Genomic DNA, 72,089 nt, shown 5'->3' on the forward strand with positions numbered 1-72,089 from the left:
GCAAGCCATGCTGTGGTAGGCGTCCCACATATAAAGCAAAGGAAGATGGGCACGTATGTTAGCTCAGGGCCAGTCTTCCTCAGCAAAAAGAGGAGTATTGGCAGTAGTTAGCTCAGGGCTAATCTTCCTCAAAAAGCAAAAACAAAAACAAAAAACACAATAAAATTATGGATTAGAGTTATTAAATACATGGTTGATTATCAATAACATCAATTAATTGATGTTATTAACTAGTTGAGTATTAAAACAATAATCAAAAACCATACAGGGGCCAGCCTGGTGGTGCAGCAGTTAAGTTCGCACATTCTGCTTCAGCGGCCTGGGGTTTGCTGGTTCGGATCCCGGATGTGGACATGGCACCGCTTGGCAAGCCAGGCTGTGGTCGCCGTCCCACATATAAAATAGAGGAAGATGGGCACGGATGTTAGTTTAGGGCCAGTCTTCCTCAATAAAAACCAAAACAAAACAACAAAACAATACAGAGAAGTCACCAAAAGAGACACATTTGTACATATAACAAAGAATTTAAATATTTTGATATTGAAGATATTAATTAATGCGCAATAGCTGTCACACTTTATTTTATTTATTTATTTTTTTTGGCGGAAGATTAGCCCTGAGCTAACACTTTTAATGTAATTTAAACTGAGTCATTTGAATCAAGGATTTATCAACAAGACCTGTTCCTAATTCTGAGCCTGGTTACATCTTTATCCTCCTGAAATCAGGGTAATACTTAGGGGACCTTATTAAAGAGAATAAAATTGCAGAAATAATTATCATTCCTGTGTGCACTTTATAAACCCGAATGCAAGGAAGTGGCCTTTAGCTAGAGGCTCCAAAACTTTACTTGGAAAGTAGAGTATTTCTAAGTGGAGAGGACAGACTGTATCATGTGTGTACTGAAGAAACAACAAAACTGATAGCTGTTGAAAAGGAACAGGAGGAACTCAGTGAAACATTCCATGCAGAAATGAGATGAGCTGTTCATGAGTTGTGATTACTCTTGACATTCATATCCTTCTCATCCAGGCTTAGCACAATTGAAAATATATAGTAACTTAAATACATGTCAAAGCTTTCCTGGACTATTCTACAGCATGCTCCTAAGCCTTGTTTCTCCTGCAGTGCCCCAAACATACTCCTGCCTCAGTGACCACTGCCAACATGGACCACGACAATTAGCAGCTGAGAGGATGAGATGCGCCATTACCATTGTTGTTGGCTAGGAATTGGTACCATTTGTACCACTGAAAAGGGTTGAGGAGTTAGTTCTTATACCCAACCAATGCCAAGGGGTAGCCCAGGATAACAAAAATGATCTCATTTTAAAATGGGAAGTACTCACAAATGCTACTTAAACTTTCTGTGTCATTCATGTTGCATGTACTGTGACATCTGCTCATTTTCTCTCACTCCTTTCCCTCTCTCCAAAAGGACTTGTTTTGTTTTTATTGTTAGTGGAAAATCCTTCTTTGTTATCTTTCCTCTAAGATCACCTCTGTTCGCAATGAGGAAGTTACAGAATTCCCCCTACACACCTTCAATTTGTGATATTTTCTTCTTCAAAAAAGAAATTTCATATCAAACATGATCTATTGAACATCAACTTAAATTTCAGGCTTTACTGAGCAGTTTATTTTGGGAAGTTCATCAGCTATAGTTTCCAGCAATATATTATGATATTTAAGTTTTTATTTAATTATTTAAGTAAGTGATCGTAAGAGCAAGAACTATCTATCAATTGTTTTTCAAGCTAAGGAAGGCAAAGAGGAAAGTGCTAGCATTGTCATGGAAAATAGTAAAATACAGCAAGAAAAATGCTTTAAATTCTGTGAAGCCAAAACTCAAAGCACCATCATTAAAGGGAAAAATCAAACTATTTTTAGGAATAGAACACAAAAACGGTTGATTAAAAAAATAAAATTTAAGCTGTAAAAAATATGATGAACACAAGCTGTTAAATATAAGGCTTAAAAAATAAGATGAAAATAAACTGTTAATATAATTTTAAACTAGAAAAGTCTGATTTATAATGAAAAAGGAAGCATGTATAGGTTGCCAAGAATAAAATATTTTGAAAAGCAAATGATTACAAATCTTTGGATATTAAATATTTAATAGCATCACCATATGAGGATACAATTAACCTCTCCTGTCATCAGTGGCAAAGCATTTTAAGGGATCTGAGGCATGAAAACAGAAATTGCAATTTAAAACTGACCCTAAATAAATTGAGTAGTTTATGTTAGTGAGATTTAAAAAATAGTTACTTGTCTAAATATTTGTATTCACTGTTGAAAAATATTGCAAGTGTATGGACTAGTTATCTAAATTACCATCTAAAATACAATCTAGAAGAATAATAAAGTGCTCTTTTTGTTTGTTTGTCTTTCTCCTTGTTTCAAGCTAATATTCCCAGGACACTTTAAAATCTATTTAGATCTCTAAAATCATCTTCCTACCTTGTTTTACATATTTAACATTCGATTTTTATATTGCAATAATGTATTATAATTATATTGCTATATAATGTGCACTTCGGATATTTCCTGTAGTCTCCAAAGAAACCTCTGGAGTTGAAATAAATACAATAGATTACTATGTTGTTCCAAAGAATTCAAGACCAGATATTTTGAATAATCTATTAACTTTCTACACTAAAATCATAAGGCTAATACTAAAGAAAAGTAACAGCCACAAAACAAAGATAAACCAAAAACAAGAACGTTAAAGTGTTCAATTCTCTCATCTGTTTTGTGTAGAATCTAAATTTGATTTGTAAGAGTTAAACCGTGATCAATTAAGGAAAACTTTTAACCGAATTATGTAATAAATACTGATTCAGAATGTCAATATCTAAAAATAATCTGTTGGCTTGCTTGTTAATTCTCCCTTTTATTCGTACTTTCTAAACTACGATGGCTAAAGCAAATCCCTTCTCTATCTCACTCTCTCGCTTTGCTTGGTAGAAAGTCACTAGATAAAAATCATATATCCCACCTAATTTAGAGAAACTAAAAGTCCAGAATGTTAAATAATCTGCCCAAAAGTCACACAACTCAATGAGTCACATCTAGAACTCAGGGCTCTAGACCCCATCTGGTGCCAAGTTGCCCCTTAATTCGTAAGTATACAGCAATTTCGCAGTAATTTTAAAATTATGAGCAGATGTTCAAGGAGCAATGAACTATGAAAGCTGTATAAACATGAATAAAGTGTAGAGTGATAATCAAATAAAACTTACAATACAACAAAGTACATTTAGCACATATCCTGCCACAAGGTAATTAGGTATAACCAGTAAGCAAAATCATAAAAGAGCACAGTTAGTCTTTGAAATGGTCAATTGTATTGTTTTACCTCCTTAATTTTTTAAGTCCTAGATCATTAGTTGTCCCTGATTCTAGTCTACCTTTAGCTGCGTTCAGTCAAGCTATGCTCAGAAAGCTTTCATATGGCACAAACACACCTTCACAAGAACATTTGGAAGGCACCCTATAGATAGTTGAATAAAGCAGTCTATTCAAAAGCACCTTGTGGGTGGGAAAGGCCTCTGGAAATCTGGCACCATGGACTAAGTCTTATGAGAGAGTTAGAGCAGTTTTCAATAGTGAACTATTTTCATCTAAAAAGCAGTACAAAAATTCCTAACTTGAAAGAAAAAGTTGCTTGTTGCTCCAAGTAACAGAGCCATAGCAACTGGGACTGCTGAGCTCAAGGTTAAGGGAAAAGTACAACGATAAGCAAGGCAGGAACAAGGAATTGAACTTGAAAAATGCCAGAGCACAAAGAAGAGGCAAAGGGAGAGGGAGGTTGAGTCAGTGTGAATCACACTTGCCTGGATGGCTGGGTCTTCAGGGGTTGGAGCTCAGGGCCGAAATTCGTCTTTGCCTGTCTCACTCTTTGAGGCTCCTTCAGGTTAGAAGTTCAGGTAAACAACAGATGACAAGAGACAGGAAGACCGCTGCCTAAAACTCGCTTCTCATGGCTCTTGCTAGTTTATCCATGAGGCAAGACAATGCTACTTTATTAGAAGAAACACCACGCTTTTTGCAGTTCGTTTGTTGCAACTTGACTAAGTTGCCTGCTTTTTAGCAAATGTCCCTGGTTTGAGGAAAAGTTGATCTTAAATGAACAGGGAGCAGCAAAATAAATTGTAATAGTACAACTGAAGCATAACTATTAGGGCGTTCAATGAGAAGAAAAGATTATTTTATGAGCTGTTAACTCTGTCTGGTAATCAGAAATGTCTAAAAAGGAAAGGTAAGATGTTGAAGATTGAGGATGAGCATTTTAGCAAAATCATTTGAATTTATCAGGCTCTCTAAGGCAATGCTTTTATGTTTGTAACCTATTAATGAGTCATAAAATCAATTCAGTGGGTCACAACCAGAATTTAAATAGTAACTAGAATAGAATAAAAATATAACAGAAACTAGCAGAGTACATGATTTATAGTAAGGGTAAGTATCATTTGATAAAACTTTTGTCTCTGGTGTGTGTGCATGTGTGTGTATGTGTTCTGGCTTTCTATGCTACCAATGTATCTGTTATTTGGGTCAAAGAAAAACCAGCAAAAATCTACCCCCCTCAAACAAAACAAAACTTTGAAAATCACTCCTCCTCCTCGCAGGTGCAAGCCTGAAAGACTGCCATCCATGAATGTGCAGACAGTCCCAGGTGGCACATTCACAGTAACCCGCCACCTCTTTCCTTCTCAGAACCCTCCATTCTCCCCGTGGAGAAATCTTCTCTTCCTCAGCCGATTTCTATTTTCATTTTCTCTCGCGTACACATACACCACACACAGTCACAGCTCACACAAAGAGTACCCCGTAGAATAGCACACTGACAAATGCTAATGAGCTCCCAATTTTTAGCAGTTTGCTTTCTTTTTCCTCATAATTGTCTCAAATTGGTGCAACATCTTTTTTCACATTTTTGTGGAAAAATATGTAAAAATGATGACAAACTGCCTTCCACTCACTTTTTCTGTTTTAATATAATGTAGCTACATAAGCACAGACACACTTATACACATAACAACCACAGAAACAACAGGAAATCTTCGGAAAATCACTATTAACAACAGGTTTCAGGACCATATCCCTACTTCATTTTTCTTCACAGATAAATGGGCAAAACAGAAGTGTTGCACCTGGTTTATCTCACGGGGTTTCAAATATGTCATCTGGACCCTTCTCCATATTTCTATTCATCTCTTACAACCACCTAAAAACGAGTACAAAAGAAATCCTGAATCTACCTGATTCCATGACAACTATTTATCGAAGAGTTATTCACTAAGGTCATGTTTTTATGCAATATTTTTTCTGACTCAGTATGATTTTAGGGTGTACTCACCTCTGAATCAATTTATTTCATGGAATGAGAGCTGCCACAGTTGAGGCATCACATGGAAGAGTGGGCGGGCTCCCATCTCCCTGTGACAGAAATATGACCAACACTACCGTCGTTGGATGTTGGAACTCCTATGTGAGCTTTAAGAGAAAGAAATGGAACACACATCCACATATATACAACTGTAAGTCTGTATTTTATCATACAAAATTATTCTATGACACAAAATTATTCTACAACATCAATCAAAACTAGAATTTTCTGGGGCTGTCTCCTTGGCTGAGTGATTAAAATTCTGTGCACTCCTGTGCAGTGGCCCTGGGTTTGTGGGTTCGGATCCTGGCTTAGACCTACTTCACTCATCAGCCATGCTGTGGCAGCGTCCCACCTACAAAGTACAAGAAGATTGGCACAGATGTTAGCTCAGGGCTAGTCTTCCTCAAGTGAAAAAAAAAAGAGGATTGGCAACAGATGTTAGCTTAGGGCGAGTCTTCCTCACAAAAAGAAAAACAAAAGAAAACTAGAATTTTCCTAAGATTTTCAATATAAAATTTCTGATATGCAATAAACAATGGTTTAACAAAATATAAACCATTCAGTTTTGTTATTGTTATTGAGTGTTTTTATTCTTTTACTGTCCCAGCTTAATGAATAAAAGCAATAGTCATACTTAATAAGCCTTTTGCTAGAAGAGTTTCCTATCCAAATTACTTATGCAGCAACAAATATGCTGTGTGAAGGAAGTGTGCGATGTCAGAAGTCAGACAGCATAGCCCAGAGGTTAAGTGACTCTATGTGGCTCAAGATTGATGCAAGTAATATTATGGGTTAAGGGGCAGGTGGAGGTAGGAAAGAGAGCAATACGTTTGTTTAATGGAGTGTCTTTCTATTATATTCCTGATGAAAGAGAAGGCTCTCTGCTGGGACACACTTAAACTATATATTGTTTTGTTTCCTTATTCACAGAATTACAGCTTCTTAGAAAATGTGCAATCACTAAAATCCGAATATCAATGTATTAGCTCAGTTTTCTTCTAAATGCTTAAGTGCATTAATTGTTTTGAATAACCACTATAATAACAGTAGAGTAAATGTACATATCAGGTTCCTCAACCATTTCATGCTATGAGCTACGGATTTATTTATTTAATCATTTATTTTATGGTGGAAAAATATACGTAACATGAAATTTACCATTTTAGTTATTTGCAAGTGTCCATTCAGTGGCATTAAGTACGTTCACATTGTTACACAACCACCACCACCACTCATCTCTGCAGTTTTTCATCTTCCCAGACTGAAACTCCGTACTCATTAAACCATAACTTCCCGTTCCCTCCTCCTCCCAGGGCCTGGCAACTACCATTCTACTTTCTATTCTATGAACTTGAGCACTCTAGATACCTTATATGAGTGGAATCATACAGTAGTTGTGATTTTGTGCTTGGCTTATTTCACATAGTATATTGTCTTCAAAGTCCAGCCATATTGTAGCATGTATCAGAATTTCCTTCCTTTGTAAAGTTGAATAATATTCCATTGGGTTGCTTCCACCTTTGGCTATTGTGAATAATGATGCTATGAACATGGGTGGACAAACATCTGTTCAAGTCCCTGCTTTCAATTATTTGGGTATATCTCCCAAAGTGGAATTGTTGGATCATACGGCAATTCTATTTGTAGTTAAATTAAACAGCAGTGAGAAATCTGTTGAAAAACAGTGAGAAAATCCAACATATGCCTTCATTTGCTTATTTGTTCAATTCTAGTATACACGTAGTCATTTCAGAATTGTTGACCAGTACCTTCATGGAAAACAAATTTATCAACTAGGAAACAGGGCTTCTACGAAGTTCCTTTTGCTTCAATCTTGTAGACTCCATTCATTTCTGAAGATAGTTAGGTCAGCATCTTTATCCCCATCTTCTTCAGGGAGGTTGTGCACATCTGTAATACAGTTAGATCCTTTTATTACATTCTGCATTCCATCCTGGCATCTCCAGCCTTGTAAATCTTTTTGTTTTAATTTGTACGCTTTAAGATTTACTCTTTGTGCTGTAAAGTTCTATAAGTTTTGACAAATGCATAATGTTATGTATCCAGTATTACAATATTGTATACAGTGGCTTCTCTGCCTTAAAATATCCCCTGTATTCACCTGCTCAACCCTCCTCTCTCTCCTTCAACTGCCGACAACTGACATCTGTTTGCCGTTTCTATAGTTTTGCCTTTTTCAGAATGGCACATAAGTGGTATATGTTGCATGTAGCCTTTCAGATTGATAGACTAGTTTTTTTCACTTAGCAATATGCATTTAAGATTAATCTATGTCTTTGCATGGTTTGATAGCTCATTTCTTTTTATTGTTAAATAAAGTGATATTCACAGTTTGATTGTCTATTCACCTATTCAAGGACATCTTTGTTGCTTCCAGTTTAGCTCAGTTATGAATAAAGCTTCCATAACATTTGCATGCAGGTTTTTGTGTGAACATAAGTTTTCAAGTTATTTGGGTAAATATCTATGAGCACAATAGCAAGGTCATATGGTAAGACTATGTTTAGCTTTGTAACAAACTGCCAGACTTTGTGTGTGTGTGTGTGTGTGGAGAATTGGCCCTGAGTTAACATCTGTTGCCTATCTTCCTCTTTTTGCTTGAGGAAGATTGTCACTGAGCTAACATCCATGCCAATCTTCCTCTACTTTATGTGAGATGCCGCCACACTGTGGCTCAAGGAGTGGTGCTAAGTTGGCACCCGGGATCCAAACCCACAAACCCTGGGCTGCTGAAGCGGAGTGGGAACTTAACCACTAGCCCACCAGGCAGGCCCCTTTGGAAGACTTTCTTCCAAAATGGCTGCACCGTTTTACATTCCCACAGGAGTGAGTGAGACTTCCTGTTGAGATTTGGTTTTTAATCAACAATTTGGCAAAGGGATAACTGGATAACGTAACAAAACTGTGTCCTGCATTTAAACATGTTTTAAGCATCCTCAGAGATTTCTTGTATAATGGGAAGGTTAGTAACGCTGCCGTAGCAAAGGCAAGAATTTCAGTCAGGGCAACCTCTGCTAACTCGACACTACCAGATGTACGCTGTGTGATCTTAGGGTAGGGACTGTCCTCTCTGCTCATTGATTCTTCATCTCTGGAAAGAGGACCGCAGTGCCTGTCCTCTAGGCGTTTTGGAAAGTTAACTGAAATAGTGTTGGCTGAAGACAATCCTGAAATCATTGCAACTACAATCTAGTGCTAATCTCTCTTGACTTTTACTCCTGCTCAGCCTTTCACTGACTTCCTAGTACTGTCCACAACGGACTCTTCTCAAATAACTTTCATTCTATGTTAGTTACAAACCCAACTCTACACTCTTAATTCTTTGCAAATGATCTGCCCTCTTATTTAGCAGAATAGATTGAAGAAGTATAATAGGGATTTTATGTTATATATATATATTATACATGATATTATATTAAATATACATATGTAAGGCCACCAATCAAGGCTGGATCTAGCAGAAACACTTGGGGTTCTCCTTCTCATGCATTTTCTTTCTCCACAACCAGAAAGAAGCTCCGTGCACCCAGAAACAGAGTGACACTTATCACCTTTCTGATTACTATTTTCCTGAGACTCCCACCCTGTCCCTGTCCTTCCTACACATTCCACACATTCACACAGTTACAGGCTCTCTCATGATATTCTTGGAATTATTCTTGGTGTTTCAGAATAGTCTGAGGCTGGCACAGAGGAATTAAGAACAGTTATGGTTCTTCTGTTCCTCTTCCGTTCTCAAGGGAGGCCTGAATAACGAGGAAAGGGTGAAAGAGGGGTCTAGATCTCCTACCCCCAACACTCCCACCCTCCCTGCCACCCTCTGAGAGCCATGCCTCTATGGTAGTAGCAACTATTTTTTCTTTCTTTCCTGCACGCCCATGCCTAGCAAAGCTATCTCCAGAATTAAAAATTGCCACCAAAAACACCAGAGCTAGCTATAACTGACTTATGATTAATGAATCTATAAAAAGTTACTCTTTCATCTCTTATCCAAGGAAATTTACTGAGCACTGAAGATGTGCCAGAAAAATGGTAAGCATGTTATACCTCAAAATACCTTCATTACCACCATGATCATCATCATTACAATCTCATCATCACGCCACAAACATTTATTAAAACACAACTATTCTAGGAATTGGAATGCAGTAGTAAAAAAAGCTAATCTTGTCCTAAACTTACAGTCTGGTGGAATAATAATAAACCTTTGTACAGTAGATTACAACTTAAAAATACATTTAGTTAACCTTTTATTTTAGCTTTTTATGACTACATTTTTAACTCTAAATTGCTAAATACTTAGCTTTCTCTTGTCTTCCTATTTCATAATTTAAAAATTTCCTGGTTTTGTTCACCCAGCACTTGTACAAATGATCTCTCTCGTTGAACTAGGGACTGCCACAGGACTACCACTTTCAGTGAGGGGATAGATCCCTTCAGTTTTAGGTATGCTGCATTTCAATGGCACATTTAGTTATGAATATCCAGGGTATAGACAGTTGGCCATAGTAGAGTGGAACTCAGGAGTGGGAAGTGGGCTGGAGATTTGGGATTCAAGAGATATATTGTTGGTAAACGAGGCCATGGATGAAACTACCCAGAAAGAAAGGCAAATGAGGAGAGAACCCTAAGAAACATTTAAGGAACAGGTGGGATTGGTCAAAGGAGAAGCTTGCCTAAGGCTAGTCAGAGACAGTGAAAAACTACAATATTATGCACAGGAAGAGAGCTTCCAAAAGGAGAGAGTGGTCAAACGTGATTAAGATACAGGACTGAAAATTTCGGAACGGATTCTGCAAACAGGATACTAATGGCCGCCCTCAGCGACTAGGTGTAGAGAACTGGAATGGATGTTTTTTCAAGAGTGAATGCGGTATGAAAGTGAGGACAGCCAGGGTAGATGGAGACGGTATGATGAAGAGTGTCAAGAGCATTTTCTTCGTTTTGCTCTGTTTTTGTTTTTGTATACATCTAAAATCAGACCTTCTCTTACATTCTCTGATCTCCTGACGCCCCCTCCTTTCTCCTTTCTTCTGCCCAGCCCCATCCCTCACACTCAGTCTCGCTCAATTTCTCTTTCAAATTCTGTCTTTGGTGCCCTGAGACTACTCATTTACTTTTTCAGACACTGGAGTGAGAATTTAGCTGAGGGAAAAAAAGATCGAAATTATACAATCCCTTATAAAAGTTGGATTTCACTTCTGTGACACTGGCATCAACATGGGAGGGTGTTGAAGGTGTTAGCTTTGCTGACCCGCTGGCAGTCAGCTGAAACCGCCATTTGGTAAATGTCACGGCTGTCTGGGGACCTTGAATGCCGGGAAGCAGCTGGTCCATTGGACTCTCTTGGAAGTGATTAAAAAAAGAAAAGTCAGACTCTCCAAGGGGCATTCTTCTAAAGACATCAACCAAATGGAAATTTCTTCACCAAAGCATTTATAGAACATATTTCATGGTTCTGAATTTTGACATATTGGACCAACTTAGGGAGAATTTTACTTTTATTTTTACCCTGGGGTAAGAGCATCATAAATTATTCCATGACTATTTCCTCTCTATTTACAACGCTAGTTGGAAAGTGTTCTGGAACATGAAAAAAGTGACTATTTCACCCTTGTCTGCATATTAGCTGTAGTTACGTGAATCTCTCCCAGCTTAATGAATTCTCCACATTATGAGACTAAAACTCACACAACAGAGCCTAGCACAGAAGATGCACTCATTAAATATTAGGCATTTTTGGTAAGAGGAGGGCTTCTCTCTTACTTGAAACTGAAAATACCCTGTAATTGCTTTTCAATCTCCCTTTGGATTTAGGATGCATAAGCTCGACTTTTACGTTAGAAACATCCTCTGGAGTTTCTGAGTTGAAATATGCAGACAGAAGAATGTTAAGGAAATGGGGACAGCAGAGCATAAGTTCTGATGGCCAACGGTGGAGCAGACGTACCAACTTTTGAGGCAACAGCAGCCATGTTGCCAGGAGTCACTTGTATTGTCCACAGAAGCCTTGTCTTCTAGCATGCAGTGCTGGAGGCCTGTTTCTGCTCTGTGGCATGATTTTGGGTAAGATCCTGCCTGCAGCCTAGCATCCTTTTACGCATTCTTTCTCTATACCTGGTTTTTGAGGCTCCTGGTATTCTGTGATCCATTCATTCTGTTTTTAAAAATTTATTTTCTGTTTAAATAATAATCAGAGTCAGATCCTGCTGCCTACAGCTAAGAACCCTGATAGGTAACAATTGCCACATACATCAGAACTCAGAAGCAGCCACCACGGAGCTTATCAAATTTAACTTTGACTCTACGTTATTAATGCCGCAAGAACCTCAGATGCGGGCTATCTATCTAAAAAGGCTCTGCTTCTCCTTCAGCTCTGGTGGTACAGTGAGACGCTAAGGCTTGGATACTTAAGGCCTGAATTTGGTGAGCGAGGCCATGGAAGGTCAGGCTCTGATGGCTGCCTATGGAGACTGGTCTCCTGGTTTGATCCATAAAAGCCCCAGCTTCACAGGCTGCTTTCTGATTGATTTCTAGCAATGTGCCCTCAAAAAAACACAGTTGGCTTTTAAAAATTTACATAATAATGTCCCAAGTAATAGTTTCTGCCTCTAAATTCCTCGAGGACCCTTTTGAATGGTCAGCTCCTAACTCCACCAATTTAGTGACTTTGGTAACGCTCTGAATATGATCCTTCTTGATGCACCAGGGTTCCACCTCCACCCCTTTCCCCCCAGAGTCAAAATTTTCTAATTAGCTGTTCCCTTGAAAATGTATGCCAGTTTCTTCTTGTTTAAGCCACAAATCTGAGCTTCTTCATAACTCTTTAAGAGGAAGAGTGTGTTTCAGAATTTGACTCCAAACAAATCTTTATGCTGAGATGATCATATAGAACAAATGTCTTAATATACCAATATATACTCCAAATCAGAAGAATCTTCTGTTGATTTATTTATCCTGTGGGATGAAACATAAAGGTGTTCCAGAATCCTGTAATTTAAAAATCTGTATTGATACTTTGATGACATCTTTGAATAAATGAAATGCATACTCCTCTGCGTGGTGGAGAGAAAGATCCTCTGCTTTCTATACACAAATAAAATGGTCTTATTTCCTTGAAATAGAAGTAATCTTAGCTGAGAAGTGACTCTGGTACATGCTTGATACCATAGAGAGTAATTCTCTGAACTAGATAATCCTCAACTGGATTTTAGATAAACAGATTCTTCAGGAAGTTGACTTATTCAATAACTTATGGATACATTTGAAAAAGTTACCTTCTAGTGTCCCACTAATTTTACAAAGGATATCGTACTTTACCATTATTATCTAATTGGCAAGATGCACATTGAATAAAACCCAATATTATTTAGATAAAATCAATACAGGTGTGACATATAGCCTAGAATTTTGACCCTCAGAGTTGGCATGAAATCAAACTTTTTTTCTTTTCAGGAAAATCTTGTCCTTATTCATGGATGGTCTTTCTATTTGAGTCTCGTCAATTTTCTTAAGGAGAAGTGAAGTCTACTCTGAGCTTAGCTGACTGTTGAACTATGTATCTTCATTCTTTTTCAGTGCAACACACATCTGCTTTCAGGTACATGTCAAAGAACATAAACTCAGTTCACCACTATTTAGTACTTAACAAAGCTTGGCTGAAATGACTCACAGATACAGAGAACAAACTGGTGGTTGCTGGTTGGGGTTGGGGGGGGGGTGAAATAGGTGAAAGAGATTAAGAGATACAGACTTCTGGTCACAAAATAAGTGAGTCACAGGGATGCAATGTACATCATAGGGAATATAGTCAACAATGTGGTAATAATTTTGTCTGGTGACAGATGCTTACTAGTCTTATTAGGGTGATTATTTCATAATGTATATGAATGTTGAATCACTGTGTTGTACACCTGAAAATAATACCATATTGTATGTCAACTATCCTTCAATTAAAAAAATAAAACTTGGCTAAAATGGATAACTTCTATAGAATATTGCCTGAAATATTTATACTTTCCATTCATTTATCAATCAATTTATATCAGTGATTTAAAAGAATTTTAAGCTCTGAAACACTCTCTTCAAACAAGGTCTTGCGAAAATAATCACTACGTAATAGAGATGAAGGTGGAATGGCCTTAGCTGGAGTGTAAGTGGAAAGCCCTCATCACAGTCAGGGGAGATGCTGGGCTCCCCGAGTTCTAGAGAGCAGTGTTTGGGAACCATCACTATGAATATGTTAATCAGGTTGATATATTTAGAATGTATACCAGGGCCATGCTGTTTCCAAACACCACCTAGGATTTACCTTGTTGCGTTGCTTGTGTTGCATGGCACAGGCCATTGGATGGCTTCATGAAAGATACAACCCTTTGAAACTCATCATTACATTTATTATAACTCTGATGTTAAGATATTTGTCATAATATCATACAACTCCTCTTTATTCCCAGGAAAGTTTTATTCGTATGTGACAGCTAGGAACACTTCTACTCACGTGAATCAGTTTGTATGCATCTTTAGAACCCTGGGACACAGGTAGTGAGTTCCTCATATTCATTGCTTGCTAATAAGCTAAAGGACAAATTTGTGCCAAAAATCTAGCAAGTGGACAGTGATACAGTATATTTTGTGTGCTAATCTTTGATTATGTGTTCTCTGGTTCCGTCTTTGTTTTGAGGGTTTGTTTTTTAGAATTTGGCTTTATCTTTAATGCTTTGCTTCTCAATCAAAAAAAAAAGTAAATGATTGTATTACTTGTATTTTTTGAATGCTTCCTGATATCTCTCTTTTTTTTGGAATAAGGCAGGATATAAGTTTTTAGGATAATTTAAATACGTACTATCTGTTTTTCCTCATCCATGTGAAGTCTTGAGTGTGTCCATTTAATATGGCGCCTTCTGAAGCTTTCCTTTTCTCTTCTCAATATTTACCTTCAACAAATCCACTTATTCCTAACCCGTCGTTTCTCACTGGCACTATAAATAAGGTACAAAACAGTTTTCAAACATTTGATGTGCTCATAAACAATGAATTGCCAACAGTCCTTTTTCCTAAAAAACAATTTAAGTAGAAACATTTGTCTTCTGCTTTTAATTCAAATACCTCCTAGTTTCTCAGTTTGGTGCAAAAACACTAAACTCGAAATGTTTCCAAAACCTTAATAATTAGACAGAGTAATTAGATAATAAAGGCAGCCACTAGTGGCCTTGTACCTCGTTCGCAGAAAACCAAATAGCGGAGCTTTTGATAAGCATTTCAGAAGCTGGGTGTATACACCACAAACTATTATGTTCATACAGACATCAGACATGTAAACCGGGTTGAACTGTGTTTGCATCTGTCAACCTGTCCTCAATGAGCTTAACCAAGAATTGTATAAAGCTTTGCTGCAGTAATGGTATGTCTGAAATAACCACTAGTCTCCAAAGTATGGTCTATTGGAAACAGCAAGGCCAACTTTGTTCTCTCGCCGAGGAGAACAGAAATCTAACTTCATCACTTTCAACCATATTCCAGGGCAATAGGGTAGTTTCTGTGCCATCAGTTGATTGACCAAATTAACAGGTGGTGCTCAGGTGTCCTTAAATAGTTAAATAATTTTATTAGGAAATACTCTTCTTACAGCATCAGGCTCAACATAACTACCCAGTTTAAAATAAATATTTCCCAATGTTAAAAAATTATCTGCTTAATAGTCAGAGAGCCTGGCAGATCCCCGGGGATAATTAGATAGAACTGCGCTATGGAAACTGGAAGGCACATCAAGCAGATAATTTCTAATACATTTTAAGCAGTGGCTCTCTGATTTTGCCCTGTAATTATTTCTCACACAATATGATCCATCCAGGGCAGAATTTTTGAATATAAACATAACTTTCAGTGGGAGCCACTAATGAAGGAGTAATGCTTGTTGCTATCCAGCACAAGGACATGCATAAATCATAATCTCAAAATGCAAAAACAGAATGAGCTACTCTATTATTCAAGAGTTACAGTCCTCAATACATTAGTATTTCCCAAACTAATGACATCAAGTAGATTTTTACCCCAGCTAAAACTTTCTAACCCACAAAAGCAATATGAATACATTTATTATTTCCAAATTTTCTTGAGATATTTTCTAATTAACTGTATGATTTGGGGCAATATATTAATAGCATTTCTATCAAACAGAGCCAGCATTTTAATTAAACCAAATTTTCCCAAAAAATTATTTATACATTGAATAATTTTTATAAATTAGTCCAGTGTTTTATATATAAAAATTATACTCATCTCTAATTTACTTATAATTTTGCCACAGGATAAAATCTGTAGACAGATTTCACAGACTTCAAACCCAATATAATATTTGTAAACCACCCAGATAATTATTGATAAAAAAGAAAATTAACATTTTTCTTTTTTTTGTTCCGCCTAGAGCCAAGACCAAGACAGGAAATCAAATGTCTTACTGTTTTCTAGTTTTTTCCGGGTTTACTCACTGAGGAGTTTGGCATTCTGGGTGTGTGTGTTTGTGTGTTGATGGCATGTTTCTGTCCTGACTTGATCTTCCTTAAACCCAGGATTTTTCATATTTCCCGCACATGCGCATGCCCTGCTAACACCATTTTATAAGCCACTAGTTTGGGAGATGCTGTCTGGGTAAATGCTGCTCAGAATCCCTTCATCCTTCTGACTTTATTTCTGACCTCCAGTTGTTTTCCTTACTTTTCCTCCAATTCATCCGTTTAAAGTAAAAACATGTCTTATCTTCACATTTTGTTTAATATCTTTGGTGTCTTGAACGGCGAGGCATCTTGCTAACATAATTCCGGAAACGTCCTTTCCATTATCATTCCTAACTGTGCAATTTTTAATGTACTTTAGCCCGCTCCCTCTATAGAAGTTTTGATGGGGTGAACTCAAGGTCATATCTATTTGCCTCACTGGTTAGATGTGTCCAGAGCTGCGATTATTCTATTTCCCAAAGAAAAAGTTGAGCTAAACAATATTGAGAATTTTTAAAACTGTCTTTTATTTTATTACTGGGTCCAGGAACTCCAGTTAGAATGGAGAACAAACTCTAAGACAACTTAATTACAGCCTTTGTTTGAACTGTGGAGACCTAGCCCAGTTTTTGCTGGTGGAGATCCAACCACCAGCTAGTAGCTTCATGAAAGGAAGCAAGGCAACAGAAAACAAACTCAAAATGATAAGACTTTCTGTGGAGTTCATTCTACAAGAATGGGACCACTTTGACAAACCAAACGACGTGTAGTTCGTGGTTCAATTGGAATTTTTATAGCACAATAAAGAAAGGTGTTCTTATTCACATTATTGAAATTTAAGCAACTAGTCAGAGTCAGTGAGGAAAGCATAGTTTTGGAAATATGGGATATATGAACACAGCTCAATGTTTTGCAAGTTCGCTTAAAAAGAATTCCCATTTGCAGAGCACAATAGTAGACCTGCTGAGGAACAGAAACACGAAAACAAACTCTCACTCTTCATCCCTTTGTGAAACTCATCTTAACACACGAAGCGTGTGTCTTCATATATTTGTTAAGCCTCTCTATTCAATTTAACAATGAAATAAAGAAGATGAAATTATCTACTTCCATTTCTTTGAATGATGAAACATCTGCAAAATTGTTGTTGGACATGGTTGCTACAAGGAAGAATTGTTTTCCTAAGCACGCTTGGCCTGCTCTCAGCCCTGCCACCCACCTGCCCCGGCTGTGGATGGATTGAACGGTTCTGTCTACAAGTTTACAGAGAATAACTTGGGCAAGAATGACGCAGGTAGCTTTCTCGTCTTCTTGGGATGGTTTTTAGACATCACAAGGTTAAGTTTGTAGCTCTACGCTATGCCTTTCTCTCTTCAATCTTATCTTGGCCCTGCTTGAGAGGTTTCTGTAACCTGATGGGTTAAATTCTAGGATTTATTTAACAAGCCGAGCTGTCTCTCAAGCCAAGTTATGTTTTCCAATCTTATCTCTATCAGAAATAAACACTATGGTTCTGCTTTCATCTTTAACTTTCGTTTTATTTCTTAAATTTTTTAAAAGGATGCTATTTATTGGAGGCTGCCTCAGAGACACAAATAGAACTGTGTAAACTTTTCTATAGTTTCTGATTAAATTATAAGTGCTTGAATTCTCCTTCTAAATTAAGACGTAATTAATGTCAAATCCATCTTTAGCAGAGTCAAAGGTGATGTGGGTGTAAAAGCAATTAGCAGACCTACTTGAGAGAAAAACTTTGAAAAATGCTGGGATCTAATATGTTTGTCAAGCCATGCAAACTGTTCATCAGGCCGTTGTTGACTGATAGTTCGTGTTTTGAAGCATTAAAAATTTCAAATATGCCTAAATATACTGTTTCCCTCATGACTGTCATACCACATCATTTCTTGTAATGGCCTTGACTTTTTGTTTATTTTGAGATTACAAACCACAGGCTCACAAATGATCTCAGGAAGTCCTGGATTCACTTGCTTTATTTTCCAGCAGAAATCAAGGACTGGACGCATTGAATCACGTCTTCAAGGTCACACAGTGAACCAGAGTCAGAGACAAAATTCAATTCAGTTTTAAGAAAAAAAATCAAACTCTTCAAATGTTTAAATACGTATACAAAGAGGGCAGTTACTATTATTGAAATAATATGGTAATAGTTTACATTTGTTGAACACTTACCATATCCTAAACACCACTTTTAGCATTTTACATACATTATTTCATTTCATGTCATAACAACTCTACAGGTATATATATCATTATACTCATTTTCTAGGTGCTGGAAGTAAGACTTAGAAAGTTTTAGTAACTTGGCCCTCATCACACAATGAGTAAGTAGGGCAGGTGGGATCTGAAACCAGGCCTGACTAATGTAAAGCTTACACTTTAATTCACTGTGCAGATAATTTGTCTCAAAGTGTAAATGATTACTGATTTTCATCTTAGATCTACATTTATGTTTTCAATTTCCAACTTCTCTACTGCATCTTATCCTTGTAGGTAAGCAATAATTTAAAATTATATTACAAACAAAAGAAATGCGAAAAGTAAACAATGTTCAAATACAGACAGTTAGCAATTTTCTTTTACTTGTGATATATAAATATGTACCCAGAATCTCCTACATAGGAAGGAGAACTCAATGTCAATAACCAAATTAAAATTTTAATGATCACAGCTTTGCATCACATCTTTGTGCATTTTTCACAAAATAGTAACTATTTTGGAGATATGTAAGGACAAGTATACACTTATTTATATATGATACAAACAAAAGCACACAAAAAATAGACAAAATAATAGTAGTTAGCATTTAATGTACTTTTTACTGTCTAGGTACTTTATACATATAAATTTGTAATATAGGTTTGCTTTATAAATTGAAGTACTAAGAGGTAATATTATTGATTAACGTCATACCCATTTTACAGGTAAGAAAATATTGGGGTAAATAAATGTTCAGTTGTCCAAGTTTACCCAGGTAGAAAGTGGATGCACCTAACAATTACTTTTTACTGCCTTTGTAAAGAGCTTTGGGTCTTGCTATACTGACACAAAACAGTGGAATTCTTTGAATAGGTTAACACTACATAACAAAACCAATTAAATACTATCACTTAAAACTTACAGTAGCAAAAGACAAACCCACTGCAGACTTCATTAGTTGGTTGGCATTATTTATTACGTACAGATCACAGATCCATGTAGAAAAATACTATAAATATTAGCATGAGATTGTTTCTAGAGCAGCGTTGTCCAACAGAACTTTCTGCAGTGATGAAAAGACTGTGTATCGGAGCTGTTCAGTAGAGTAGCCACCTGTGACTATTGAGCACTTGAAATGCGGCTAGTGTGATTGAGAAACTGATTTTTAAATTTTATGTAATTTTAATTAATTTAAATTTAAATAAAACAGCCCGTGTGGCTAGTAGCTACCATATTGAACAGCTCAGCACCAGAGAATGCCCTAAAGTCATGGCTTTTGTCCTTTATGACTGTGACTAGAGTTAGAAATATTTTACATCAAAATGCCATACACCATAATTGTGGAAGTGATTGCTTCTGTGTGCAAATAACCCAAATAAAATTTTGACAAAATAATGTTAACAAACATTTGCTCTGACATTAGCTTTTCAATTCTATTGTTTAGAATTTTGACTCACAAAATTGATCTCGTGACTTATTAACAGTTTGAGATCTGCCACTTGAGGACTCTTCAGCAAAGGATGTGTATGTGTACAGGTGGTGCTTCCCCACTCTCGTTTGCTAAAGAGAACTGAAAGCTGCTCCCAGGCACAGGCACAGACTGCACTGAACATTTTACTCCTGCACTTTCATTACCCGGCTAAAAGAGAGAAGACTGCCTTGAGTCTTGAAAGGAGAGAGAATGTCAGTGGTAGATTTATTTGCTGTTTTCAGTGACGGCTGATGCTCATGGTTAAAGAGAGTCTTCAGGAATGTCTGAACACCCAAGAGGCTGAGGGAGGGTGGACAGAAAATCCCCCTTTTCAAGCGAGAAGTGTGAGGCGTACTCAGGGATACTTGAATATGGAAAGTACCAATGTGGATCCCAGGAGAAAGGCAGAGGGAAGGCTCCAAGCCAGAAGGAAATGTTGGAAAGGAGACTGAGTCAGGGAACAAAATCAAAGTCTCCCCTATCCTGAGTACAGAAGCGGCTGTTCACATCTCAAAATCCACTTGTACACATGTGCACCCCCTCCTGAGTGACTGAAGAATCTCATCTGCAAATTAACCAAGGGACATATTACAACTCTCAGTCACTGTGAGCATATGGATAATCCAATGTTTATTGATGATGTCTGCTGATTAAAGCTCTTTCTAAAACAGTATATGAAAGTATTGACAAGTAGAACGTGCCTGGCTGTCTTGTGTTACCTCTCACATGTGGATGATGGCTGTGGATCTTCCCTTCAAGCTGTGAGCTTAGGTCTAGGCTTTTTAACAGTACTATTAAATTATGTTATAATAATTTGATTTAATTGAGAAGTAAACAGTGTATTATTGAAACAATTATCTGATTTTACCCTTGTGGCAAAGAGTTTAAACTTTTACTTCTCCTGTTCTACTTATGTATACTTAAATTAAGTTTACTATTAGATATGTATGAAATTTAATCAATGTAATCTAAAGAACTGACAGTCAAACCACCTTTATAGTATTTTTCAAAATGGGCATTATGCTTTTCTTTTTTTTCCTTTCTGAATTGTTTTTTTAGTTTATCAAAACACTATCTCTTCTGTTTATTTATCTTGTCAACGCAAGTGAAAAGTTATCTATTTTTCTAAGGAATTATCATGAATTGTGCTCTAAATGGACTGTCTGACCCTGTATTCCAATTTCTAATTAGTTTGTGGGAAGTTTTTGTAAATTCGTTTTATAGTATTCAATATTAGAGAAGATTAGCAAATTTATGTCAAGTGTGTGGATGTTTTAACCAGACAAATACAGAGGAAAATGGGCTGGCTCATTTTCCATTAACCTCTGTTCATTGTTTTCATGAATATATTGTAGTTTTTAAAAATATTTGTTGATATTTTTCTCTCATTAAAATTTACCACAAGCTTGTGTAAAACAATGCGGAGAGAATACAGAAGAAAAAGAGGACATGAGGAATTTGGGTTTTATCCTGTACATTTTCTTCATGTTTCCAGTTTTATTATATGTGCTGTGAAGTGAGCACCACGCAGATGTCTATAATCTTCACACTTTTAAAGCCAAAGCACTTTTAATGTTAATTTTCTGTGGTGTTGTGTTTGTAATAAATAACCAAAGTTTATGTTTTATTTTTTCGTTGATTGTGATGGTTTCTTAGAATGATTTTCTTTAAGGGGAATAGAAATGGTTTTCTTTAAGGGAGTAGAAATAGTGATGTTTAGTTGGATATCTTGCTATCTCTTATCAAATCCATTTTGCTTTCACTTATTGCGAACATGCTATGAAAACTCATTCAGGTGATATAGAATTTTCAGTATGTATAAGTGGATATATGTGTATGTAGATATATGTGTGTGTACACATACATGTATATGTGTATGTATGTAGATATAAATCCTCAATGTTGAAACAGGAAACTTAGGAATTTAACTTTTCTATCAAATAAAGATGTGATTCTTTTTACATTTTGTAGAAACTTTGACTAAAATTCCCAGACACTAAGCATTTTAAGAACTAGGAAGTTAAGAATATCACAAGGCAGGCCTTTTCATTTTTCATAGGTTATAATTATTAAAAAATAATTTCTTATATTGAGTCAAACTTTTTTCTGCTGTAACTTCCACAAGGTAATACTAATTATGCTTACAATACTATGGTGAAAAAGGATAACCAGTCTTCAAAATGACACATTTTCAATCATAGCTTCCAAAAATTGAAAGAGCTTTATTGCTTTTCTAATAAGATCATAGTACAATGCATAAATGATATAAATTACAGTGTAAAGTATCTGTAATAAAATAAAATAACAATCATCCATAATCTCACAATCTAGAGGAAAAAACTGTTAATATTTTTATATAAAGTGTCAGTATGTTACTGCATATATACACAGCCACATCATAAAAATAAAATTATTTTTAATCTACATATCATTTTGTACCTGTTTTGTTCAGTTATGCAATGATATCTTATCATTACAAATATATATGTATATGATCAAGTTTTATTGGATGGATAATAGTGGATAATATTCTATCATTGAAAGATGTTATAATTATTTAATTAATTCTTATTAATGGATTTACGCATCATTTACTGCATTTTACCATTCTAAAAAATACTGGAATGAAAGTCATTCTAAGTACAAGTTTATGTCCTTGTAAACATCATTCTGTTTACAACCTTTAAGAACTTTATATTCTTTCCTTAAAATTAATTTCTACAAGTGAATTTTCTGGGACAAAAGTTACTTTGAGTATTTTTAAGGATTTTGATACATATTGCCCTTGTATATAGTGTCTGGCTCCAGAGAATGGAGAAATGTACTTTTGAAGCCCACTTCCCACTGCGATCAAGTATAAAACTTGAACGAAGGGCCTTCCCTGTGGCACCACTGGAGCGCTGACGAAGCAGTGGATCTTATACATCCTAAATGAAGAAATAATGTCACGTTCACAGCAACGTTTTCTTAAAACCAGCCCTCAGCTCATTTTACTAGGCCACAGTGTGCTTGATACTAAAACTTGAGAAAGATATTGCAAGAAAGAAAAATTACAGGCCAATCTCACTCATGAGCATAAATGCAAAAATACAAATTATTAGTAAACATTAGAAGTACATTCCAAGTTAATAAATCCAGAAATGTAGAGTTGATTTTAATGTTTGTAATTGTGATCATGTCCACATATACAAAAATTATTTCTTAAATATTTCAACATCTACTTGTTAGCAATTCTTTTAGCACATTTACACTAGGAGAGCTTCTTAACTATTTAAAGGGAATCTAGAAAACAAGAATAGCAAATATCAAATTCAAGGGAGGAATTTTGAAAGACTTCTCAGTGAACCAGCAAGATAAATACTTACATTACTGCCGCTTCTTTCAGCACTGCAAAGGCAATTCTTGAGAGTAAAATGTCAAGAAAAAAAAGAATTTCAGTTGAAAAGGAAGAACTATAACATATGATGCATAGACAACATTATATACACAAAAACTTTTTAAATGAGAAAAGTTATTAGATTTAATAATTGATTTTAAACAAAGATTCTGATTACAAAAGTAATTGTATTCTTATATACAGCAACAAAGGTTGGAAAATAAAAAATAATAAAATATACAATTTAAAATGGCAACAAAATTTTTAAAAAATCTATAAGAATAAATCTAACAAAACATGCTGAGACCTCTACATAGAAAATTTTTAAAATATTATTTAGAGAAATTAAAGAAAACATATCATGGAGGACTATGGCATGTTCATGCATGAGAAGACATAATACTACAAAGATATTAATTTAATATGATCCCAACCTAAATGTTCATAGTTTTTTTAAATGACAAATTGATTTAAAAAGATACTACCTGAACATAAAAAGAATTAAACATATATAAGAAAATCTTTATGAAGAAAAAACCTGAGGACTTGACTAGATATCAAGACTTCTCCAAAGGCACAGTAATTAAAATAGTGAAGTATTGACTCTAGGAAAAGCAGACTGTGGAACAGAACAGGGAGCCTGAAAACAGACCCATGTATGTATATACTGCCCAACTATGACAAAGGTTTGTGTCAAGCAGTGGGCAAAAGGGAATCTTTTCAGTAAATAAAATTGGGTCAACTGTCTATCTAAACTGGAGAAAAGAAAAAGTGAAACTCACCTCTAACTCACCATATACATAAAAAAATTCCTGATGGACTATAGATCTAATGTGCAAGGCAAAACAATATTAATAATATTCACATTTACTATATTTAGATAATATTAAAATATCTCAATCATCTTAGGTTAAGAAAGTATTCCTTAAGCGGAATACAAAGAGCTTAAACTGTAAAGGAAAGGATATAAATTGAACTTTATTAGAGTTGTGAACATTTGTTTCTCAAAAGACACCACTAATATAATGAAAAGCCACAGAGTAGAAGATCTGGCAACACATATAACCGACAAAGATGTTCTATCCAGATATGTAAAGATCCTAACACATCAATGAAGAAAATATAGACAACCCAATAGAAAAATGGAAAATAAACTTCACTAAAGAAGATATCCAAAGGGCAAAGAAACATGACAACTTGTTTAGTTAGTATTATCAGTTATTAGGAAAATGCTATTTAAAATTTCAATGAAATATGGCCACACACATATCAAAGTGTCTAAAGTTAAACATTTTGACATACATATAGTGTATCAGGGTCTCTCCCATACTACAGGAGGAGATGTAAATCAGGCAGCCAAATTGCTAAGCAATTTGGAATTATCTACTTTAGGGAAATGAATGCTTGTGTTATGACCCAGAAATTCCACTCCTATGAATACATCAAACAGAAGTGCATGCCCAGGGGCACCAGAATATATGTGCAAGAATATTCCTGGCAGTGATGTTCTTAGAACCCAAATCTGGAAATCATCTAAATGGCCACCAACAGCAGAATGTATACTTACAGTGTGATACATTTATACGAACGAATACTAGACAATAATAAAAACAACAAGGGCAGAGTGATGGAAGTGTTTTAAAATTAGATTGTGATGATGGTTGTACAATTCTGTAAATATACTAAATTCATTGAACTATATACTAAAAGCATGAATTTTGTGATATTTAAATTATCTCTCAATGACACTATTTAAAATTTCATTATTCGGGAAAATAACAGTAAATTGGTACTAGATGTAAAGATGACAAAATTTAAACTTTTAGAAAACTAGGTATTATTGGAGCTATTTTGTAGTTCATTCAACTGAAAAATCAATTAATTTGTCAGTCACTATACAAATATTTAAATATGTATACAATTGCAATGATTTTGGTGCTGTTTTTTATGTCAAAAGTGTCCTGGTGTGGACAATAAATTACGTAGTCACTCTAATCATAGATCTTTGATTCCACAGCTTTGAATAAAAGTTAGCCTCTTGCAAACAGACTTCTCTTTTGCAGTTTTTCCTTTAAAAATGTAAAACAACGTACTACTTGATGTTAGCATGACACATCACTATTTTAAGAATTGTTTTCAAATATTTGTTCATATTTTTCAAAGAATACTGAAATGTCAATGAAAATTATATTAGCCTGATATTATAAGATAACTGAAACTCAGACTTTAAAACGTGAGCCTTAGTTCCCTTCGCCGCCTCACTCGCAATGCCGCAGGAAATTTGCGTCTGTTATCCTGGATCTTATATTGGTATTCATAAAGCATAAATATGAATTATGTCTTTTCAGAAACAAGACCAGACTATTGAAAACTTTTCCAAAACAGTGACCTTCTTTCACTTACACATCTTGTCCTTCCTTTTTGTCTTGTTACCCTGACCCTTTATAGTGTCCTAAGAAAATTCTGTCACCTGCCCCAGGCAGCCTTAAAGCTCTGGTTTGGTTATCTTTATATTTATTTGCATTTTTGACCAGCTTCAGCTCAGATTGGAGATTGGCCACCCATACTTTATTTGTTACAGGTTTTTGCTTTTTAAATTTTATTAGCATTGGTTTATATTTCTTCTTCCCATCTTACACTTGTCCTCCATTAAAAATAATGCTTTGTAATCTAAAATGTCATAATAAATTGAAAAATAGTACTTTGTCTTGGGTGTTAGGTGTGCACACACCCCAGACTATAAGTTGTCATTGTGTCTGCATGATTGACTTCCAAGCCAAATAAACTCAGAGAGCTTTGTTCTTTTATCATTATTCAACCTCTTATTGAAATTGTAGTCTATTCATTCTTGCCTAAAATAACTTCAGATGTTGCTTATTTTCCCATAACCTTCCAAAAACGACAATTAAAATTATTATTTACGAATGAATAGTCATTATTTATTGAAAAGCCCCATGTATTCTATTTCCATGCGTGAATTTGACTGTAAAAATGTAAATAAGTGCAGCAATTCCTAATCCATTCTGTTTTGAACAAAACGCATCAATGTCAATGTTTTAGAGACGTGAACATAATAAAATGCAGGATTTCTGTTTTAGCATACATAGAAGAGAGTCTCCATGTCTTCCCCAGTGCTACAGGAGAAAATAAAGAAGCTTCAAAAATCACTTCCTACTTGACTTTATGGTCACCATTAGTCTTATTTCTTCAAGTGTTGAGAATTCCTCTCCATTCAGTTAGTTAAATAATGCACTTTTTGCTAATACATGAAAAAATAAACATTTGAAACTTAAATTGTCTTCCACATATTCTCACTTTTATTTTGTTCTTTATGACAAAATATGAGCAAACCATCATTCGCTTATGAAAATGAAAATTTGCTTTATTACATGAGGAAACCAAAATTTCTTCAGATGAATATTTCTCTTCTTTCTTCAAATTCTTACAAAGTATTTGAAATATAAACTACTGTTTCACAAAACAATCTGATACTAAAAAGATTATATAAAAGGATCTCTTTCTACTGTATGAATATCAACTTATTTTTTTGTTTCTAATGTTTGACCTTGATATAAATGTGAACCCCAAATCTATTTCCTTCCTGATTCTGCTTTCTGCCAGAACTTATTCAAGCATAAGCCTTCATAAAGAAACTCCATGGGGCCAGCCCCGTGGTTAGTTTGCACTCTCTGCTTCGGCAGCCCAGTGTTTCACCAGTTCAAATCCTGGGACGGACATGGCACCACTTGTCAGGCCATGTTGCGGTGGCATCCCACATGCCACAACTAGAAGGACCTACAACTAAAATATATACAACTATGTATTGGGGATATTTGGGGAGAAATAGCAGGAAAAAAAAAAGAAAGAAAAAAGAAGATTGACAACAGTTGTTAGCTCAGGTGCCAATCTTTAAAAAAAAAGAAAGAAACTCCATGCTTGGGTCATCTCTGTGAAAATGTAAAATAAAATGAGATAGTTTACCCACTCAAGGTACCCTATGACTTCACAATGTGTGTGATATTTAAAGAGATGAGGAGAATTAAAGAGAAGCTTTTGGTTCAAATGGTCTTCAGGGAGAAGTAATAGCTGTGATATACTTTGGCCTTGAGTCTGATTCTGAATGTTTTATGATAATGTGCTGTCTACCAAGTTGCCATACATGACAGTTAATCAATGAGAAGCATAAAGGCACCATGAAGGGGAGACAATCCCCATCAGGATGAAGTCCTATGTGCGGTGACCCACTAGCATCATAGTTCATATTTTGAAGCTACCCTTATTATCATTTCATCTTTTATTTAATATTTCAACTCTATGGTTTCTGCCATGCCCTTTTTACCACACATATTAATACAAATTCATACAGCAGCACATTTTAAAAAGTATCTGTGTCATAAAGAAAATCAAGAAAATAGTATAAGTTCTCTGCACTCTGGGCAAGGAGGGCATTTTAAGCATAAATCTTAAAAGTAAAAGATCAAATAATAAATAAGGAAAGTCAATTTTAGACAAAAGGTTAATTCTTTATTATACAAAAAGTTATTTTATAATCACAGCTTGAAAATCTGACAGAAAAATAGTGCCATCCAGAAACACACAATTTGCCATAGAAGAAATACAAATGGCAAATAAATTTTTAAAAATCACCTCATTAGTAATTAATACAATGCAAAGAAAAGTAATTCAGGATTGTTATTTGGCTTTTCAAATTGGCAGGATTTCAAATACAATTTGAGATCTAAAATGAGGGAGGGAGAGAGAGTGAGACAGAGACAGAGACACAGAGAGGAGAGAGACAGAGAGAGACACCTCTGGGTTGGAGAGCTTTCTGGGTTGGAGGAAGAAGGTGGAGACTAGCTCACTTCTAGAAATTTATCAGGAAGTATTCAGTATCAGGAAGGAAGTAATCAGCAGTGGACATACTTATTTAGCTTCATCATAGCCTTGCTTTTAAAAGCAAAAGAAATATTTTAAAAGAACAAAGGTCCAAGAGAAGATTAAATTATTTTGCATACATGGGGAAAATTTTCATTTAGCACATTTTTCTGTGCCTACCAAATTCTAGAAATTGTTCATTAAAAACCATGCTTCAAAAATATGCAAGGGAATTCTGCTCATTACAAATATTAATTTAAAAAAATCAATTGCAACTCTCTTTATCTCTATATACATTATATGATCCCATGGCAATTTGATTAATTTCTGCATAATAAAGTTATGAATGATTTTTATATTCTTTATATATTTCTATGTTTTCTTATCTCTACAATTTATATATTACTTTCCTAATTAGAAAAGTATTTTAAAGTAATAATATAACTTCGTTGACATATCTTTCACTAATTACTTTCTTTAGATACTTTGGGAATTTTTCCTTCCGTTAACTACTTGCACTTTTTTAGAAATTAACTATCTCTGGAAAGGTATCTTGTGATGCTAGTGTATAAAGATTATGCTAAATTAAGTAATTTGGAAATTCTCTTAATTCATAAGTTAATTTGCAGGAAATTTATTGAAGCAACTAGATTATATCAGCTTTATAAAATTATTAGCTCCTATAAAACATGGAGACCAATTAAAATTTTGGAAATTTGTTTTTCTTAATTGAATCAAATAAATCTCTTGTGCACCCTGCCACGTGGTTAAAGGATGATCTGGATATTTAGTTCATTTAAATATAACTGAAGCAAATTTGAGGTCAATGTCTTCCTAAGTTCAAGCTTCCAAGCATGAAGTCATAAGATCCTTTATCTTCTATCACACAATTTTCCTGTACTACATGTGCAAAATACAAATAGTGGTTGGCTGTGTTAAATGAAGCATATTTCTCCAAATTTTTACCCATACCTTATTCACTGCTGTTTCAAAATTAAGGAAATAATATAATTTCTGTTTAAAGACAACTTACAACTTCAAAGAAGCTGTTTTCAGCTTCCTTCCTAATAAGCTATAAGTAAACCCTAAGCAAGACCCTTCTAGATAGCCAGATCCTAGCTGTCCTGCCCATTAGCTTGAACTGGCTGCTTGAACAGGCCCAGCTGAAACCAACAGAGGCTGGCCACTGTCAACACAGCTGACCAGAGAGCTTGTATACTCAGGAGAAATAATATTTTTTTCTTTTAAGCCATTTAAAGTTTAAGAGTAGGTTGTTTATCGAGCAGTAGCTAACTGATATAGCTGTATTAAATAAAATACCTGTTTCCAAATTCTTAATATTGCTATATTTAATTCTCTTTCTAATTTTAATTCAATACAGTTGCAAGAAATCCTATGAAGTTTGAGAATCTCTTCTCAGATTCAGCCTCTAATGAGCTATTTTCAATATCCTAGTGTTAGACTCCAACTGAAAGTATTTGTGGCTAAATAATGCAGCCATTTTAACTACACAATCATAAATACAGGACAAGTAAAAATAGGAAGTGTTTGCCTTATGAGGAATGATTTGAACTTAGTTATCCAGAAACGAGTTGAACAAGTTTTAACCTTGGATGTGTCCATCTCCCTACTAACATCAACCAGAACTGTACACGGGTGAGAGTGGGGAAAGCACTGACATTCTCTCTCCTGTCCCCTTTCCTTCCCTCCCCTTCGTGTTTACTCCCACTGTTCCCAGATCAGGAGAGTCTCTAAAGAAACACTGAGTCTCAAATTACTGACTTCAGTCTAGGAGATGAGTATCTCCCACGGCATTGCTGCAATTTACTGATTTTTCTGACCCTGAAAAACTAGATCGAAATTATAAATAGAATAAATAGACTACTTGGAGGATAAAAGTTTTCCTATGTTTAGAATAACAACAATGAAAAAGCATAGATATGTATGCTCAACATTTATCCATTGATATTTTAAAACATCCTAATAATACCTTATCTACTTAATGATTAGGTAAAAACCTATTAACTTTATTTATTGAGTGAAAACACTCAAAGCAGATGGCCCCAAATTAACTAGTGAATATATTCACAAATGTTTTGAAAATTATATCAAGAAATCCTCTTACTGAGCATATGTGAGGGTTTCTTATTCCCCAAGGCTGTCTTCTGGAAAAGTCAATGTGGAAGCAGTAATCTTGAGAAAGGAGAAAAGGCAGCCCACTGCACTGGACAATAAGGAGCCTGTGTTTGGGCGGAGTGGGGGAATGCCCATATATTTCAGCATGATCATTGCCTCTCACAGCATTGAAATCTCGCAGTCTGTAATATGTCTGGTATGGCAAGTATTAGAGCAATTTATCTGGGTCAAATGTTTAGTAAAAACTCATTGAGATACAAATCTATTACTTGAGAAAGGTAACACATTAAATCACAGAACATATTAATAATTTAACATGTATTAAGCTATCCTAAAGTTCTCATAATTGATTTGTTGACACAACACTTAGTAGATATATTCACTAGCATTTTTAGTAACAGGCTTCTCAAACCCAAGATTATTCTAATTCGGTTCTTGATCTGTATCCTCTTCATAGTTTACCCCTGTTACAGACTGAATGTTATGTTGAAGACCTTATCCTCAGTGCAATGGAATTAGGAGGTGGGGCCTTGGGAGGTAATTAGTTTAAGAGGAGGTCATGAGGGTAGAGCCCCCATAACGGGATTAGTACCTTTATAATAAAAAGAAGAGACACCAGGGCATCCTCTTTCCACCATGTGGGGACACAGCCATAAGGACTGAAAGGCTACAGAAGGCAGCCACCTGCAAGCCAGGAAAAGGGCACTCACCAGAACTCACCCATGCTGGCACCCTAATCTCAGACTTCCAGCTTCTGGAACTGTGAGAAAATAAATTTCTTTAGTTTAAGCCACTCAATCTATGGGATTTTGTTCTAGCAATGTGAGCTGACTAAGATACCACCCACTCACACTGTTTCTCAAGCCAAGAAACTGGGAGTCACCTTTCATTCTTTTATAGTTTCCATGTCTCATATCCAAACCAATAGCAAATTCTCTGGACTATTCTCTTATTATTCCCTGAGGAAAACCTTCTAGTGGCTTGTCCTACAATACTAATGCAATCTAAACTACTCGTTTTAGCCATGTCTACCTTTCCAACCCTTCCTTTACAGCTCCCCTCTTGATTCACACACCTCCTTTCTGTTCACACGTCACAAAGTCCATTTCTTCCTAGGACTTCTGTACTTGCTCTTTCTGCGCCTGGCATGCTGTTCTTCAGTACCTTCTGTGCCTATCTCGCCTTATCACTCATGCCTCCACACAAAGTACAGCTGCCCAGAGAGGTCTTCTCTGACCATCCTAGCCAAAGGAGCTCCCAGGGCCACACCTGTCACACTCTGTATTCTATTTCCTTCTGGGAATGGATCACTGTCTGAATGGTGGTTGCTTTTGGTTTGTTTGCATGGCTTATGTCTGTCTCACTTCACAAAATACATCCAATAGAGTACGGATATTATTTATCTTTTCTGTTGCTGTATTCCCAACGTGTACAATAGCACCTTAATAAATCATAAATGACTCAAGAAGGTACTTTAAGCAGTATGACAAGATACGTTAATACATTGAATTCTATAACACAATCTAAAGAAATTTTGTTGACCCAATATGTATGATAATCAATGCAAAGTCATTATTCCAGGCAAATGAATGAAACAGAAAACAAACTTTTGGATAAAGCATAACAAGATCACACCAGGATTTTCCCTTAAAGTATATTTGTAAATTGTTCAACCTCTTTCTCAGCAAAGAAGTGGTAATATTTATAAAATATACCTTATGTGAAAATTTTCAGTTGCGTATATTTATACATTTCAGGAAAATACGTTTACAAACATAACTGTAAATATTATGGCTAATTTTAAAAGTGAGAAATTATATTCACTAATAACTCCCCCTCCCACACATACATATGGACTGGGAAAATACAGTCATTATTCAATATTATTTAAATTATGCAATCATGCATTCATTCCACAAGTACATATTAGGAAATGACTATATGTGAGGGAGAAGAATGAATTTCATATCAGGAAGCAAGGATGTTTATATATGATACAGTCCTGTCCTCAAGGAAATTAGTCTACGTGAAGAGACAGACATGAAAGAAAATGACTGAAATGCAATGGAGCCACATGGACAAAGATAGACATGTACACGTGCTCATGTGGAATCATATGGGAGGAGGTTCTGAATAGTTGAAATGCAGTGGGAGAGGGATGAAGTGGTTCCTGAGCCGAATCTTAAAAGATGACCAGATGCAAGCAAGGCGAAGAATGAAGGAGTGATTCTATGTGGGGGGAGGGGTCAATGTAAGAGGCAAAAGTACACAACAAAAAAATAAGAGACAAAGGACGAAAAGCAGAAGGAGACTGATTAGGTATTGCCTTGTCTTCCCCACTTCTCTGCTCATTGGTGATCCCTTTATTCCCTCAACAAATGCCTGAGTATCTCCGATGTGCCACGGAGGATGCTGCCCAGGAAAGAGCTTGAACTTTGTACTGAAAGTGAGAACAACAGTGTTTATGATGGCTTTGTCTTAGGGTACACTACTTTGGCATTTCTGTGGAGGCATAAATTGAAGGGTTTAGGCTGCAGGCAGGAAGCCTGTTGTAACAATCCATGACAAAGCTGATAATGGTCTGCATTAGGGCGGTGATAATAGAATAGAGAGAAGGAGATAGATGTAAGAAATATTTAAAAGAAAACATTAGCGGATTTTACAAGTGAGAGAGAGAAGTAATTGTCAGCCATATGAAGTGAGCAAGGAGAGTTTATTAACCTTTGCCTTTTATCAGTCCCTTAATAGCTTGAGAAGCAAAGGTTCTGTGAAATGGCATGAGCTGTCATGTGGAGGTGCTTTAGCTAAACTCCCAGATGAAGGGAGAAAAAAGCCCGCTGTCTTCACTTCTTTCCCTGCGGCTCTTGCGCTGGCCTCAGAGCCCTACAGACGTCTCTCCCGGGAGGAGAGCGCCTCTGACACTTTCAGAGAACTTTTGGGTACACGCCTCCTAGATGCTGCAGGTAAAGTGAGGGGAGACAAGAACGCCCACCCCAATCCTGGGGTTGTTCTTTAGTCTGCTCGTCTCTGAGAAGATGTGTCGTGAGACTAAATGAGAGAAGAAAAGATGCCTGAATATTTTGCATCTGCGCAGCTTGGCTTTTTCTGCACTGCCCCTGCTGAATAAGGACCAAGAATGGGCTGTCTAATCTACCTCTGCCCTCGGGCTGAATTCCAACTACAGAAGCCAAGGCAGCCTAAGATTTTTGTTTACAATTAGCACGACATAAAATTGTATAGTCACTGTGTTACAACATGTTTTCTTTACAAACATATTTTTAATATTTCTGTAAGCAAACTTTCTTTCTTTATGATGATAGACATGAAGTCTCAATGCATTACTTGAAAGTTAAAACAAAATAACCTAATTTTTAAACAGTAGATTCCGATAAAACTTTTCTAACAGATAGATCTCACCAAACTGTTATAATGGTTAAAGTTTTGATTAACGCATTATTTGAATTCAATTTTTTATAAGTCCAGATAAGATTGTATTCACAAGTTCAAAAATATCCTGCCTATTTTATCCATAAATATACTACTACTCTTACACATATAAATACATTTGAATTCCTAATGAATATTTATTTCCAATTATAATTTCAAGAAATGAACAAGTTAGAAAAATTCAAATTGTGTGTAACGGGTAAATTATATGTTTTTTTCTCTTCTAGTCTGATAACATTCAATGTTACTCATCATTTTGTTTTTATTTAAGAATATTCTGGAAAAAATATCTTATTTAAAACTAATTCAACTATTTCCTTTCTAAAGGACATTACGTTATGCAACTAGAAGATCTAGAGTGTGTCTCTAATATAAATCTATATAGATCTTAATTTAAATAATTTCAAAAGGTTTTCTGTTGGCTGGTTAAAACGAAACTGAAAACTTTAATATTTGAATATTACACCAAAATTTGTGATTGACATTTCCCAGCAGTTAGAAACTAAAATCTTTTTCTCTTAAAATGCATTTAATCATATGATTGAGAGTACAATTTAAGCTTTGAAACAACAAAGCAATTGTAATACGTTTTGGTACTTTTATTTTTTTAGATGTTATATTAAAATGAAGTTGACTTATTTTATCCTTAAAGTGATAAGAAATTGACTATGGTAGATAGTACAAAAGTGAATTAAAATGGCAATGGAAAGATTGTAAGAACTCTGGATCATGTGTGAGCTACCAGCTGCTTTTACTTCATCATGCTTAAAAACTAGACAGCCCTAAGAATTTGTGGACTACAGTCCAATAGGATTTGAAATATGTCATTTTAGTTAAAGTGCATCCAGATAGATAGACATAGATACACATGTTTATATCTGTGGATAGATATAGATATTCTACCTGTACAAATTTTAGAGTTTTAACTGAAATTTAGTCTGCAAAAGTGAATTTGCAAAAGATTTTCTCTTCTTTTATGCTTATGTGGTGCCTAAATTTTTTATCAACAACATTCAGTCAATTTGTGTGGTTTGCATCGTGTAAAGGCAATCCTCTGTAGGTGGAGTAGGAAACTGGGAAATCACAGACTTGCCTGCTCTAACATACGCCCACCAACATCCCCAGCCTCCCGGAGGGTCTGAAATACCCTCCATTACTTAGGGTATTATGTGAATATATTAACTGGTATGGGTGATGCCAAAAGATATTAAGCACTATGTAAATTATACAGATCTATATAAACGTAAGCTATTACTATCACAGAAGTCATACTTTGACATGGATTATTTTTATCTGTCCATCTAAAAAATGTAAACTTAAATGTAAGAAAATTCAAAATAATTATATTATTTATCTAAAAACATGTTACAAAAACAAAAGACTTAAAGACATAAAAACCATCTCAAATAGTGAAATGCTACACATATTACAAAAAAAAGAGACAATTTTCAATCGATTTAAATAAATATCTTGCTAATGAAGATTGATAACACATTTTTGTTAGCTTTTCAACAGCACTTCAATATATCATAACACAGTCAATTTGAGGGAGTTTGGGGATTTTGTAAGTTCTAAATTATACTCTTATCTTCCTTTGTGTTTTAAATGTAAATGTAACACCAATATGCTAAAATTTATTTTATACAGGTATATTCTTAGTAATTAAAGGCATTCAACAACCACAAGCTTTCAGTATGTAACAGATTACCACTAAATGAAGAACAATGAAGGCAGTCTTTCTGTGTGGAGTTCCATCGATAATACATTTTAGAACACTGTAAAATACAAATGAATGAAGAAAAAAATTTCATAATCATCTCTTGGGTATTGTACAATGCAAATTTTATCAGTTCTTTTCTAAGGCAAAACACAAACCTCTCACCTATTAAACATGATAAATTAAGATAAAAGATACACTGGAGTCCAAAAACAAAATGGAAGAGATAGTATTACTCACTGGGAAGTCAACGCACAAAGGAAGAGCTTGAATTATTTTCACTCTTGTTATTCCTGTGCAACAAAAGAACCATGACAGACATTGAAAATTCATCATGCATGTTCTTTCTATTTGTACTTTCTTTCTATTTGAGAAAATGTATTCTTGGATATATTGAATAAACGTATTTCCCCCAAAATGGCAAAATTCTATATATTGAGTCCATGCTTTCTATCAATATTTAACACAAATTTGAAAGTTATTTTGATCAGGAACGTGTTTCAGAATAATAAAATGGGAACAGAATATCTAAATTACAAGAAAAAAAGGGCAGAAAGGACAGTGAAAAGATAAGAGGCTTTTTACTATGTCTAGGGAGAGAAAAATGTTTGATTTTAGAAGTATAGCTATGATCTGAAGGACAAAAATATGTTTTATGTTGGAAGAAATGCAATCCAATAAGGATCTAAAATTTCTATAATTGAAAATTTCAGAAAAGTTAATGCTCTGATTCAATTATCCCATCTCAAAAGATCTCTGAACATGAGGCAATCATGTTTCCAGTTTAAGCAATCTATACATCGAGATAAAACGTCTCAGTATGGAACACAAAATATACTGGATAAAATCCAGAAATTCATTCTCAAAAAAATTTATGCTATTAGAGAAATTAAAAAATTGTCGGAATCCTCAAAACTATAAGAAAATGCAATTCAAGAGACATTAAGAAAGCACTAAGTTGTCTTATAGGCATCTGTTGACCCTTTGTTTAAGGTGGTCTGACTGTGTGATGCCTGAATAGGAGGTTGAATCAGAAAACTCTTCTTAAATTAGAACTCTGGAAAAGTTTCATCTTTAATTGAGTAAAACTTAAAAGTATCCTAAAATGCAGAAAGAAACGTTCGGGACACCCTTTTGCCTATAAAACAATCTCTCCTGGGATTTTCTGAACACAATCTGCTGTCAAATATACTTGACATCAGAATTTACTCTATTATGTAGTGCTCAAACTATAAACTAAAAGTTTAGTTTAAAGTGGTCTTAGGCAATTCCTTTCCCCCATTTACCTGAGAAAAGCAACAGAAATAGTCTCAGGGAAAAAGAACTTTAAGTAAAGCCTTCAAAAAACCTCCAAGAACAGAATAAGAATAGAAGATTAACAAAAATTAGAAGTAGGTAAGAAAATAGACATTCTGAAGGAGAGTTAACTGAAACAAAAATTCATAATCAGGACCCAAAAGACTGTAATTATTGGACTTATCAGATGCATAATATAAAAATAACATATTTAACATGCTTAGAGAAACAAAAGTTAGAATTGAAAGTATGAGAAAGCAAACAGACTATGAAAAAGGTCTAGATAGATTTGAAAAAGAAAGAAATGAATGTTAATTTGTATGTGTATTAAGTGAAATATAAATATATACATCATATATATTAGATATATACTATTATATATATAGTGGAAAGAAAACTTCAGTGCAGGGTTTTCTGTTCCTGATATTGATAGGCTAAATTATCAGAACCAACCTCGTAATTATGACTGCTAGATATAATACTAACAAAACGTTTCTTTAAAATCATTGAAGAGTTGATGCAAAGAATTATTAGGTCAACTTTAAGTCAAATTCAAAATCCAGAGAGAGAAATAATTAAGAAAATTTCTTTCTTTGAGAATAGTTACTGAGACAGGCAAATTTGGATATGGTATTGGGGGAGCAAAATAAAAACCCATGGTTTACAGATTATGGGAACTCTTTAGAGGGAACCATCTCATTCACAGCATGAAGATCTAGTGGGAGTGGACCAAGCTTCTGGAGGAGCTGACAGCCAAAATGTCACTCTACTGGGTCTTCTGAGAAACCGCAAGACTTAAACTTAGTTTAATGTTTTCTTATCCTGGTCGAGACCACGGTCAACTGACAGACAAAGATATTTTTTCTTTAGGCTTCAAATTATCCTTTCAAATATTTTTTTCTTGTAAGATGACATGCACACAATCAAAGCAGTGAAGGTGTTCAAAAAGACAATTCAGCATAAGTTTAACTACAGAAACAGACAAGGAACAGACACAAAAAGATTTGGGATATTAAATTATTAGAAATAGATTATAAAAGAGTTATTTTAACATATAAATAACATATATAAACATATATGAAGTTCATACATAAAGAACTAACTTAACATATATGTCTATATATTCAAGGGAGAGGAAACTATAAAAAGTCATGAATGGGAATAATGAATGTAAAAATCATATCAACTAGATCATCTAGAAGTAAAAAAATTAACTAAAGTTAAAATACTATATGATTTTGCAACTATTTAGACAACACTGAAAACATAATTAGTAAATTGGAAGAGAGGTCAATGAAAATTATCCAGAATTGAGAACACAGATTTATACCTATGAAAAATGCAGTGGGAATAGAAGATGAACTTTTAAGGTCTAATATGCATTTAAATAGAAACCACGAATAGAAGAGAGAAAGAATAGATATGAGAGAATATGTAAAAGACAATCATTATGAATTTTCAGGACTGATGAAAATCATTACGCTATAGAATCAAAGAGCTTGATTTATTATGAAAAAGATAAGTAAAAAGAAATCCGTACATAGACACATGATGATAATATTGCAGAAAATAAAGTACAATAACAAATTCTTGAAGGGGCAGAAGTGTAGGGGAGACAGATCATAAGTAGTGAGCGGTGGGTGGTGCACCAGCTTCAGGCCACAGACCACAGCTTGAATAGTAATATAACTCTACATTAAACACACACACACACACACACATACACACAAACTCTGAAATTTAATTTTTTATTTATTTTGTTTAATAAGATGTTTGGCAAGGTTTCTAGTCATAAGGTCAATGAACACAGGTCAATTGCATTTCTTTTTACTAATAAAAATTTGAAAATTTAATTAAAAATAAAACATTATTTATAATACTTTAAAAACTAAACACTGTTTAGAAATAAAACTAACAAAAGTTATTCAAGAACTATATTGTAAGGAATTAAAGATTTATATAAATGTATTCATCACTGGAAACATCAGTATTATGAAGATATCCGTATTCCACAAATTGATTTGAGTTCAATGTCAATGAAATTATGACCAGATATTTTGTGCAAATTGATAGGCTGATTATAAATTTTGATATTAGAACAAACAGCCAAGTATAAGCAAAACTTTCCTATAAAAGAGGGAGGGAGAAGATAAGTTATAAAATTTTATTGAGAAAGATATTATGGTATTGGTGTTCAATTACAAATAAATAGACCAACTTCTTTATGCACATATAACAGAAATGGTGTTACAGATCATAAATAAGAAGATGGACTATTTTAATATTTCTTCATTTTATCTAAGAGTCAGCTATCAGTTTTCCTTTCTTATTCTTGGCTTTTTAAAGATCTTTTTCCCCCACTTCTTTGATTTTTAACAAAATCACTTTGCTTGACCTACGTGCGGTTTGCTTTGCATTTATCCAACTTTGAGTTCATTGTGCTGTTTGATTGATAACTCTCAGTAAAATTTTGATAATTCTCAGCCATTATGTCTTCAAATACTACATCTGTTCCATTTCCACTCTATCTCCTCTAAGACTCCAATTACAAATATGGCAAAGCTTTCACTATATCCTCCATGTCTCTTGTAAATTTTTAATGTAGTCTTTCTTTTCCCCTCTTCATGCTCTGTTCTCAACAGTTCTTCTGTTCTGTACTTCCAGTTTCTATTATTTTTCCAGCTTTGACTAACCTATTAATCCCATACTTCAGGTTTTTATTTTATGTTTCAGCTCTAGAGTTTCCATTTGATTCTTTTTGAACATTCAAGGTCTCTGCCAAAATTAGCAAATTCCTCTTGTGTTTTTTTAACATATTAAGCATCATTTTATTTTTTAATCTTCATATGATGCTTTTCTCATCTATATTCCCTATGAATCTGTCTCTAATATCAAATTGTCTTCTCTATGTACGAAATTATTTTTGATTGAATGCTGGACATTGCAGATAAAAACAGAGATAATTTGAGCTCTGAAGGAATTTGACTTCTTCACAGAGCATTTACATTTTCTTCTGCAAGATGGCTAAGGCCAATAGCAATCCCAAATCAACTTAACACAATCTACTTTTGAGATAGTTTGCAGCTGTGCTGCGGTCTTAGGAAGGGTGGTTTGTGTCCAGTTAACCTGCACACCTAAGGCCTAACACTTTGCTTTTCCTTCAGAGTGCCTGTTGGGTTCATCAGTTCTCTCCACTCCTTGGTAGGTCCTGAACGTCAATGTTTGTCCCCTTAGCCTTGTAAGTTTTTCCAAAGTTTCTCTCAAATTCTAAGCCTGATAAGACAAGGCCCTAAATGTTTAGATAATTTTTTTTTCTCTCAGATATTGACTCTGTAACTCATTATCTTGGTAACTGTATATCTTATAACACATATTTTCAATATATATTTTCCAGGTTTTCTATTGTTCTCGTTACATAGGTTTGTTCAAGTTACCTAATTCATTGTTACAAGAAAGAGAACTCTGGTAACTTTTCTTTGAACCTGAAAATCAGACAATACTCCTTACATTTCACTACAGTTGAAGTCTGTTTCACATAACTATATTTTAAGGCCATAAATGTCTGTAGGCTAAAAATTTTCCATAGTTTTACTGTAAGTTTATTTATTTTTGTTGCTACATGCACATCCAAACAATATCGTTGCTGTTATAAATTGATGATTCAGTTGAAATATGGACAAATTCTACAAACTTTAACCATTGACATTGCTGCCCAGTTCTACGGATTGGTTTCAACAGAAAAATGTGTGCTCCAACACCTTCTGCTGACCTCTTCATTTTCTTAAAAACCAATTTACTTGCAGATCGGGACAGAAAGACAGGGAATGCATAGTGGTGAGAATTATGAAACAAAGATTAATGAACGGTGCTTGTCAAAGATTTGCTGAAGTCAAGTATTTTGCACAGGCTGCCTGATACAGCAGTCATGCATTCATTCAGTCCTTAGAGCTTAGGACATAAAAATGGAATCATGCCAGATGAATGAGCTAAGGAAATGTGAGTGCTTGAATGGGAACAGTGCATCCCACACGCTTCACCCTAATAAAGCCTGGCAAGTCACCCTTCCTAGACTTCATTTTTCCCTCTGTCAGCTGAATGTGGGTAACGTTTCTAAGAGATAAAGGGCAGAAGTGGTGTGCAAAATACTTCAGCCTTTTGTTTACTCTGAACCCTCTGTTCGACTTTCCAAGCATGCTTGCCATGGTGCCAACAGGCAAGTCAAGAGAAGTTAATCCACATTTAAAAGACTAAGTACAGGTGCATTGAAAATGTTAATATAAACTGTAGTTAAAATTCACAGCACCAGTATAATAGACTTCTAGTCTTTGTAGTATCAGATGAATCATTCTGAGAACACTGGAAAACAAGATTTTTAAGTTTTCATTGCAGTAGGCTGTCCTCTTTTACATACATGAGGAGAACTGTATACCAATTAGCTTCTAACTAAAATATTAGTGGCTTAGTTTGGATATCAAGTCATCCATACATTGGTACCAATTATTACTCCAATGTTCAAGCCCTAAAAGATTCATAATACATCCTGTGATGGCACTTCCTTTCACTGCTCAAAAGGAATAGCAAGAATGCTGGGTAGTAACAAAAGTCTTCTTTTACAGAATAAGACACTTGTTTATCTGGAGTAGAAAATACAGTTTCAAGATAAAGTCAGTTCTCCATCTAAGAATCATTTCGGCTTTAGGGTTACTCCATTCCAAACTATTTCCATGCCATGTGGAGAGAAATATTCAATTTCTGTTTCGATATTTTGCTTAAATAAGAATACACTAGGTTGTTAAATAAAACTATATAGCCCAGCATTTTGATGACAAATTGACATTTTGTTTGTTTTGACGTCTTATTTATTAGACATTTAAAGTTAAATTTAAATCAAGTTAGAAGTATTTGTGATTGGATGAGAATAAAATTTTAACTGTCCATGAGTTAATTTAAAACACGATTTGTATATTTTCAGAATTAAGTTTTTTATGTCAGAGGTGATAAAAAATTCAATGAAGTTAGAAAACAAATCATAAAATGTAAAAGTAAGAACAAAACTAGCTATTAAAACAATAGCGCCACTGAGTGAGTTGTGAACTATAACAACTGAGGTACCAGACACCTGCTGGTGCTGCACAGGGAGTTTTCTGGGAATTATTTTCCTGAATAATAAGAAAGATCGTTTACCTTGGACTCCAAGAAATATCTATATCACTAATAATAACACTCTAATAATAATAATTTAACTCCTTCCCTTTTTCCCAACCACCCTTACACCTTGCTTCAGCAAACAGAATGTTGACCTGGAGAAGAGACTGTAGCCACCACTAGCCAGAGGGTGAAAGCAACGAGTGAAAAGGTGAATAAGATAAAAAGGCTGGTTGTCACAAAGAAAGTTTCACTAGTTTCTTCTCTATAGAAGACTTTAAGGCATGCATGGAATATATGAGTGTAGATTATGAATCTCTGGGAGATTTTACAGGGTATGGACAATATTTAGTAACTTTTTATGCCCACAGTGTGGTAGGAAGATTTCTAAGATGCCCCCTCTAATAAGTAAAGTAATTTATTAAAGAAATGGATAGCCCTAAGATTCTAGGCCCCTGGTGTGCACACATGTTTTCCCTGTTAAATCAAACACTAATCTAGATTCAGCTGTGAAAGGCTTTTGCAGTTGTAATTAAGGTTCCAAATCAATTGTCTTTAAGTTAGGGAGATAATCCAGTTGGTCTGAGCTAGTCAAGTGAGGCCGTAAAACCAGAGAGTTTTCTCTAGTTTGTTGCAGAAAAGGAAATCAGAGATTCGAAGCACAAGAAAGATATAATGTGCCATCATGAAGATAGAGGTGGCCACATGGCAAGGAATGCATGTGGCCTCTAGGAGCTGAGGCTGGCCCCCAGCTGACAGCCAGCAAGTAAACAGGGACCTCGCTCCTTCAACCACAGGGAACTGAATTCTGGTAACAAGAATGATCTTGGAAGCAAATTTTTCCCCAGAGTCTCCAGATGAAAATTCAGACTGGCCAATGCTTTTATTCCAGTCTTATCGCACCCTGAGCACAGAACCCATCCATGCTGGACCTCTGACCTACAGAACTGAGAATTCAACCAGGGATGCCAGGCAGTATAACCAAATAATGGGTCCATTTAGAAGAGGATATAATTTTGAGGATAAGATAGAAGTTTCTGTCTCAGTATAATTTTCTGTCTGTTCAAGCCTTTAATGAGTTGTTAATTCTCTTGTTATTAATTCTCTTAATTTTCTTTATTTCCTTAATAATTACAGATGTATGACACCCAAATCATTTTTGTAAAATATATGATTGTTTCCAAAATGATTCCCAAGAGATATATACATATATGGACAATATGTAGATAATTTACTGACTTGTTGACATAAAATTGTTTAAAGCCCTCTCAGCAGTACATAGGAGTGACTATCTCCACAATGATTTCCTCAGCTTACTAATTTGTATCAATTATCAAAATTCTATTTTATAAACTAGATCATAGATTCCAGAATATTTGAAGAAATGAGTCATATTGTATTCTAACCATATTTTGCAGTAAATAAAGTGATATCCAGAGATGTCATATAAAAACCTTTTAGATAAAAAGTTTTTAATATTTTATTATGAAAAATTGCAAAAGTAGAAGGAATAGTACTTTGGACTATCACCTACCCATCATCAGATACCTATCATATCCAGTGAAAATGGATATTTTCAATAATTATCAACTCATGGCCAATTAAAGAAGTGTATTTTGGGGCCTGCCCCGTGGCTGAATGGTTAAGTTCGCCTGCTCCATTTTGGAGCCCCAGGGTTTCACTGGTTCAGATTCTGGGTGCATTCCCACATGCCACAGGTAAAAGGACCTGCAACTAAAATATACAACTATGTACTGGGGCGATTTGGGGAGAAAAAGCAGAAAAAAAGGAAGATTGTCAACATTTGTTAGCTTAGGTGACAATCTTTAAAAAAGAAGCAGCGTAGTTTGAGTGAATGATAACACTACATTTTCACAAGGTATTACAATTTTGGAATAATATTTTATTCAGTTAAGGAAGATAATTCATTAGTCACAAAAGTTCTGGCATTGACTACACCTCTTAAAATTTGATGATATACCAGTTCAATGAGCAAATCATGAAATAAAATCCTCATATATTATCTACTAATTTTGTACATAAGACATAGAAACGACTATTCTTTAACTTTTTTGTAAAATTGTGTAAGAGATACTTTGAACTATATTATTTTCAACGCTCTTTGATTTGCCTGGGAGTTCTAATTATTCTAAAAGTCAAAGTTTCCACATTATTGTCTCAAAGTAAAGTATTTTTCTAATATCTATAGAGAATAAACAGCTGAATGTGGTGCTGCCTTAACTATCAAGGAGCTTACTACTGAGATAATATGGTTAAATAAAACATAATAAAGAATATTGCAAATTCAATAGGAGAGGTAGAAAGATCAAGGGAATTCAGAGGAGTAGGAGAGTACATATACTCAGGAAGTGAGGAACGACCCTGTAAAAGCAGCATTTGATATGGGCTTTGAAGAATTGCTAAATATACAACCATATGAAGTGAGAAAATGTTCTAATCAGAAATATACACACATGCATCCAACTGTACATACATATAATTTCTATTGGACTGTTCCTAAACCGGGCGTTAGATGAAAAACTCTTCATAATAGGATTTTCTGATGACCAACATTGAATTGAGAAAATTTCATAAATATTTTGGAATATAGAAACCATAAATTTACTAAATCCATTAATGACACACCATTTGCAATTTAGGGAAATGACACAGACATGGCAGACCTCAGAAAGAGAGGACAAAGCTATGTGATGAGATAAAAAATCCTGGCAATAAAGCTCAAAGTAGACAACACAGCTAATGATAAAGCAGCCTCTATGCTAATCTGACAGGAAGTTAAGATATGCTGTCAAATATTTTAACTAAAAAGTCTAGTTACCTAAATTTTAAACAAAAAAAAACACAATGTAAATGTACACTATGTTTATATTGATTCTTTCGTTTATCCACTTATCAATCACTAGTCCCCACCCTCTCTGGGAAAGAGTCTCATATGGATTAGAAGGAAGGAGCAGCTGAATATGGTATTTCAAATTCCAAGAACGGAATTAAAACTGATTTGTTTGATTTCAACGACTGTGAAAACAGGGCAGGGAATTGCTTTTATTCCTCACCTAACTTAACAGTAATACTCTTCGTCAAGTCTTTCAACTACAATCCCGTCACATGTATCTCAGATATGTCTCCAAGGATCGTTCTCTCCTCATTCCTCTCACTGTTGCTGCCTCAGTTCAGGCCCTCATAATCTGTTGCTTGAAATACTGTAAGACGACCTTCTAGCTGGTTTCTATACAACCAGTTTATCTGGTTCCTTTTGACTTGTCACAGTTAAAATACAAATAAATCATCTACTTACCAGTATTAAAACTGCATTGACACCCTGGGCAGATAGAATAAAATGCAAACCCTTGTCTAGGCTTAACATATAGGTGTAGGTTTTGCAGCATAACCCTGACCTGCATTTTTCAACCTCATTTGCTATAACTTTCTCCAATCTTCCTGCCCCATCTCTTTCATTGTGGCCCATGAACCTTCTTAACGTCCCCTCTGTACATTAGGTTCTTTCGTCATTGTACAGCTTGGTGCATTTCCCCCCCCCCCCCCCCCCACTGCCTAGAATTGTCTCGTCCCCAGTTTTCGGTGTTGAAGTCCTGCAATCTTGAAGATCCAGCTCAAATATTACCTCCTGGTGGTGACTTTCTTTGCAATGCCCAGAAAACACTAATTGTTCCATCCTCTGTGCTCACCTACAATCATGCATATATCCAAATAAAACCATTTCCTTACATTGTAGTATAATTGGTTGGCTTCTGGGTCTTCTATTTTACTCTAACAGGTAAAATCAGTTCAAAGGTCATTTCCATCTATCTTTTTTCTCCTTAACACCTACAGCAGTGCCTGGTATAAAGAAAGTAATAACACATGCCTGTTAAGTAAATGAATACATCTGCTGAAACTGATGGTGTAGTGAAACAGCTTTTATATGTAAATTGTAGAATTTATATTTGCTACTGTTTTATTAATCAAGCTTATTTCTCTATTCCAGTGGTAAGTCCAGTAGAAAGGAGAAAAGGACTAAATTTTGTGACTAAAATTCATTCACAGTCATTTTCTTAACTATGGATGGAGTTTTGCCTGTTCAGGTAAAATACTTCCTTGTCTCCCAGCAATTGTGATTTGTGCCTTCTTAGTATGCCAATATAAGTGCAAAGTTTAAATACATGTTCTATATTTTTACCCTTGGAGACAGTAACTGAAAAAGTCTATGGTGTTCTTGTGGAAAAAATCTCCATGAAAGATCAAAATAAACTCAGAAATTGGTGAAATATGGAAACTTTCAATGTATTTTTCTAGAAAGTCTTTCAGACTTTAGAAACTTTCGTAATTATAAACTTTTTATAGCGTTTAAATTTATTTTGCATAATACGTTTATAGACAGATTTCTTTGTCTTTGAGACAGTGAGAGATACTCTTATTCATGATCGATGGAAAACTGTACAATTTATTAGACTATTTCCGAAAGTCATTCTTGTTAGTATCGGCATTCCTCAGCAAAGTTCCAGAAATATAATTGGTGCTCCCCACAAAAAAATACCTCACAGTTTCCGTACATTTCAGCTTTAAAAATTCAGGTAAGGAGGCTGAGAGTTCATCCTGTAAAGATGTGAAGTGGTGGTTGATGGAATGGAGAGGAGGAGGGTAAATAACATCTTCCCTCCCCACCAAACTCGTACTTTTAAATCAAATCCTCCTGATTATGGAGCAAGGATAAAAATATTAGGTAGACAAAAGAGCTACCACTCATTATGAGGGGAAATAAATGGTATGAGAATTTATGTAGTCTATTCTAGAGTGATTGTGTGACCTCAGTATTGGAACAGAAAGAAATCCTTCTAAAACTGTCCAGAGCCCTCTTGAACACCATTCCCCTATGACTCAAGCATCTTATTAGTTGTCTTAATTTGTTGGTTCCAGAAGTGTTTGTGATATTCAGTATAGTTTATTCAATGAATATTGAATTAGCTATCTTATTAACCATTGTAAATATCAGTTTGCAATGTTTTTTCCCCAATCTTTCTAAATCACAGGGCATTTGTCTTTTGAATGCTGGCATAATGTACGAAGCACAAAAGTGTATCTATAAGACTAAACAGATTTTACATTAGACCAATTCTTCTCTCTAAAATTGAATGTTTTCAAATACTTAAGTTGATACAACTCTCTAGTAACCTTTAAACATTAATCAATTTTTAGAAAATATTACTGAAAAATAATAAAACAGCATTAGTTAAAACTTTTAAGAGAACGCTATAATTCAAAAATTTTGATGAAACAATGATTTTCAGTAGTACATACCTCTTTTCAGTTCTTACCAATGTGTGCACATTCATTGTCATAAGTATAATTATCCTGTAAATTTCAGTTGCCTAATTTAGCAATATAGTACATGCCTTTTTACATGTTATCATACATGATGAATCATTTATTTGTTATACCATAATTTACTTTAAGTATTGTTTTCAATTTTGTTTTGTTTCAATTTTTAAGATAATACTTCACAATATTGTAGATAATTCTTTATCCTTCCTTGGAATTTTTTTTTCTAATTCCTAAAGTGAAGTTGGAAGAAAAACTAATATAAGAACCTATGAAGAGAGTATATTTCAAATATATGAGTTTGGTTTTAAGAGATTTTTTCTTTGTATGAACTGAAGAAAATTTTTGAATAATAATATAGCTCTTTATATATTAAATCAAGGTATTAGTTTATATTATAGCTTATTATATTAAACAACTAATTGTGTTACTTTTAGAAGTAACACATGAAAGTATATAGTAATTTGATGAAAGTGATATAAAGCCACAAGTAACTTTTTCTGATATCTTGGTTGAGTTATTTAGGCTCTGAAATGTTGTGGTATCCCTTGTACATGTGAATGGCAATATCTGCTTTCCAGAGGTGTTTTTTTTGAGGATTAAGTTTAACAAAAAATTATAAAAAGACTCTGCTATACTGCCTAGTATGTAATATAGGATCAAGACACGTAAAGAAGTAGGCACAATTAAAAGAATGTTATGTATATAGATCAACTATGCCCCACTTTTTTCCAGATTTCAGTTAACTGGTAGAACTATTATTTTTATTCTCCCTCTTTTTTTTAATTGAAGTATAGTTGACATACAATATCTTATTTAGTTTCACGTGTACATCACAGCGATTTGATATTTATGTACATTAAGAAATGATTACTATGATAAGTCTAGCTACCATCTGTCACCACACAAAGTTAATACAATATTGTTGACTAGATTCCCTCTGCGTACATTACATCCCCATGACGTAGTTGTTTTATGACTGGAAGTTTGTACCTCTTAGCGCCTTCACCTCTTTCACACTTCACCTCCCTCCTCTCTTGTAACCATTATTTGTTCTCTTTATCTATGAATCGATTTCTGTTTTGTTTCTTTTTTTGTTTTTTTTGTTTTTTTTAGATTCCACATATAAGTAAAATCATATGCTATTTTCCTTTCTCTGTCTGGCTTACTTCACTGAGCACCATATGCTCTAGATCCATCCATGTTGTTGCAAATGGGAGGATTTCATTTTTTTCTATGGCCGAGTAATATTCCATTACATATATATACCACATCTTCTTTATCCATTCATCTAATGATGGACACTTAGAATGCTTCCATATCTTGGCTATTGCAATGAACATAGGGGTGAATATATTTTAATAAATTAATGTTTTCATTTTCTTGAATAAATACCCAGTAGGAGAAATGCTGGATCATATGCCTTTCTTTTTAATTTCTTGAGGAGCCTCCACACTGTTTTCCATAGTGGTTGCGCTAACTTACATCCCCACCAACAGTGCACAACGCTTCCCTTTTCTTACATCCTCACTAACTCTTATTTTTTGCCTTTTTGATAAAAGCCATTCTGACAGATGTGTGGTGGTATCTCATTTTGACTTTGATTTGCATTTCCCTGATAATTAGTGACATTCAGTCCTTTTTCATGTGCCTCTTGTCAATCTGTATGTCTTCTCTGGAAAAAAGTTTATTCGGGTCCTCTGCCCATTTTTTAACTGGGTTTTTTTTTATGTTGAGTTGTATGAGTTATTTATATATTATGGATATTAACTTCTAACTAGATATATCATTTGCAAATATCTTCTTTCACTCAGTAGGTTTCTATTACTGATGGTTTCCTTTTTTTTAAATTTTAATTTTTTTGAGGAGGATTAGCCCTGAGCTAACATCTGCTGCAAATCCTCCTCTTTTTGATGAGGAAGACTGGCCCTGAGCTAACATCCATGCCCATCTTCCTGTACTTTATACGTGGGGCACTTGCCACAGCATGGCTTGCCAAGCAGTGCATAGGTCTGCACCTGGGATCTGGGCCTGCACACCCTATGCTGCTGAAGCGGAACTTGCGAACTTAACTGCTGCACCACCGGGCTGGCCCCTGTTGATGGTTTCCTTTGCTGTGCAAAATCTTTTCAGTTTGATATAGTCCCATTTGCTTATTTTTGCTTTTGTTGCCCTTGCCTGAGAAGAAATATCCAAAAAAATATTTCCAAGACCCATGGCAAAGAGTTTACTACCTATGTTTTCTCCTAGGAGTTTTATGGTTTCAGGTCTTACATTTAGGTCTTTAATCTACTTTGAGTTTCTTTCATCAGTTTCTTACAGTTTTCAGTATATAGATCATTCACCTCCTTGGTTAAACTTATTCCTAGTTACCATTCTCTTTGAGATGCAATTGTAAGTGAGATTGTTTTCTTAATTTTTCTTTCTGATAGTTTGTTGTTAGTGTATAGGAACACAGCTAATTTCTTTATGTTTAGTTTGTATCCTGCAACTTTACTGAGTTCGTTTATTAGTCCTAATAATATTTAGGTGAAGTTTTCTATATGTAAAATCATGTCATCTTCAAATAATGACACTTTTACTTCTTCCTTTCCAATTTTATCTTTTATTTATTTTTCTTGTCTGATTGCTGTAGCTAGGAATTCCACACTATGTTGAATAAGAGTGGTGAGAGTGGGCATCCTAGTGTTGTTCCTGATCTTAGAGGAAAATCTCTGTGCTATTCATCATTTGCTATGGTGATAGCTGTGGGTTTCACAGGCATGGCCTTTATTATGTTGAGATACGTTTCCTCTATACCCACTTTGTTGAGGACTTTTTTTTTAATCATAAATGGATGTTGAATGTTATAAAATGTTTATATGCATGTATTGAAATGATATATAAATTTTAGCCTTTATTTTGTTAATGTGTTGTTTCACATTGCTTGATTTCTGGATATGGAACTATCCTCGCATCCCTGGAAAAAAAACCCACTTGATCATGGTGTATGATCCTTCTGATATGTTGTTGAATTTGGTTTGCTAATGTTTTGTCAATCATTTTTACATCTATCTTCATCAGGGATATTGACCTGATATCTTTGTCTTCTGGGTATCAGGGTAGTGCTGGCCTCATACAATGAGCTTGGGAGTCATCCTTCCTCTTCAATTTTTTGAAATGGTTTGAGAAGGATGGGCATTAACTCTTCTTTAAATGTTTGATAGAATTCACCTGTGAAGCCATCTGGTCATGGACTTTTGTTTTTTGGGAGTTTTTTGATTACTGATTCAATTTCATTATTAGTAATAAGTCTGCTCAGATTTACTATTTCTTCCTGATTCAGCGTTGGAAGATTGTATGATTCTAGGAATTTATCCATTTCTTCCAGGTTGTCCAATTTGTTGTTATATAATTCTTCATAAGAATCTCTCATGATTCTTTGCATTTATGTGTTCTTAGTTGCAACTTCTTGTCTTTCATTTCTGATTTTATTTATTTTAGCCCTCTCTCTTTTTTTCTTGATGTGTCTGGGTAAAGCTTTATCAATTTTCTTTATCTTTTCAAAGAACCAGCTCTTAGTTCCACTGATCTTTTCTATTGTCTCTTTAGTCTCTATTTCACTTACTTCTCCTCTGATCTTTATTATTTCCTTCTTTTTACTAACTTTGGGCTCTGTTATTCTTATTTTTCTAATTCCTTTAGCTGTAAAGTTAGATTGTTTACTTGATATTTTTCTTCTTTCTTGAGATGGGCCTGTATAACTACAAACTTCCCTCTTAAAACTGCTTTTGCTGCATTCCATAGATTTAGGATAGCTGTCTTTCCATTTTCATTTATCTTAAGGTTTTTTTTCATTTCCTCTTTGACTTTTTCATTGACCCATTGGTTGCATAGTAGTATATTGTTTGGTCTCCATGTGTTTGTATTTTTCCAATTTTCTTCTTGTTATTGATTTTTAGTTTCATACTGTTGTGGTTAGAAAAGATGGCAAATATGATTTCAATGTCCTTAAACTTATTGAGACTTGTTTTGTGACCTAACATGTAATCAATCCTGGAGAATGTTCCATATGCATTCAAAAAGAATGTGCATTCTGCTGTTTTGGGATGGAATGTTCTGTATACACGTATTAAGTCCATCTGATCTAACGTGTCATTTAAGGCCAATGTTCCCTTATTGATCTTCTGTCTAGATGATTTATCTATTGATGTAACTGGGGTGTTAAATTTCCCTACTGTTATGGTGTTACTGTCAATTTCTCTTTTTATGTCAGTTAATAATTGCTTTATGTATTTAAGTGCTCCCATGTTGGGTGCATAGATGTTTACAGGTGTTATATTCTCTTGTTGAATTGTTCCCTTTATCATTATGTAATGCTCTTCTGTGTCTCTTGTCACAGTTGTTTTAAAGTCTATTTTGTTTACTATAAGCATTGCTAACTCAGCTTTCTTTTTGTTTCCATTTGCATGGAATATCCTTTTCTATCTCTTCACTTTCAGTCTGTATCTTTACATCTGAAATATGTGTCTTGTTGGCAGCATGTATATAGGTCTTGTTTTTTTTATCCATTCAATTACCCTATGCCTTTTGATTGAAGAATTTATTCCATTTACATTTGGAGTAATTGTTGATAGGTATGCACTTATTGCCATTTTGTTGTATGTTTTCTGGATGTTTTTGTACTTCTTCTCTGTTCCATTCTTTTTCTCTTGCTGTCTTCCTTTGTGATTTGATGACTTTCTTTAGTTTTATGTTTGGATTCTTTCCTCTTTATTTTTGTGTATTATAGATACTTGACTTGTGGTTACCATGAGGTTTATATACAATCACCTATGTATGTAGCAGTCTATATTAAGTTGATGTTCTCTTAAGTTTGAACACATTCTAAAAGCCCTAAATTTTTACTTCCCTCTCAAGTTTTATGTTTTGGCATCATATTTTATGTCTTTTCATTTAGTAGATCCCTTAATTGTAGATATAGACAATTTTAGTATTTTTGCCTTTTGACCTTCATACTAGCATTATAAGTGGTTGATCTATCACCTTTACCTTTACAATATATTTGGCTTTACCAATGTCATTTTTTTCTTTGATAACTTTCTTTTTTTCTGCTTGTGGCCTTTTCTCCCCCTACTTAAAGTAATCCCTTTAACATTTCTTGTAAGGCCAGTTTAGTGGTGATGAACTCCTTTAGTTTTGCTTCTCTGTAAAACGCTTTTTCTCTCCTTCTATTCTTAATGATAAGCTTGCTAGGTAGAATATTCTGTTATAGGTTTTTTCGTTTCAGCACTTTGAATATATCATGCTACACCCTTCTAGCCTGTAAGATTTCTGCTGAAAAGTCAGCTGATAGACTTATGGTTGTCCCCCTGTGGGTAACATTGCTTTACTCTTCCAGGTTCTAAGATTCTCTCTTTATTTAATTCTGGTTACTTTAATTATAATTACCTCAGTGTAGGCCTCTTTGGATTCATCTTGTTTGGGACTCTCTGTGTTTTCTGGACCAGGATGTCTGTTTTCTTCCCCAGGTTAGGAAAATTTTCAGGTATTATTTCTTCAAATAAGTTCTTTGCACCTTTCTCTTCCTCTTCTCCTTCTGGGACACCTATACTGCAAATGTTAGTATGCTTGACGTTGTCCCAGAAGGTCCCCAGCGTGTTCTGGCTACTTGGTCAGGCAGCACAGGACAGCCTGGAGTGCACTGGTGGGCAGGTCTGGCCCCTGGTATGGGCTGATGGCAGGTGACTGCTTCTGGCTTGCTGGTTGGTGGGACAGGCCCCAGGTACAGGCTGGCTGTGTGGCTTGGCAGTGTGGAGCTGCCATAGGTACACTGGTGGGCTGGGAAGGCCCCCATTCTAACAGGCTAGAGGGAAAATTTCAAAATGGTGCCTGCCAGTGCTGGCATCAGAATAGCTGAATGAGGTCCTCAAAATGGCTATCACCTGTGTCTCAGTTCCTGGGGGCCAGGCTCACCAGCTTTCTGCCTCTCTAGAAGGTGCCCCCCACTTCTTATTCTCTTTTACTTATGGACTATACACTTTTCTATCTAGTGATTTTGTACTGGTTTTCCAGTCAAATGAGTCTGTGCATAAGCCCTTTAAGAGTGGGTTTTCCTTTCCCTGTAGTCCTATATTTGTCCTAAGTATATTCCCCATTGGTTTTCAAAGCCAAGTGTTTCGGGATCTTGCCTCTCCTGTGCTGGATGTAAGGACTCAGTTGCCTAATGTGGAGCTTGAATCTCTCCCACCTCTGGATAAAGATCTGTGCCTTTGACATCACTTCTGACCATGAAATTCCATGACAAGGGTGTGCAGGACTTCATCTCTCTCTTACACCCCTTTCAGTGTCTCCCCAGTTATAGAGGCTCTTTTCACCCCGTTCTGAGATTTCCCTCAGGGAAAATTATTCCACATGTAGTTGTAGATTTGTTGTGTCTGGAGGAGGAGACAAACTCAGGATTCTCCTATGCCACTGTCTTCCAAACTCCTAGCACAAAGAAGCTTTTATTCTCCTTTATTCCTAAAACTTATCCTTTTTTTAAAATTTGAGTTCTTAATAGCTTACATCATTGTGAAATTTCAGTTGTACATTATTTCCTGCCTATCACCACATAGATGCTCCGCTTAACCCCCTTCCCCATCCCTGACCCTCCATCCCCTGGTAACTACTGAACTGTTTTCTTTGTCCATGCGCTTGTTTATATTCCACATATGAGTGAAATCGTATGGTGTTTGTCTTTCTCAGTCTGCCTTAATTTGCATAGCATAATTCCCTCCAGGTCCATCCATGTTGTCGCAAATGGGATGATATTGTCTTTTTTCTGGCTGAGTAGTATTCCATTGTATGTATATACCAACTCTTCTTTATCCAATCATCAGTCAATGGGCATTTGGATTGTTTCCATGTCTTGGCTATTGTGAATAGTGCTGCAATAAACACAGGTGTGCATATGTTACTTTGGATTGTTGATTTCAAGTTGTTTGGGTAGATACCCAGTATTGGGATAGCTGAGTCATTGGTTCTATTTTCAGTTTTTTGAGGAATCTCTCTACTATTTTCCATAGTGGCTGCCCAAGTTTGCATTCCCATCAGTGGTGTATGAGGATTCCCTTTTCTCCACACCCTTTCCAACATTTTTTATTTTTAGTCTTAGTGATTATAGCCATTTTAATGAGCATAAGGTAGTGTCTTAGTGTAGTTATGATTTGCATTTCCCCAATGATGGGTGATGTTGAACATCTTCTCTTGTGTTTATTGGACATCTGTATATACTCTTTGGAAAAATGTTCATATCTTCTGCTCATTTTTTGATCGCACTCTTTGTTTTTTTGTTGATCAGTTGTGTGAGTTCCTTATATATTATGGAGATTAACCCCTTGTTGGATATGATTTGCAAAAATTTTCTCCAAATTGGTATGTTGTCTTTTGTTTTTGATCCTAGTTTCTTTTGCCTTGAAGAAGCTCTTTAGTCTGATGAACTCCCCCTTGTTTATTTTTTCTTTTGTTTCACTTGTCTGAGAAGACATGGTATTCAAAAGATCCTTGTCAATGTCAAAGCGTGTACTGCCTATATTTTCTTCCAGAAATTTTATGGTTTCAGGACTTATCTTCAAGTCTTTGATCCATTTTGAGTTTATTTTTGTGTATGGTGTGAGATAATGGTCTACTTTTATCCTTTGCATATAGTTGTCCAGTTTTCCCAACACCATTTATTGAAGAGACCGTCTTTTCTCCATTGTATGTTCTTGGCACCTTTGTCAGAGATTAGCTTTCTGTATATGTGCAGTTTTATTTCTGGGATTTCAGTTCTGTTCCATTGATCTGTGTGTCTGTTTTTGTACCAGTATCATACTGCTTTGATCACTATGGATTTTTAGTACATTTTCAAGTCATGGATTTGATGCCTCCAGCTTTGTTCTTTTTTCTTAAGATTGCTTTGGAAATTTGGGGTCTTAGGTTGCCCCATATGAATTTTAGGATTCTTTGCACTATTTCCATGAAGAATAAGATTGGAATTCTGATTAGGATTGCATTGACTCTGTAGATTGCTTTGGGAAGTATGGACATCTTAACTATATTTATTCTTCCAATCCATGTGCATGGAATCTCTTTCCATCTTTTTACGTCATTATCTATTTCTTTCAATAATGTCTTATTATAATTTTTATTGTATAAGTCCTTCACCTCCTTAGTTAAATTTATTCCTGGGTCCTTTATTCTTTTTGTTTCAATTGTAAATGGAATTGTATTCTGGAGTTATCTTGCTGTAAGATTGTTATTAGAGTACAAAAATGCAATTGATTTTTGTAAGTTGATTTTGTATGCCACAACTTACTGTAGTTCTTAATTATTTCTAATAGTTTTCCAATGGATTCTTTAGGGTTTTCTATACATAAGATAATGTCATTTGCAAGCAGTAAGAGTTTGACTTCTTCACTCCCTATTTGTATTCTTTTACTTCTTTCTCTTGCCTACCTGCGCTGGCCAAAACCTCCAGTACTATGTTGAATAAGAGTGGTGAGAGGGGCATCCTTGTCTTGTTCCTGTTCTCAGAGGGATTGTGTTCAGTTTTTCCCCATTGAGTATGATGTTGGCTGTGATTTTGTCATGTATGGCCTTTATTATGTTGAGTTAACTTCCTTCTATCCAATTTGTTAAGAGTTTTTATCATAAATGGCTGTTGGACCTTGTCAAATGTTTTCTCTGCATCTATTGAGATGACCACATGGTTTTTATTCCTCATTTCGTTAATGTGTTGTATCACATTGATTGATTTGCAGATGTTGAGCCATCTCTGTGTCCCTGGTATGAATCTCACTTGATCACGATGTATGACCTTTGTGAGGTATTGCTGTATCCGGGTTGCCAATATTTTGTTGACTTTTGCATCTATGTTCATCAGCAATATTGGCCTGTAATTTTCCAATTTTGTGTTGTGCTTGTAAAGCTTTGGTATCAGAGTGATGTTGACCTCATAGAATGTGTTAGAAAGCATTCCATCTTCCCTAATTTTTTGGAATAGTTTGAGAAGGATAGGTATTAAGTCCTCTCTCAAAGTTTGGTAGAATTCCCCAGGGAAGCCGTCTGGTCCTGGGCTTTTATTCTTTGGGATGATTTGATTAGTGTTTCAATCACTTTACTTGTGATTGGTCTATTTAGATTATATATTTCTTCTTGGTTCAGCTTTGGGAGGTTGTAAGAGTCTAAGAATTTATCCATTTCCTCTAAGTTGTCCATTTTGTTGGCATATAGTTTTTCGTAGTATTCTCTTATAATCTGTATTTCTATGGTATCCATTGTTATTTCTCCTCTTTCATTTCTAATTTTATTTATCTGAGCTTTCTCTCTTTTTTTCTTTGTAAGTCTGGCTGGGGCCTCGTCAATTTTATTTATCTCCTCAAAGAACCAACTCTTTGTTTCATTGATCCTTTCTACTGCCTTTTTTGTTTCAATTGCATTTATGTCTGCTCTGATTTTTATTATTTCTCTCCTTCTGCTGATTTTGGGCTTTGTTTGTTCTTTTTCTAACTCAGTTAGGTGTAGTTTAAGATTGCCTATTTGGACTTTTTCTTGTTTGTTAAGGTGAGCCTGCATTGTGATGGATTTTCCTCTTAATATGGCTTTTGCTGCATCCCATATGAGTTGGTATGGTATGCTTTCATTTTCATTTGTCTACAGATATTTTTTGATTTCTCCTTTAATTTCTTCAATGATCCATTGCTTGTTCAATAGCATGTTGTTTAGTTTCCACATCTCTGTCCTTTTCTCAGCTTTTTTCTTGTAATTAATTTCTAGCTTTATAGCTTTGTGATCAGAGAAAATGCCTGTTACTATTTCAATCTTCTTAAATTTATGGAGGCTTGCTTTATTTCCCAATATATGGTCTATTCTTGAGAATGTTCCATGCACACTTGAGAAGAATGTGTATTCTGCTGTTTTTGGATGGAGTGTACTATATATGTCTATTAAGTCCAACTGGTCTAGCTTTTCATTTAATCCCACTGTTTCCTTGTTGATTTTCTGTCTGGATGATCTATCCATTGATGTGAGTGGAGTGCTGAGCTCCCTTACTATTATTGTGTTATTATTAATGTATTATTTTAGGTTTGTTAATAGTTGCTTTATGTACTTTGGTGCTCCTGCGTTGGGTGCATAGATATTTGTAAGTGTTATTTCTTCTTGATGGAAATGCCCCTTTAATCGTTACATACTGCCCCTCTTTGTCTCCCTTTACCTGTCTTATACTGAAGTCTACTTTATATGATATAAGTATGGCAACACCTGCTTTCTTTTGTTTGTCACTACCTTGGAGTATCATCTTCCATCCCTTCACTCTGAGCCTGTGTTTGTCTTTGGAGCTGAGATGCATTTTCTGGAGGCAGCATATTGTTGGGTCTTGTTCTTTAATCCATCTTGCCACTCTGTATCTTTTTATTGGAGAATTCAATCCATTTATGTTTAGGGTGATTATCAATATATGAGGGCTTAATGCTGACATTTTATCACTCATTTTCTGGTTCTCCTGCATTTTCTTTGTTTCTTGTCCTGTGTATTTTGGCCTATCAGTCAAGTTATGTATTTATTTATGTTGTGTTTCTTTGCTTTCTCCTTATTTATTATTTGTCTCTGTTTTGCTTTTTGGTTAGTGGTTACCTTGTGGTTTGTACTCAAAATCTCATGGGTAAGATAGTCCCTTTTCTGATGGCCTCTTATTTCCTTAGACTAAACTGATTCAATCCCTTTCCTCTTCCCCTCCTAAATTGTTTTTCTCACATCTTATTCCATCTTGTGTTGTGAGTTTGTCGTTAAAATGACAAGATTATCTTTGTTTTTAGTGTATTCCTTCCCTTTGTCTTTGATGGTATATTAAGTATTTGCTATCCTGCTCTGATTCTATCTACCTATTTATCTCCTTTCCCTGTGCTTTGTAACCCATTTCTCCCCCCCTTCTTTTTCAGGTATGAGGGCCTTCTTGAAAATTTCTTGTGTGTGGGGGGGGGTCGTGGCTATGAAATTCCTTAGCTTATGTTTGCCTGGGAAATTTTTTATTCCTCCATCATACCTGAAGGTTATTTTCACTAGCTAGAGTATCCTTGGCTGAACGTTTTTGGCCTTCGAAGATTTGAATATGTCATTCCAGTCTCTTCTAGCCTGTAAGGTTTCTGCACAGAAATATGCTGAATGCCTGATGGGAGTTCTTTTGTAGATTATGTTCTTCTGCCTTGCTGCCCTTAGTATTCTTTCTTTGTCATTCAGAGTTTTGCCAGTTTCACTACTATATGCCTTGCAGGAGGTCTTTTTACATTGACATATTTAGGAGATCTGGCAGCCTCTTCCTCATGGATTTCCTTTCCTAGGTTTGGGAAGTTCTCTGCTATTATTTCTTTGTGCAAGCTTTCTGCTCCATTCTCCTTGTCTTCTCCTTCTTGAATACCTAAAATTCTTATGTTGCATTTCCTAATTTAGTCAGATATTTCTTGGAGACTTTCTTCTTTTTAGTCTTAGTTCTCTCTCCTCCTCTATCTGGAGCATTTCAACATGTCTATCTTCGATTATGCTGATATGCTTCTCTATGGTGTCTGCTTGAGCATTCAGGGAATCCACATTTTGTTTTATTTCTTCCATTGTGTCTTTCATCTCTAATACTTCTGATTGATTATTTATAGTTTCAGTCTGTTTTGTGAAGTAGCTCCTGAACTCGTTAAATTGTTTGTCTACATTCTTTTAGCTCATTGAGCTTTTTGATGATAGCTGTTTTGAATTCTCTCTCATTTAGATTACATATGTCTGCATCCTCAGGACTGGGTTCTTGTCATTTTCTCTCTGGTCTGGAGATCTAATATAATATTTGATATTGCTAGAGGGAGTGGCTCTGTTTTTTCTCATCCTTGGTGTTGTTTGGTTGCAGTTACCATCTATCACCACTGAGTAGGAGTGAAGAGTCATGTATTCTGAGCACTCTGCCTTCAACTGAAATCTCAGGGGCTTGGAACTGTGCTGAGTGGGTGGGGGAGGGGTGCTTTCTCCTGTGTGCTCTATGGGTTTTCTCCCTCTGCTCTTGTTATCTGCTCTCCTGAGCTGTTGGCTTTATAAGGTCACTCCCCATGAAAGCCTTCACCCTGTAGAGGGCTTCCCTTTAGGCTGAAAGGGCCCATGAGAGTCCTTGATGTTCCTATGAATGAACATCACCTCCCCCATTCCTTCCCTCTTGGAGGCTGCCCAGGGTCCTGCATCACAGTCTTTAGGGGAGGGGGCGAAGTTTTCTCTTACTCTGCTCCACCTCGTCCAAGGGGTTTCCAGTCTCCCTGCCCTCTGTCATATGCCTACGTGGGTCTCTATGAGGTTTTTTATGTTGTATTTGGATGTCCTCTGCTGGAGTATGAATGTCCTTTTCCTTCTATATTGGAGGAGAAAGATTACTGGAAAAGCCTACTCTGCCATGATGCTGACATCATTCCCAAACTTACACTTTTTTATTTGAGGAAGAACCCATTACTTTACCTCTTGGACCTAAGATTGATTGATGCTTCAGTTCAGATATGGGTTAGTTTGCAATCTTGCTTAAGCAGGCACTTTAGAAATTCACCAAGGCAGAAATAGTACTATCTGCTCATCTGTAAAATAATGAGAATACTTATTAATGTATAGTTTTTTATCTTGAGATAATTATAAATTCACAATAATAGTACAAAGGTACAAATGTAGTCAGAGAGGTCTCATAGCCTTCACCCAATTTCCCTTCACTGGTTACATCTTACATACTGTAGTACAAAATCAAAATCAGGAAATTGTCCTAATAGTTAGACGCCATTTTGTCATATATGTAGATTAGTGTAACCATCACCAGTCAAGCTACAGAACTGGTACATCACTTCAAAGGTTTCCTTTGTGTTACTTTGTTATGGCCTACAACTACCTCTCCCTTCCCACCATCCGTAACTCTTGGTAAGAAGTAGTCTGCTCTACATATTCACACTTTGTCATCTAAAAAAAATTTAATGGAATCATACAGGTTGCAGCTTTTGAGATTACAATTTTTAACTCAGCATGATACCTTTGAGATTCTTCCAAGTTGTTGCATTATTAATAAAGTTTTTTTATTCCTAAGTTATATTCCATTGTATGTATATATCACAGTTGAACTATTCATCCATTAAAGGACATCTGGGTTGTTTCCAGTTTGGAGATATTAAAAAGTTGCTATGAACAATGATGGACATTTTCGTGTCTTTGGGATAAATATTCAGAAATGCAATTGCTAATCATATGGTAAATGTATGCACAGTTTTTCCAGAGTGGCTGTACCATTTTACGTTCCCACCTGCAACATATGAGATATCCAGTTTTTCCACATCCTCATAAGCGTTGGTATGGCCATTACTTTTATTTTAGTTTGTCTAAATTGGTACATAGTTGTGCAGAAGAATTAACACAGCAGACCTGAGATTGCTATCCTTAAAAAAGGCCTGCTAGCAAGGTTGGCCCTTGGTTGGCATCTTGGAACTTAAATTTAGAGAGGATTCCCATCATTCGTTGACAAGAATGGCTCACTTTACCTAAACTGTTTTTACAGACAATTTGGTTTATGTTGAACCTCTCTTTCTTTCTCAGAGTCTGGAATTTCGATGCATGCTAGGTAGAGGGTGTCTAACACAACCAGCTCCCAATTAAAACCCTGGGCACTGAATCTCTTAATGAGCTTCCCTAACAGACAACATTTCACATATGTTGTCACAACTCCTTGACTGAAGTGTGTCCTGTGTGACTACACTGGGTGAAGACCGTTGGACGCTTGCACCTGATTTCCCCTGGAATGTTCTTCATGTGCATATTCCCTGTGCTGATTTTGCTTTGTACCCTTTCACTCTAATAGCTCATAGTTGTGAGTATAAACATATGCTAAGTCCCATGAGTTCTCTTAGTGAATCATCAAGCTGGGGTGATCATGTGGACTCTGACAAAGTAGCAACATCTCTTGTTAGTGTTAATTTGCATTTCCCCTGCTGGCTAGTGATGTTGCACATCTTTTCATGTGCTTATTTGCCATTTGTATGTCACCTTTGGTGAAATTTTTTCATGTTTCTTAATTTTCTAATTAGATTGTTCATTAGTTTTTACAGTTTTACAATTTGGGGAGTTCTTTATATATTCTACTTAAGAATCTTTGATCGCATATCTGGTTTACAAATACTTTTTCTTAGTCTTCAGGGTTTTTTTTCAACCTGTTAACATGGCAGAAGATTTTAATTTTAATGAAAACCAATTTATTGATCTTTTTGTTTATGGATCATGCCTTTGATATTGTATAAGAATACTTCACCAAATCCTATGTGCCAAACATATTTTCACATTTTCTTCTAAAAGCTTTATAGTTTTTCATTTTATATTAAAATCTATGACCCATTTTAACTTAACTCTTGTTTAACGTGAGGCTTAAGTCAAGGGTTTTGGCCTATGGAATGTCTGATTGTTCTGTTTCCATTTATTGAAAATATTATCTTTCTTCCATTTAATTTATGTTGTACCTTTTTCAAAATCCAGTTAGCTATACTTGTATATGGCTGCTTCTGGGCTTTCTATCCTGTTCCATTGATCCATGCACCTATCACTCCACCAACACCTTGCCATCCTGATTACTGTAACCATATAAAAGTCTTGATACAGGGTAGAGTGATTTCTCCCATTTTATTCTCCTTTGCTTAATTATTTTAGCTAATCTAGTTCCTTTGCTCTGAAATACAGCTTCTAGAATAATCCTGCCAAATCTGCAAAAAGTCTTGCTGAGATTTTGATAAGAATTCTGTTAAACCTGTTTAACAATTTAAGGAAAATTGACATTTTTATTATGTTTACCTTTCCAATTCATGGACATAATATGTCTCTCCACTTATTTATATCTTATTTGAATTCCCCTATAAGGATTTTCTAGCTTTCAACATACAAGTTCTGTGCATGTTTTGTTAGATCTATATCTAAGTATTTCTCTTCTTTGAGTGATTGTAAATTGTATTATATTTTTAATTTTTATGTCTATACATTCATTGATTTTGCATATTTATCTTGTGTCCTGAAAACTTTTTGTACTAACTAATTAGTTCTAGGACAACTTTTTTGCAGCTTCCTTGGGATTTTTTTACAGAGCCCATGACTTCGTTTGTGAATAGGGAGAGTTTATTTCTTCCTTTCTGATCTGGATGCCTTTGATATCCTTTACATGCTGCTTTCATTTTTTTTTTTTTTTTGAATTTCGGAAGTTTGACTATGATATGATTTGGCATAGATTTCTTTAGGTTTATACTGTTTGTGTATATGCTTTGTGGTTTGCTCAGCTTCATGAATCTATTGGCTTATGTATTTTGCCAAATTTGGAAAGTTGTCAGCCATTATTCCTTTGAAAATCTTTTCTGTCCCACCGTCTTTATTGTCTCATTATGGACTATCATCAGACAATCGACAAATCTTTTTTTTATTGTCCCACAGGTTCCGGAGGTTCTGTTCATGTTAATTCCAGTCTATTTTCGGTCTGTGGTTGACTGGGTGATTTTTATTGTTCCAATCTTTAAATTCATTAATTCTTTTCTCTGCTCCCTCTGTTCTGCTTTTAAGCCCATCATTATGAGGTGTTTGTCCTTTTCTTTTTTTGGTTATTACATTTTTTAATTTAAAAATGTAGTTTATGTTTGGTTATTACTTATATCTTCTATTTCCTTGCTGATATTTTCTATTTCTTTCAGGAGGTGTTCTATTTTTTATTAGTTTAAGCTTGTTCATAATTGCCTTTTGAAATATTTTTATGATGCTTGCTTTACAACCCATGTCGGATAGTTTCACCATCTCTGTCATGCCTGTCACTGTTGATATCTATGATTGAGTTTTTTTATTCACGTTGAAATTTTCCTGATTCCTTATATGACAACTGATTTTCAATTGAAAACTAGACATCTTGAGTATTATGTTATGAGACTCTGGGTCTTATTTAGCTTTTTGTTTGTTTGTTTAATTCTTATTAAGATTATGATAGTTTACAACCTTGTGAAATTTCAGTTGGACATTATTGTCAGTCATATTGTAGGTGCACCACTTCACCCTTTGTGCCCTCCCCCTCTTTCTCCTGGTAACCACCAATCAGCTCTCCTTCTCTACATGTTTAACTTCCACTTATGAGTGGAGTCATACAGAGTTCCTCATTCTCTACTGGCTTATTTCACTTAACATAATACCCTTAAGGTCTATCCATGTTGTTGTGAATGGAACGATTTTATCCTTTTTTATGGCTGAGTAGTATTCCATTGTGTATATATACTATATCTTCTTTATCCAATCATCAGTTGATGGGCACTTAGGTTGCTTCCACATCTTGGATATTGTAAATAATGCTGCAATGAACATAGGGGTACATGGGACTTTTGGAATTGCTGATTTCAAGTTCTTTGCATAGACACCCAGTAGAGGGATGGCTGGGTCATATGGTATTTCTATTTTTAATTTTTTGAGAAACCTCCGTACTGTTTTCCATAGTGGCTGCACCAGTTTTCATTCCCACCAACAGTGGATGAGGGTTCCTTTTTCTCCACAACCTCTCCAACATTTGTCACTTTTTATTTTGGTTATTTTTGCCATTCTAACAGGTATAAGGTGATATTGTAGTGTAGTTTTTTTGATTTGCATTTCCCTGATGATTAATGATGATGAACATCTTTACCTGTGTCTATGGGCCATCTATATATCTTCTTTGGAGAAATGTTTGTTCATTTCCCCTGCCAATTTTTTGATCGGGTTGTTTGATTTTTGTTCTTGAGCTGTGTGCATTTTTTTATATATCATGGAGATTAACCCTTTGTCTGATATATAACTTGTAAATATTTTTTCCCAATTAGTGGGTTTTTTTTTTGTTTCAACCCTGTTTTCCCTTGACTTGAAGAAGCTCTTTAGTCTGATCAAGTCCCATTTGTTTATTCTTTCTATTGTTTACTTGTCTGAGAAGACATGGTATCCAAAAAGATCCTTTTGATACTGATGTTAAAGAGTGTACTGCCTATATTTTCTTCTAAAAGCCTTTTGGTTTCAGGTCTAATCTTTAGGTCTTTGATCCATTTTGAGTTTCTTTTGGTGAATGGTGAAAAAGAATGGTCAATTTTCATTCTTTTATGTGTGGCTGTCCAGTTTTCCCAGCACCATTTGTTGAAAAGACTTTCTTTTCTCCATTGTATTTGTCAAAGATTAGCTGTCCGTAGATGTGTGGTTTTATGTCTGGGCTTTCAATTCTGTTCCATTGATCTGTGCACCCATTTTTGTACCAAGACCATGCTGTTTTGATTACTGTAGCTTTGTAGCATGTTTTGAAATCAGGGATTGTGATGCCTCCAGCTTTGTTCTTTTTTCTCAGGATTGCTTTAGCAATTCAAGGTCTTTTGCTGCCCCATATGAATTTTAGGATTCTTTGTTCTATTTCTGTAAAGAATGTCATTGGGATTCTGATTGCGATAGCTTTGAATCTGTAGATTGATTTAGGTAGTATGGAAATTTTAACTATGTTTATTCTTCCAATCCATGTGCATGGAATGTCTTTCCATCTCTTTATGCTGTTATCAATTTCTTTCAGTAAAGTCTTGTAGTTTTCGTTGTATAGGTCTTTTACCTCCTTGGTTAAATTTATCCCAAGGTATTTTATTCTCTTTGTTGCGATTGTGAATTTGTTTGTTTGTTTTAACTAGTGTTTCTGATGCTGCCCCAGAAGGAGAAGGGGAGCATGTCCTGCCTCCTTACTTCCATGTGGCTGCGGAAGTTCAGGTTCCCCTCTTGGCCTCCACTGACATCTGGGGTTTGGGGGAAAGTTCCTCATTTCCAAGCAGGGGTGGAATTTTCTGCTGCCAGTATATCTCTGGCTGGACCAACATGGCTGGGGAGAGGAGGAGAATGCCTGGTTACTTCTTCCCACAGGGCCTCCACTGTCCCTGCTGGAAGAGTAGGGTCTCATTACTGTTGGATTATAGTGAAAGACTCGGCTCTCCACAAGCCCTTTTCTGATGCCACCCCACAAAGGAATGGTTCCTCATTCCACAGGGTGAGAGTGGAGAACAGCTTCCCCACATGGTCACCATTCATTCTGAGAGGGGAGATGAAAATTCTGGCTCCCTACTGGGTCTTCTCTGACATAACCCCAGGAGGGGGTTGGGTGCCTCATTGCAGCCGGTAGGAAATAGAAGTCTCAGCTCCTCTTTCAGCCTTTGCTGTTAAGGATGGCCATGAGGCTACAGATTTTTCTGTGTTGTTAGGTTGAAATAGAGAAGTTTTTCTATAAAATGCTTCTGTCTTGATGAGTTGCCCTCTCTCCTGGTCCTTTGATTAAAGAGAACCAGCTTTTGGTTGTTTGTTTTGTCCGTGACTGTTGGCATTTCTGGGTTGCTTGCATCTCCAGCACCAATTCTGGGGAAAATGGGGCCAAAAGAAAACCCAGTGATCTTACCACCAGGTCATTCCTTGGGTCTCAAAGCTCTTACCTGATCTGTATTCTTTGCTCCACATTTCAGAGTCTTCTTAAGCTTGCTTTATTTATAATATCCAGAGGTTTTAGTTGTATCTAGTGGGAGGAATAGAAGAAAGTACCTCTACTCCATCTTTACAGAAGCAAACACACAAAATCTGTAACGTTTTAGTAAAGAATAAATGAGATAAATTTCATCAATGGACTAAAACAGTGACTATCTTTTAGGGACATTTAATAATTATTACTATCCTACTCTTACATCTCCATAAATATTCTGAAAATTAATTAAAAGAATGATTGCATAAAATGAGGAATTAAGTTTTCTCATTGATGATATGATATATATTAAATTCACACATTAGTTAATCATCTTGTGTCAATAACTTGCATAGAGTTTATTAGAAAGTGAGGATTTTTAGAATACAGCCTACTAAATGAAAGTCATATTTCTTCTGTACAGCACTTGCATGGATTTAATTATTTTGAAATCTTTGGTACAAGCTCCCAATTTATATTTCTTAAACATAATTACTAAAAAGGACTTGCATCAACTGGCCTCACTGCCCTATTGCTTCCTCATCTGTCCTTGACATTTAAATGGATTTTCTGAGGATGAAAGAACATAATAAAAAAAGAAAAAAAGAGAAAGTGATAAGAGCATAAATAGAAGGAGGTCAGACTACTGAACTCTCTCTCCCATTTAGCAGTTTGAAATCTGAGAGAGTCTACAAGTGTAGATATACTTGCTAGTTAAGCTGTTCCACACTAAGTTTTCTTCATAATGGTGCAAACCAAAATACCAGATAGTGGGTAAATCTTGATCAATTTAACAGAGTCTTTATCCCTTTTTCTTCTTATGAGGAGACTCACAGATTATTACTTCTACTACCTTTCAGGGACTTGGCACAAAAATTTGCAGATTTGCTGTTACCTAGATTTCCTGCTGTTTCATCCCAACCCTCCTGCCTACACAGCACCTTCTCACTGTTTTTATGTGCACATTTTCACTTTTATTATATTAAATGTTACTATTTCTAGAACCTTTCCAAGGAGCTCTGTGTTCTTAGGAGGGAAAGCATTATATAAATGTAACAAGCAAAGCCAAGATCCAAATCCAATAAAGGAGAATTTCTAGAAATTATTAAAGACTTCACTGACAGAGAAATTAAATCTTGATACCCCATTTCCTTATCTTTTCACTGCAGTAGAATCAGTGAAATCAATACATTTGAAGCGAACTGCATACAGTCCATTCAGAAGAATGGTTCTGGCACAAAAGTGAGCAGCTTCTAAAATTCTCAAGACATCTCATTCCTTGAAACAATGTATGCAGGATTTTAGAAAGGTATTTTTTTAACTTATATAAATAGTAAAAGTTAAAGGCTGTGGTTTTGGTAGATCCATAAATAGATGCTAATGGACACCAATATTAAAAATTAAAATCCCATAATATAGTCACAAATATAAAAAGGTAATACCTGTTTAACCTTAGGAACTGAGGAACATCAGGATTAAACAAGTGTTTCTAAACATGATAGATAAATGAATAGTTTGTTTGGAATTTAGCTAGAAGGCACTAGTATCCAAACTCCCAGTAAGAATGTCATCAACATCCAGATCATCTTGGCACAGGACTAATCTATTTTTTTTAAGCTTAAGGAATAAATATATGTGACTATATACATATCCCTGTATATGAATGACGAACTGAAAGATAAACAAAAGTATTGGAGAATAATATACCAAATACATGCCATGAATCATATAAGGTACCACTTTGCATACATTTTCTCATTTAACACCCCAAATTCCCCTATGAATTAGGAGGTAATAGCTTATTCTAGACCATAAGTCACAGCTCCTGATATGCTCCTGGCCTCTTAAAAGATGCTCTATCTACAGGCCTCATTAAAAATAGGGCCTTACGTGGTCATGAATTGTACTGGATGATTTTCACTGTAATATCCTCATTAATATGTGATTTGTTCAGGAGTAACTCCCTCATCCAGGATTAGTCAAAATGTGGGCTTCCAGCATAAAAGGATATCACAGGCCAAACAAATTCCTTCTTACAGGAATTGCAACTGGACGAATGGAAACGATCTATCAGTGGGTGGTAATATCACTGAAGGCCCAGTCAGAAGACAGAAACCACACCAGATATTTGAATAGAAACAATTTAATATAGAGACTTTTACATATGTTACTTAAAAGACAAGAAGAAACATTAAGCTTATCATCCTTAAAGTGAAACATCTACCACATCTAAGACTATGGAATAAAAGGAAGAGTTTTGAATTATTAAGACTTAGATGCTTAGACAAGGGGCCTCACAGAGCTGAAACTCTGGCTTCTGAGGAGGAGGTGTTGGCCGATGGTGTGGAAGTTTATGACCTTGGAGGAAGAAACTTAATTGTCTGGTACCCAGGCCGGACCAGGTGCACTAGCCTCTGGGACTGCTGTCTTAGAGAGGGGCACGATCATGTTGGGTCGGCACATGTGGAAAAAACTGCAACCTTGATTCACCATCTCCTCCAGGAAGCAACTTCTGCCTCTTGGGTTAAACAATGCTAGGGTGATGCTCACAGAAACAAGAAGTAGTTAGATAGCAACGAAGAAGGAACAAGACCTCCTTTCTCCTCTAGCCTTCCATTCTTCTTCTAACACTTCCTATTGACAGAAGCCAACAGGGGGCAAGCTGTCAAAACAGATTTGCAGAAACCCAGCTCCAGCTCCAGTATCACAAAGCAGGTTATAGAAGAATAGGTTTGGTTCTGAGAGAGAAAACATTAGTAACTGTCATATTCTGCTATTTGGCTATTCAACTTTCAGACATGCTACTCTGTACATATTTTAACTTCCATACGAGAACAAAACAACTTATGTTCCCATTTAATAAGATGCAGCTATCATTCATTCAAGTGAAGATGTTCTTACCTTCTACTGAAATAAAATGGTGTAAAACTCCAAGAGTTATTGTAGCTGACTTTGGGAGACTGTCACGTTATCCATCTATGATCTATGTTAATTGACCTTCAAATTCAATCACTGTCACATGTGCATATTCTGCTCCCTGAATTACAAATCCTGTAACCTGAGGGGTAAATTCTGTTACTGAATTGTAAATTTAACCTTCTATAAAATTTGGATAAAATAATGGGAAGAAAGAGAAGAAAATCATACACACACGTGTATATACATATACACATATATGCATCATACAACAAGCAAGGAAAAAATACATAAATATAGATCCCAATATAAATATATAAAGCAAGGAATTTCTCACTTCTGTAACTTATCTTGAGGACATAGTTGATATTTATAAGTTCAAACTTACACTATCTATTTCATTCTTCTTTTGCTTTTAAGCCATAGGCTTTAGGTCACAGTTGATATTTATAACTCCCTTTTTGCAAAACTCCATGCATGTTTTCTTTGGCTTCAGCTGATCCATTCATGTTTATTAATGTGGTATCCTCGAATTTTTATTCATGAAGGGTCTAAAATCTTAGCGGTCCTTATTTTTCCAGTTGCTGTATTTTTCCATTAACTTATATTTTTGACGATTAAAGTACTGTGAAACATCCCAAAGAATTTTCTGGCTTCCATATATAATCTTTCCTGTCCCCATTTTATCGCAGCAACCAACTCCTCCCTTGGTAATCTATATCAATCACCCCAGTGAGTAGTGTAAGCACCTTGGTTACCTGTTGGTTCAGTGGCATGGAGAGTGGAAAAGGGCCAGGCGACAGTGTCAAGTTGCAATTTAATGGAACCATGGCTGTGTCTCTGGTGGAAACACATCTCCCTTGGAAGCAGTGCCTCCAAAACAGCAGAGATCAAAGCTGGGAGAGGGGAAGCAAAAACTCCGTGGTTGAACCTGTTTTAATAGTGAGAGGAGCCACTCCCTCTTCCATACTTGATTCCTAGGCCTATATAGTCTGGATATAGGAGAGACAGCAAACATGGCAGTCAATAATTAAAGACAAATGCTTCAGCCTGAAAGATAAAACTCCATCCTTTCAAATAGAATCTTTCCCCCCAAACTGGCGCTCTGAGTCTTCAGTAGGCCTTTCCATCAATGGATTAGGACAGGTGCGATACGACCAATGAATTGCACGAGCAAGAGCCCTTTGCTGTTCTTGTTTTGTTACAAAATAAATTTCTGGACCAGAATCAAGGTTGTGCAGGATGATGAATAAGCAATATCACAAATCTATGGATGGTGGTGTTGGTAGAAGCATTAAGGGCAGCGAAGGCAAATCCATATCCAGAATACATGTCTATTCCAGTGAGGACAAATCTTTGTTCTCTCCTTGATGAAAATAGTCCAATGTAATAAACCTGCCATCAGGTGGTTGTTTGGTTACCCCAGGGAACGGTTCCATATCAGGGTTCACTGTTGCTTCTGCTGTTGGCAGATAATGCCCTCAGCAGTAGCTAGTTAGTTTGGCAGTGGTGAAGGACATCGATGTGGATGAGCTCTGTGGATAGGCTCGGTCCCTGCCATTACGGTTATCATGGACAAATTGAGTAAGAATTCCATGGCTGGGTAAAGAAGCTTTACTGAAATCCATAGAGTGTATCATTTTGTCAACCTAAGAACCTCTTCTGCAGTGGATGACCTTTAGGGAACATCAAGTGGGACATGATTATCTTCAAATTCTGTACCCACACTGACAGAGCCATCCACACACCTCTCACCTAGACCTCATTGTCACCAATTTTCCAATCTTCTTCTTTACAAGGTCCTAACTGTCCCGGGAAACCACTAGCCACTACTCATGAATTAACATAAATTTGTTCTTTTGGCCATCTTGGTCTAGACAAAGTGAATGGCCAAATATAACACTTGAACTTATGAACACTACAGAATATTTTCCTTCAAACTTTCCTTTAAGGCCACCTTTGAGTGAAACTATAATGGCTGGTTGGTTAACTAGGCCTGGGTGTTTTATTCCTTATCAGTTTGGTCATAAGGAACTCCCCAGGGCCATAGGTCTAGATTGAGAAAGACAGGCAATATAACAGAAATTATTGTCAAAGAAGTTTGAGCCGTATACTCATTTAATTTAGATGTGTCTTCCAGACTTCCACAAGCCTGTGTCTTTATATTTCCTCTTTCTGATTGATTTCTGCTGCAAATTTCCAATCTTATGAATTGGTCAATCAGATAACATTATTTCATAATAAGGAGCACAGGTCATATAGTCATTTCTACTATAGTTAGGTGTTCAATGTCTTCCAGGGCTCACTAGTAAGCAAGGAGCTATATCTCAAAGGGGAGAACAACTACTTGCAGAAGAGGGTGAGGATTTCTCAAAAAACACACAGGACTTTACTGTGATTCTTCTGTTAGTTCTTGCTAGAGGCTCCGTACAGCATCCCTGTTTGCCACAGACACTTCGAGCAATATTGGATCTTATGTTCATAAGGCAAAGTGGAAGAGTAACTGGGACTTCAGCCTAGAATTGCAGCTAAGCCTTCTCTTGCTCTGGCAAACTTACAAGTTACTTAGCAAATGGTTTAGAGTAGCACACTTTGTAAGTATATGATACTCCCAAATCCAAAATGGCCCATCAGGCATTATATTTCTTCTCTGTTGGTAGCAGCGCAAAGTGCAGCAACTTGTCTTTCAATGTGAAGGGAATATTACGACATGCTCCAGACTTTTGTACTCCCAGAAAATTCTCTGAGTTAGGAAGCCCCTAAGTATTATTGGGGTTTACATCCACCCTCCGATTCATATAGATCTTACTAAGGAATCCAAGGTACTGCTACTTCCTGTTCATGAAGCCCAATAAGCCATAACGTTAGTGGACAACATGTTGTTATATGGAATGTCAAAACTATTAAGATCTCTGTGGATTATATTACAGGGAGCAGAAGAATTGGTACAGTCCTGAGGCAAGATTTCCAAAAGTGTATTGTTGATCTTCCCAGGTAAAAGCAACGGCTTTTGACAGCCTTTTCAGATTGATATGTAGAAAACTATTATTCAGGTCAATAGCTGCATATCAAGTGCCCAGAGATTTGTCAATTTGCTCCATAAAATATACCATGCCTGGAACAGCAGGGGCAAGCAGAGTCTCTACCTGCTTCAGTTACAATAACTCACATTCTCCAAGACTCATCCGCTTCTGCACAGCTAAAAGAGGCAAGTTAAACCGTGCTGTCACAGGAAAGATCACACATCTTTCAAGATTTTCATGGTCCCCCTAACATCTACAATCCCCTAAGAATATGGTACTGCTTCCAGTCTACTATCTGGGAAAAGAGAGAAGTTTCAGGGCTGCCACTTTACCTTTCCTACTACAGTGGCTCTACACCTTTGGTCAGATGGCAAATGCGGGGATTCTGCCAGTTGCTGATTACAACCACTTCTATTATATACTCAGGAACTGGGCAGATAACCGTAAGACAAGACCTCAGACATATTGGGCTCAATGTATCATGAACTTGAGCCAAAATCCTATTTATCATCTGAATCAAATAGAATCTTTTGGGTAGTACACCAGAAACAATTAAGGCATTTTGTAACCTCACGATTTGCCACTAATTCAGAGACAGTATCTGGTAATTTCCAAAAGGTCTGGGTGCTTACTTTTCCAGAGTTTGCAGTCACTCTAGTAAATGGCTTCAACTCCCTTTGGGGAACACTCGAAGGAGGCTTACGCTCAGAG

The sequence above is a fragment of the Equus przewalskii genome, chromosome 27 (assembly GCF_037783145.1).
Source record: "Equus przewalskii isolate Varuska chromosome 27, EquPr2, whole genome shotgun sequence".
Lineage (NCBI taxonomy): Eukaryota > Metazoa > Chordata > Mammalia > Perissodactyla > Equidae > Equus > Equus przewalskii.